Source organism: Amborella trichopoda, chromosome 10 (genome assembly GCF_054954075.1).
Source record: "Amborella trichopoda isolate Santa Cruz 75 chromosome 10, AtrichopodaSantaCruz75HAP2 v2.0, whole genome shotgun sequence".
NCBI lineage: Eukaryota > Viridiplantae > Streptophyta > Magnoliopsida > Amborellales > Amborellaceae > Amborella > Amborella trichopoda.
The window spans coordinates 3966968-4039056 of NC_142345.1; the positions used below are offsets into that span (position 1 = coordinate 3966968).

At 36.1% G+C, this 72089-nt stretch overlaps 4 protein-coding genes and 1 long non-coding RNA gene across 7 annotated transcripts; 4 read left to right on the forward strand and 1 right to left on the reverse strand.

Annotated features, from left to right (window-relative positions):
* The first annotated feature begins 5542 nt into the window (after positions 1–5542).
* LOC18434750 (uncharacterized) lies at positions 5543–13652 on the forward strand. The gene is made up of 3 exons (XM_006844813.4): positions 5543–5735; positions 7664–8058; positions 12569–13652. Exons 1-3 carry the CDS (start codon positions 5603–5605, stop codon positions 13205–13207), a joined length of 1167 nt encoding a protein of 388 aa, XP_006844876.2. The 5' UTR covers positions 5543–5602; the 3' UTR covers positions 13208–13652.
* Positions 13653–20977: 7325 nt separating this feature from the next.
* LOC148780011 (uncharacterized) lies at positions 20978–24080 on the forward strand. Its single transcript, XM_088850402.1, has 2 exons — positions 20978–21538; positions 22569–24080. The coding sequence occupies exon 2, from the start codon at positions 22871–22873 to the stop codon at positions 23771–23773; it is 903 nt and encodes a 300-aa protein (XP_088706528.1). The 5' UTR covers positions 20978–21538; positions 22569–22870; the 3' UTR covers positions 23774–24080.
* A 16057-nt stretch (positions 24081–40137) lies between these two features.
* Positions 40138–43549, forward strand: LOC18434748 (pentatricopeptide repeat-containing protein At3g29230). The gene has a single exon (XM_020667452.2). The coding sequence runs from the start codon at positions 40456–40458 to the stop codon at positions 42298–42300; it is 1845 nt and encodes a 614-aa protein (XP_020523111.1). The 5' UTR covers positions 40138–40455; the 3' UTR covers positions 42301–43549.
* A 139-nt stretch (positions 43550–43688) lies between these two features.
* LOC18434745 (uncharacterized) lies at positions 43689–55876 on the reverse strand. Of its 3 annotated transcripts, none has more exons than XM_020667628.2 (4): positions 55834–55876; positions 51703–51847; positions 51434–51605; positions 43689–45757 (listed from the first exon to the last, which is right to left on the reverse strand). In XM_020667628.2, the coding sequence occupies exons 3-4, from the start codon at positions 51533–51535 to the stop codon at positions 44120–44122; spliced, it is 1740 nt and encodes a 579-aa protein (XP_020523287.1). In that variant the 5' UTR covers positions 51536–51605; positions 51703–51847; positions 55834–55876; the 3' UTR covers positions 43689–44119. The 3 variants fall into 3 exon arrangements, with proteins under 3 accessions (XP_020523287.1, XP_020523288.1, XP_020523289.1); XM_020667629.2 differs by having other exon boundaries at positions 55739–55876; XM_020667630.2 differs by lacking the exon at positions 55834–55876 and adding an exon at positions 52217–53790.
* Positions 55877–63676: 7800 nt separating this feature from the next.
* Positions 63677–65843, forward strand: LOC148780012 (uncharacterized). Its single transcript, XR_016043434.1, has 2 exons — positions 63677–65078; positions 65445–65843. It is a non-coding gene; the product is annotated as an uncharacterized LOC148780012 (long non-coding RNA).
* Positions 65844–72089: the final 6246 nt, after the last annotated feature.

Below are 72089 nucleotides of genomic sequence, written 5' to 3' on the forward strand. Positions count from 1 at the left end.
TTGTTATGAGGTAAAGGGGTATTCATACTCCAACCTCAAGAGAGATGTTTATAAATATTGGTGGCAGTGCTGAGCGAATAACACATCTCGCTAAGGGGCCAATGGATTCTTTTTTCACCCCTAGCTTCGAAATTGTGGTTCATGAGAGAAAGAAAAACACAAAACAAACCACAATTGAAAATAAATATAAGAAAGAACAAAGGAAGTCGGTATGTAAGTGGATTGCAAAGTGGATTTACATGGCCGACATTCTTTTTAATACTATAACTTTGGATAGTTTTGCATGTATGGTCCAAGCAATTGGGCAATATGGCGCAAGGCTTATTTCTCCTTCACTAAATGAGGTTAGGAAGCCCTTGTTGAAGGATGTTGTATTTGATATGAATAAAATTTTAATTTCTCAGAGAGAAGGGTGGGAGAAATACGAGGCCACTATTATGTGTGATAATTGGTCCGATGGGAAATCAAGGGCATTCATTAATTTTTTGGTTAATTGCCCAACATATATTTTTTTGTTTAGTCTATTGATGCATCAGACAAGTCACATGATGGTACATACTTATATAGCTTGATGGATGAGATTGTCGATTTTGTTAGGGAGCAAAATATGGTCCAAATTATCACTGACAATGGTGCCAACTATGTTGCAGCTGGGCATTTATTGCCTTTGAAAATGAAACATATGTTTTGGACTCCTTGCGCAACTCACTGTGTTAATTTTATGCTTAAGGAAATAGGTACAACATCTTTATTTAGTGGCGTGATTTCAAGAGCTATGTTTGTCATTAGATTTATTTACAATCATATCATGATCCTAAGCATGATGAGGTCTTTTACAAATAAGAGATAATTAGTGAGACCGGGTATCATTAGATTTGCTACATCATTTCTCACTCTTCCAAGCCTAACCAAGCAAAAAAGTGCCTTGAATACCATGTTTGCTTTAGAGCAATGGAGTCAAAGCATATGGTCAAAGCATAAGGATAGGAGAAAGGGTGAAAAAATTATTCTGAATACATCTTTTTGGAGTCAAATAATTCTTGCATTGGAAGTGGCTCGCCTTTTAGTGAGAGTACTTCGACTGGTTGATAGTGATGAGAAGCCCGCCATGAGCTACATTCATGAGGCAATGACTAGGGTAAGAATTGAAATAAAAGATGTTTTAAATGATGATGAAAATAAGCACAATGCTATACTTGAAATTATTGATAGGATATGGGATACCCAGCTTCACAGGCACCTCCATTCAGCCGGTTACTTTCTAAACCCATCTCTTCACTACAAGCACCCATCCATTGAATCGGATCGTGTAATAAATGGTGGGTTCTTAAATGTGCTGAAGAGGTTGGTGCCAGACAAAGATATCCAGGATGAGATCTAACGCCATGAATTGATTAAGTTCAAGTTAGCTTTGAGAAACTTTGAGAGAGATATTGCCACCCGAAATAGGGATACTATAGATCCAGGTAAAGGCCAAAAGCCCAAAAATAATTTTACTTGTCTCTTACTTTATGTATAGTTCCATTGTTTATTTTATACATTTAATTTTTAACTATATTCTAAATTATAAAATATTATATAGCTGCATGGTGGGCATTATATGGAAACGAGACACCAAATCTACAAAGTCTCGCATCGAGTGTTAAATCTCACATGTAGCTCATTTGGTTGTGAGGGCAATTGGAGTGCATTTAAGCATGTAAGTTCTTGAATTTCAATTTTTAATCTAAAATCTAATTTATTTGATTTCAAATTTAAACCACAGCTCCATATAAAAAAAAAAAAAAAGTTGGGGCATAAAAAGTTGAATGATTTGGTTTATGTGCGGTATAACGAGCGACTTAAGGAGATGTATGAAAATCGCATGAAGCTCAACCCTATTCAATTGTATGAAGCTGATGGTAATTCCATAAGTGAGTCGACCATGGATCCAAGACAAGAGCATGTGTTTGAGGGTGAGGATCTTACATGGCTTGATGTCGAGCTAACAACATGAGCTAATGAAGAAGATCGACCTAACACTAGAGCACAAAGGGGTAGAAGAGCTGTTGGGTCTAGTCGCACTCACACATTAGTTTCAGAGGTCGAGGAGGAAGAAGCCGACTCAGAGGAAACCGATGAAGAATAATACATGGAGGCCGTCGAGAATGATATTAATGATGCGCATGACGACTCTCAAAATGACTTGTCTGATTGATATTTGAAAAAATGAAGTTCAAATTTCAAAATTGACTTTCAAAATGGATGATGGATGATTGTGTTAAGTTATTAACTATTAACTCTTATTGAGCTTGACTTTTAGTTTGTATTTTGTAATATCACTATTTTGTGCTTATGGTTGTACTTATGTTGTGCTTATGGTAGTGCTTATGGTGTAAATTTGTGCTTATGATTGTTGATTGTTGAATGCTTTATGAATGTGGTTTCAAGTTTTTAGTTTCTATCAGGGGATAGTGGATAACTGGATACAAAATCTCCGACAACTAATAGTTTTGAAGTTAATCATTAAACTAAAATACTTACTATCAGATATATCACCTTCATATTTTTTTCTATGTATTAACTTATTGTTTTATATTTTTAAGAATTTTTTTACATTTATTGACCGCATCATCGCAATGCACTTGCATCCGGGCCACATCGCCGCATCAGCCCCCCACCGCATCAGGGCCGCAACCTGCATTTTAAAACATTTGATCTTGAGTGACTTGTGGTGTGAGAGATTTGAGCTATCTATTCCATAGATGGGCCATCAACATTTATGGAAGGTACTAGAACTTTTATTCTTAATTCCTAAACCATTTTTCCATCAATAGAAGTTAAATAGAATAATTACATTCATAATACAGTGCTTACAAAAATTATGCACAATAAAGCATCCTCAAGGCAAAATCTTTCAAAAACACTTCAAAGCTTTCTCTTCAAGTCAAAGCTTGTCAAAGAAAGTTTCATTAGGGTGGGGTGTGCCACCCTAGTTGGTACTTCATGGGCCCCACCCACATACAATGGTGGGCTCATTAACATATTGGGCCTCCCATATAATATTAAAATTATTAAAATTAATTATATGACTTTATAAATCCATAAAATCAAATTTGAATATTTAGATCAATCTAAATGAACATTTCTGTTTTTATAAATCCAAATTTGATAAATAAAATATCTAGAGATCTAGAAAAATTCAAATAATAATTTTAAAAATCATATATCATTAAAACAAACATAATTAAATTCATTAGATGTGAAACCTTGGCTCTTGGTCCCCTAGAGCCAAGACGTCTAGGAATTAAATAAATAAACTATGGGGGCTCTCTACCTTCAACTGTAGACTACGATCTACAATTGCTTTATTAAACTGACTCAGTATTTTCCATGACACACAGTCTATGCAGTGTCTCATTAGTAGGTTACCAAAGTCTGGCCAATGAGCCAAGGAATCGTAATCCCAGTTTGTGGATTTCAGGTTATCCGCTAGAGACGTATCAAGGCCACCTAGATCTGATGTGACCACAACTCCTATGACATATAGGGGTATCTCTCGTACATGCATAAATTTCACCCTAAAATATGGTTCGTTTTCTAGAAACGGCTATCATTATGCATGTCGTGTGATCATTTGTAGATGAGGCTTTGACCTCCGTCTTTGAAGGCCACCATCACACAAGGGTCATACAGTCACTTGATTCACTCATTCGGGCATATTCCGACTTCATCAAGGGATGACTTATTAGAACCCTTATCAAACAATATTTTATATTCAAGTAACATATATTTTTATCAACCGACTGCCCCTAGCTCATCAAGTTCAGTTTGGTATCAACAACATCATTTGGTTAATATGGTCTATGAGATACCACACTCTCACTAAGTTCATGTTCCACTATATCATTTTAGTTTACAAGCACTCATAATGCATTTAATGGCCACAATCACCCAACTATGCCTCCCCATTAATCATATTAGAATTATACATCGTAATGTCATAAAATGACATTTTTAACGTCAATATCTATATTTATGTTACAAATACTAATTTTTGGGATGTATTACATGTATGTTTGTCGTCATCATGAAACAAAGGCGGTTGTTTTCATTTATTTAATAATTGCCGTAGAAATTTTTTTCCCTTGAAGCAACTTTTCATGCATACTAGAGTCTAATAAATAAAATATTAAATAAGATATATTTTATTTTTTCTCTCATACGCATACATTAAAATTTTGTTTAGTAAGCCAACCCATCTATTTATATGCGTCAATCCAAAAATTATGGGTTCGATAATCTCAACCATGGAGATCATGATTATGGAAAAACTACTTTTGGAAATTAAAAAAAAAATATTTTGATTATTTTTTACCCCAGTTGTTTTAGGTTTTTTTTATAGAGGCACTTTTTTTTTTCCGAATCCATCTTAAATAACAATATCAAAGCTTTAGGGGACCAACCTAATAATTGTGTCCTTGATGCACTTAAAGACCCGATTTCTATGCGACCAAGTTTGCATATGTAGAAATACGGACCTCTTAATAAATCTATTTTTGAGATGGACTTTAATACTTAATTTTCAAGGACATGTAATCTCTAAAATGGAGATCATGAATATGAAAAATAAATAAAATTTTAAATTAAAAATAATAATTCTAATAAAAAAATAGTTCAACCGTTAGTTTTTATTATTTTTAGATGTAGCACCTACTTGCATCCATCTTTAAAATGGATGCTTTACACTTTCTAGATCGCATATGTAGAAATACGGTCCAGCCCACATGAAATACTTTTCCTTTTCACAAATAAGAAACTTTCCTTGTAAAGTTCATAGCATACATGAATCCAACATTTTTGCTATTTATAAATACTTTTAAAATTTTCTTTATTCTGGGGCAATTTAATTTTGAGTATTTATCTTTTTTACTATTCTGAAATGGATGATTTAAATGTTTTACTCACATATTAAGGTTAATTTCAATTTTATAGTTCGTGCAAAATCTGATACATACTATTTTTATTCTGGTAGTCTTAATTTTTAATATTAAAAACACTTTCTTCTAATTAAAAAATAAAAAACAAGAAAATAAAATACTCAGGTAGTACTAGAATTGCAAAGGGAACATTATACGCGTTGGGTGAAATCGAAGAGCATTAGGAATAAATAATTAAAATAAAAAAATGTAGCATGTGTCCGGGGATGCACAACTAGCATCCATCTTAACAATGAGTGTTAAAAGGTGGCGGCCTCACCCAAATCTCTAAACCAATGATCTAAACAACTATATAAAGTTATTATTTTAGTTTTAAAAATTAATTTTCTTTATATTAATGATCACTATAGTATATATTATCTAGCCTTAATTTTAAAATTATTTTTGCTTCCAAAATCATTCTCAAAGGTGGATTTCGGAATAAAACCTTGTCCCCATAAAATGATAGAGGGTATTTTGATCATTGAGGGTATTTTAGATATCACGGAAGAATGACGGAGGTATTTCAGTAATTATACTTTGTTTACTTTACGCCGTATATAAAAGCCTCGTCTCCATCAAATTTTAGATCGATTCTCTCTCTCTCTCTCTCTCTCTCTCTCAAATTTTAGGGTTTCGGGTTCATGTTTTGCGGTTCCTTCTCACTGATTCATTCATGTACGATGGATTTCAGAAGGGGAATTTCAGAGGCCATGGTTCCTGTTCTGCCCAAGCTCTCTACAGGCCAGGGATACTACACTGTTGAGTCCCTTACAGGTGAGATCCGGCTTTTCAGTGACTCTTTTTCCGGACGTAGGTTTTCTCCGATGGTACCTGTAATTTTTGGACGAAATAATTATCTGTGGTTTAGGGAGAGCAAGATCTTGAATCGTGCGCTTCATAGTAGATGATATTTTCTAATTTTGGTTCTAAAGCAAATAATGTTTTGAAGCGTCTGGTTTTGGCTCAAATTACATCTTGAATCATCGTGTTTTAAATCATGTGCTTCTGATCTCTCTCTGAATCATGAGATAATGAGGCAATTGTTTCTGAATCATGGGGCTTAAGGGTTTAACGTCTTCGTTGCCTTGTTTGGGGGCTTAACAAGTGAAATTATGTTGTTTTGATGGTTAGGGAAATATTTGGCTTGATTTAGGTTAACATTCCAAAATCACATTGCTTCAGGGCATCAGTGGTCACCGAATAATGTGTTTCGAGGTAATGGTCTATGAAAAAATGGTTCTAGGGCCACAGTAATAGTTACTGATTCTAACAGTCTTAGGGAATTGAGCCCCAAGATGCTTTTAGAAATTTGAACTCCAAAACTGTAGTGCAGTGGCCCCTTATTCATGTGATTTCAGGAAAACAGTGTAGTTGATTTTTTTTTGGGGGGAGCACACAAGATATGACTGGCTGAACCATGATTATCGAGACCCAACCTGGCCCATTCGTCAGCTGGTCCAAACCAAATGTGATTTTGTTTGGTTCGACCAGCTGGTTTAGATTGCTTGGATTGGCCAATTAGGTATTGGAATTTATTTTTAGTTATTTTATTATATTCATAATTTTATGTATTTTTAACATTTCATCAATTTCTATGATCCGGTGACTGGTTTTACTGCCTGTTGGGCTGCCTATGACAAGACCTCAAATCTCATTGCTTTGGTGACCAGTCCTGGTAACACTGGATTGAACTGTAGTGGTTTGGGGAAACTGGACCCCCTCTCAAAACACAACAGGCTCTGAACTATTTCATTCTGTGGTTTATGTTATAGAACTAGATTCAATATTGCGTCTTCTTCTCTTAGGTTTTGGGGGCAATTGTCCTTGAACCATATGGTTCTAACTTGTGACTTTGTAAGGTACCATCAGTGTTTAGAAAATTGACTAGGCCATGGTACTCGGGCCTTGGCCGAGATGAGTTACTTATGTGAGCCCTAGTAACTTACCCGATTCCAGCTTATTTTCTTTAAAAAAGCGTAATATGTATAATTAGTGGGGGAGCTTTTACAATCAAACACCTAATGTTGCTGGTTATGCCGCATGACATTGAGCTGCCTCCTTGCAAGAGGCTAAGGGTTCGATTCTTGGGGTCCTACATTTTTTTTTCCTACATGTTTTTTTAGAACTTTGATCTTATAGAGCAAACGACAGTGTTTAAAAAAGTGAGGTTCACTGGTGAGATTTGAACCCTGACCATGCTAAGGCTTATGCGTTAGTACTAACCACAGAGCCCTTCAAACATATATGACTTAAATTCTATGTATTAATATACATAAAGTTTACCAACACCCTGACCATGCTAAGACTTATGTGTTAGTACTAACCGCAGAGCCCTTGAAACATATATGACTTAAATTCAATGTATTAATATAGATAAGGTTTACCAATATATTGTACAGCCTACTAGCCCAAAACTCGCCTCGCCTATAGGGCAAGGCTGAGTTACTCGGCTGAATCCGAGTGGCCTGGGCTGAGTCTCAGAATACTGGGTGCCATCATCATAGTATGTATTATGTAACCTCTCAGCAGGGGTCAAAGGATGACATGTATCTATTCATCATGTTACATGGGATTCTAGGTTCCGCTATGTCTTTGAGTTGGGTTTTGGGGTTGTTGACCTCATACAGGATAACTCCTTAGGTGATTGATATTTGGCATATTGTTAATCGGGTCTACTCTTAAAGGGGTTTCTTGACTTACAGGAGGGTTTCTACCAACCAATATGGGGGCTAGACTGGATTTAGGTCCAAGACACTTGCCTGCTCAGACTGCAGGCATAACCAGAATTCAGCCCCCATTAACCTCTCCTGAGCTGATGTACATCCCCTCTGCTAGACTGCCAAACCCAAGCATGGCTATACCTCATCGAATTCCTCATGAGCTCAATTGGCCATCTAGGGCTACGAACTCTATATTGGCTGAAAGAGAGCTTGCCCATAAGACGATTAGGGAAGATATTCTTGCGATGGAATTAGCTCGCGAGAGGATGCATGAGGAAGCCATTCAAAGGAAAATGTCGATTTCAGAGCATGGTGGGATGGAAAGAGGGCAGTTAGGTCTTATTGCTGATGTTGGACAGCGGCCATTGCCCTTCGTGGTGAGTCATTAATCTTCTTTGATGCGGTCTATTAGTACTCAAATTTTTTCTCTCTTTTTTGCTGTCTTCTTTTTTTCTATCAACTATTTCAGTGTTACTCAATGTCTACCCTATTTTTGCTTCTTGACATCCTGGATTATTGTGAATAATGTATGATACAGTGTTGATTATTTTACATGTAAACCATCAGAAGAATTATATGTTGGGGGCATAAATCTGTGGCAGTGTTAAATAACTCAGCTCGGCCCACGGACTTGGCCCCTAACCAAGCTGAGTTACTTGGTTGAGTCCAAGTCCACCTGGGCAAGTACTGTGGACACCATGGGAAAAAAATAAATAAAAATAAATAAAAAATAAATGGGGAAATTGGTTGGGGTTGATAGAGAGCATCTGCGAAGAGAGAGAGAGAGAGAGAGAGAGAGAAATGATGAATAGATTTCCACCCCCTTTTAGAGGGAGAGGAAAAAAGGGGGTGGATATTTGCCCCCTTTAGAGAGCTTAAAAGAGGGGGGGGTATCTGCTCCCTTTTAGAGAGAGATGAATAGGGGGTGGATCTACCCCCTTTATGTGTGTGTGTATATATATCTGCTCCCTTTTAGAGAGAGATGAATAGGGGAGGGAGGTTTTGGGGAAGATATGATGGAGGAGGTGCACAGTGGGATGATGGTTGATTCAAGGGATGAAGGCATTTACATTTACTCAAGATTTGCAGCTGAACTGCATTCCCCATTTTTGGCTTCAGGGAAGAAGAGGGAGCAAAAACTTTTGGTAACTTGATTGGGGGTTTATGGTAGTTAACATATGCAGAGCTACGTGGGCGATGATTTCAGCTGAATCCTTCATATTTAGAGAGGAGATAGAGAGAAGGGAGAAGAGGAAGGGGTTGAATCTGCCCAAGAGTAAAAAAAGGTGATATTGATTTGTGGGTATGAATGCTACGGTATTGCTACTGTGATCTTCAAGATCTGTCTTTATTTCAGAAAAAAGGTGCTAGAGTGTAAGGGGTTTGGTTTGCAGTTTGCCTAGCAATAACCTATCATAGAATGACACATCCATGTTTTGAAAGTCGTATGCTCGGTAGTTACGGGGCTAGAATGAAATTCTCCATCACAATCTGCAACTTAAAATATGACGGTTGTAATACTTATTTAGTTGAACTTATAGTTAAAAGAATTTGATGGTTGTAGTAAGTGCAACCTCGATATGGAATTTTGTATTATCCATCCTAACTGTGATCTGGAATTCTTCATGGTTGTGATAGGAGGAAGCTTTTTTATTTAATGTTATTTTAATTTTTTCTCTTTTCATGATTGGGTGGGTGGGTGATTTGCATGTTGGGACTTTAGAGTTGGAAGTGGGAGAGGTTGTTCTTTCTATTGCCTGGAATTGGTATTGTCGCAATTGATGAGCACTTATTTTATGAATCCAAAACCACTTACAGACCCCATAGTGTTTGACTTGGATCTAGGACTCGCTTCTCCTATATGTTGTTTTTGAAAGTTTTCTGGTCTTGATGTGTGCTTTGGTTCTATCTAAGTTCTGTAACAATCCCTAAACACTTAATATCATGATTATTACTCATAGCCTTTGACTCAATGCCATGATATTTTTTTTCTTCATTTCATCTTCCTTTTATTTCTTCATGCCATTATTTGTGCTTTAGTGTACTTCAAACTAGTGTTTTCAAACTCAGTGAGGACTCACTCGATTTTTTCGGGCTCCGCAGGGTGCCGAACCCAGAATCCTATCAAACTCGGGGGTATATATAAGTGACTTGTACATAATTATAAATTTACAAAGGATTTATAGAAGGATAAATTAATTAAAATGGACTTAATCAGTTTTCTCTTTACCTGTTATGTTTTTATGAATTTTACTAAATTTGTTGATTTTTCATATTTATGGGAAAATGATGTTTAGCCCTTTTTTTTTGAACTTTTTGAGAACTACTTTTCTTTCCTTTTATATAATTTTTCTCTTGTTTATTATTTTTTTTGCTTTTCCTATTTTACCCATGTTTTAGATTTTTTTTCCTATATTGGCTCTTTGGCTGGCTTGATGGGCAGTCTGGCAAGTTGGCTCAAATTCACCCAGAGTATTTTAGCAAGGCCGGATCCCAGGCTTCAAGCCTGAGCAGAGTTTAAAATACTGCTTCAAACGATGACATTTATTCTAAGTATTGTTCTCAGTGGCTCCAGGAATTGTTTCATGTTGAATTCCTTAATGCTTATTTGTTTTCAGCTCTTTTTCTGCTCTATTTCGTTCTCCTTACCATCCATCCTTACATTTCCAAATTCCGATCTTATCTGCAAAGCATCTGGCTTTGTTACCTGTGTCTGCAATAGGTGGACTCTCTCTCGCTCTCTTTCTCTCTCTCTTCCAGACATAGTCAGGTCTCAATTGCTGCTGCAGTCATTGGTTGGTTGGGACCGTTACATGTCTGGAAAATAAAAAGGAAAGGTAAAGCTGATAGCACGTGAGTGTTTCATGCCTTTTGGCTTTTAACTTTCTTGATGGTTCCAATCGTTGCCCAGTTTATCCCAATTCTCCAATATCTCTATTTTTTTAAATTAATAATTTAATACTTTTGGCCCCTATGCCTTATTATTGGTTATATGATCTTGTAAACCTCTCAATCGACTGTAGTGCTCGACATCATCTCTTTGTAACTTATATGTAGAATAATCTTTCTTGATTTTTTTTGGGTTCAGAATATTGTTCTCATTAAATTTGACTTTGATGAAAAGAAATTTTGTGCTAGGATACCATGAGACCTAAAAACTGTTATTTCATTTTTCTCAACAAAGCTTCTATTTGATTGCAGGGAAATAGACGTGCACTCCCCTCTATAAAATTATTATCCAAAATAACTCCTTGGTCCCATTACAAGTCCATGAAATCCAACCCCCCAAGTTAAATAAAAAAGAATGTTTAGCTCCCTCCTTACCTATTTCATTATCCAAATTACAGAATTTGTCCTTCTTTTTTCTAATAACCTCATTACAAAAATTGTGTTTGTGATGCCTCTTTAACTTGTGAGTTTCACGAGATGAGAGAGAGGGAGAACTATTTAGGGGAGGTTGCTAGAGAGAGAGAGAGAGAGAGAGAGAGAGAGAGAGAGAGAGAGAGAGGTCCAGGGGTGAGGAAGAAAGAGAAAGAGGAGTGTTTTCGAGGATTTAGATAACAGGATGTTTAAGAAAAAATGAAAGGGTTGTAAATTCTGTAATTTGGACAATGGAAAGGTAAGGAGTGGGTTAAACGGCTTTTTTGTTTGACTTTGGGTTCCATGGGATATTTATAGGACCAGGGGGTTTTTTGGGATTATAATCTTAGAGAGGGAGGTTTATGTCTTTTTCCCTTGATTTTAATTTGTATTGTTGGATATGGCTGTGCCATACATTCTCGGTTCTCTAGTGGATGCATACCTGATAATTTGTTATAATGTTCGTCTCTTCTTTGTTAATAATTGGTCTATAGGAAAACAACCTCATAATTGAACTACTACAGGAAACAACCTCTGATCCAAAAAACTGGGGAAAAACAACACAAGATGGCATGCTTTCTCATATTAAAAACTTCAAGCTTTTGAGGCAGCTCTCTTCACATGTTTTGAAAATTAAGAGAGCATTGGGAAGAGAAGATGTTGACCTGTCTCTCTCTGCCCCTAGACCTCTCCAGATGGAATCCATTGTTTTGTTTAGTTGTTCTTTCCCCTTCATACTTTAATTTGGATCTAGAATCTGTATTGCCCTTGTCCTTCTTGTTACACTTCAGTTTGTCTTCATGGCTGCTTCTCATTTTTCAGTTGGTGTCCCAATATATTCTCATTGGATGGTGATTGCAACTTGATTTTGTTATCCCACAAATCACTCACAGTGCATTGTTTGAAAGAAACTTGAATCTTCATTTCTATGAAGGGATGTCCTTGGTATTTTTTTAAATCCTTCTCCCATAGATTGTGTTTTGCTTTTCCTGTCTTTTTTTTTTTTTTTTGGTCATACTGTTACTTCCATGTTATTTTTATTTCATAGCAGACAAATATATAGCTCAATACCTTTCATAGTTCTAGCATCTGAGTTGGAAACTTATAGAAGAATGAATCAATAAAATTTTCACCATGTTATGCAACTGCTACAACTGTCAAGTACCTGTAATCATTGTTCAGAGAGCCGGTCTTGGGCTCTGACTTGCCAGTGTCCTCAATCCAAGCCACGACCAAATTGGCTGAGTCAAACCGCCCAACTCAGCTGGGTCTTGATTCTAAATACATAAAGTTTATGTATTTTTTAGACTGGGTTCAGTGCCTGATTTCTCAGGTTAGTCATCCAGACCCGGCACTCAGCTGGGTCCAAGTTACTTGGGTGAGTCCATGCCCTAGTCTGTGACTTTTTAATTTGCTGCCTGTGATTAATTGCGAACTGAATTTTTTTTTAAATTTTAACAGTTCATCGTTGAGACATGGTATCTTTCTTTCCCTCTAATTTGAAATGTATCCAATAATCTTAAGCAGGGTGTGCCTTCAAGGCCCAATCTCACCGGCATAAAGAGAGGTAGAGAGCCTACTGCTGTGAGCGAATCACTCACAAAGCAAGTGGCTAAGCAGCCACCGCCATCACAGAGGCCATGGTGCACCACATGCGAGGTCCACTGTGTGACCATGGAGCACCTGAAGCAACACAAGGCAGGCAAGAAGCACAAAGAGAAACTCGAAGAGATGAAGGAGCTCAAAAGGAGGGGAATGGGAGCTGGAGCTCTTTGGTGCAAGAAGTGTGGGGTACCCTGCAGCAATAAGGTCGCCATGGAACAGCATCTTAGTGGAAAGAGGCATATTGCTCGGATCCAAGAACTCAAGGCGCAGAGAGAGAATGAATCTAAGATAGACCACAGTGTTAGGCTAACTGATTTGTCAGTTTCTGGAGAAGAGTCACTCGAAATGTTGGATTCCCACAAAAAGTTGCCAGAAGGCGCCAAGAACAATCATAATCATCAAGATCATAACTTGCGAGAATCTAAGAAAAGGAGGATGCTTGAGAAAATGGAGTTGAAGAAGAATATGGATCCAAGGATGGTCAAGAAGGAGATGATGAAGAAGACGAATCAGAAGATAAGGTTGAAGAAGAAGATTTTAGAGAATGGTCAAGGCAATTAAGGTTGGTGGAAGAAGATCGTGTGCGCACAAAATGTTGTGATTATGTGCTCGATTCAATGAATGCAGATTGTCTATTTGATAGATGGTCGAATCGAAGCTTTTAGGAGCTTCTTTTTTTTCTGAGAAAATATCATTACATGGTGAAACCAACTTTAAGAATCACTAGGGTGGTCAAATCAATGAACTCATTGACAAAGAATGCAATTGAGGATGAAGAATGGGATATGGGTGAGAATGGTTAAAGATGAAAGAAAGGATTGAGTATGAATGCACCATTAACTCATAATGATTATTTTGATTCTTGTGAATGGTGTATATGTCTCTTCTATATTATTAAGCTGCTGGTAAGGAATGGAAGTTGCAGTTTAGGGATGGACACATAATAATTCTTTTTGTTGGATATTTATGTGGAGAAAAAGTTTACATAGAGTTCTAAACAATCAAATTTGAGCCTACCTCAAAACTTTCACTAGAATATGTTTTGATGTCCGATTGTTCTCAAATTGATCATCTCGACATCAAGATGCATGGGCATGAGAAAAAAATTGGATTTTACGTTGGGAAAATAGGGTATTTTGTAACGTATTTTTGGACAGTCAATTGTCAAGATTTTCAAATTTTTATAGATATGTCGATCTGCATTGTTTTTTATGCTTTAAAACTTATAAATAAAGATTAAAATATATTTTAAGGTTATCATTAAGATTTCTGGTATTGAAATTGCATTTCTTGATACTATTTGAAGGTAGGTTTTAATTTGATTGTTTAGAGCTTAAGCTCTATATAAACTGTTGATGTTATATGAATCTTCGTGTTCTATTAAGAACTATATTCTCAGTGAGGTTATGTAATTCTATATTTTTTTTTTACTACTTTTAACTATGTTTAGTGAGGTTATAAGTCTTTATATTTTTTTTCACTATTTTCTATCTTTTGAGCTTACTTTTTTGTATTTTTGGACATTTTATTTGAATTAACTCACAGCTCTTAACATGTGTTGTATTATGTCTGTATTGTACATAGCCAGCCAACCTAGATCTATATTATCTCATCTTATCATTTCTTGGCGTTATATTTAAGTTCTATCAAATGTATTCATTTTGAATACCCCATTCTATATAATTATTTGCCACCACATGACCAAATTTTATTCATAGGTCATTTACCCCCTTCCAATTTTATTCTTATTTGAATTACAAAAACCTTATACTATACATGGTCCAATTCAAAATTGTATTATGAAGTTATAAAACCTTCATATTGATCATATTGACCTCGAGATCTGTAGATTTTAAAAAAACAAGAATTTCAAATCTTAAAAGCATCTTGTAATGAGTTGTTTGAATTTTATATTTTCAAGATTTTCAAGTGGTTATAGATTTATTTGATCTGCATCGTTTTTGAAATTTTAAATTTCATAACTATAATTGAACATGGATTTTCATGCCATCATAAGTTTTCTGACAAGCGAATTGTATCTCCTAACAAATTTTAAAGGTGAGCCGTACTTGTATAGTATAAAGTGGGCAACTTATACAAACTTCACCTTTTAATTAATGGGTGAGGTTTGTATAAGTTGCACTATTAATATTGTAGAAGTATGGTGTACCTCCATATTTTGTTTGAATATGTAGTTCCAATGTCAAAATTTTTATAATAGCTTGAAAATATATTTTAATCCCTATTTGTGAAATTTAAAATTCTAAATATGATACAAATCGAGTAGATCTATAAATACTTGAAAATCTTGAAAATGGATCGTCTAGATGATTTGTTATTATTTTTAGAACTCGATATGCCTTTTATCGTTTCTATATCTATACAATACATATTGAGGTCGATATGATCATAGTGGAGTGTTTTCCCATATCCGAATACTCGTGGATTTTTGAGGTGCAACATCTTTCAATAATTTAAGGTTGACATCTTGTGTAGACATCCTGTTAATAGCTAGTGAGAGAAAGTAGAGTGAAAGTGTTTTTTAGAGAGAGAGGGGAGACATATTGGTGCTTTCTGTTGAAAATGTAACTTATAAGGCTCTTTTTCTCTTGAAAATTTATTTTTTTAATAATAGTACAAAAATTATATTGAAGGATATGTGAAATTCCATGTGGTTAACATGAGGCAATGCCATATATATAGATCCAATTTTTAGTTTTAATAGGATGTATCACTAAAAGAAAAAACCAATTGTGTTTTGGATTTCTTGTAAAAATTTGGTTTTTATATTATAGATATACAAAGTTTATTTAATTTCTAAATATCTTTTATCAAAGGGTACGGTTTGTATAAGGCCTAGGCTCTAAACAATCAAATTAGAGCCTACCTCCAAATAGCGTCAAGAAATGTGGTTTCAATATTGGAAATCTTTGTAATAGCTTTAAAATATATTTTCATATCTATTTATGAAGTTCAAAGCTTCAAAAATAATGTAGATCGACATATCTATGATATCTTGAAAATTGACGGTCCAAAAAGGCGTTACAAAATATACTAATTTTAAAACTGGCAATCCATTTTTTTCTCATGTCCATGCATCTTGATGTCGAGATAATCAATTTGAAGATATTTGGGAATCAAAACAACATCTTCTAATGACATTTTTGAGGTAGGCTCAAATTTGATTGTTTAGAGCCTGGACTCTATATAAACTTTTCCTTTTATCAAATTGTAGGAATGTTTGGATTACATCCTATGATATGAGTCATTAGTAGACTAATGAAAGTTTTAGCTTCTTACATGGGATTAATAATTTGGTGACAACTTGTCAATCTTAATTAGCTGCACTTAAGGGAATTAAAGCATGAGTTACACTTGGATTTTAAGGCACTTAAGATAATTAAGGCAGGAGTTACACTTGGATCTCGACTCCTACAGACTATGAAGGTGAGAGCTACAAAATAAACGTGTTTTCTACAAAAGTAGGTAAAGGATAGAAAAATAGAGATGGATGGTGAAGGAGATTCACCAAAAGGACTTTCAAGATAGTATGTCACCAAATGGCTTGGTCTATAGGTTTTGGTACGGATCTTTAAGTCGTTCGTGTAATTTAAGAACCGATCCGAATAAGTTGTTTATCGATTTGATTTATTTATTTATTAATTTTTTTTTTTTTTTTTTTTGAGACTAACACTTTCTACGAAGAGAGAAGAATAGATAAAAGGGAAAAAAACACGAAGAGGAGGCTCGATATAGCGAGAGAGAAGGTTATAGAGAGAGAAAGGGGGACGACGTGTGCGAATTGCTCCCATTGTTGCTCGACTAATGCTTAATTTTCGCTCTAATTTTCCTTCAGCTTTTGGGGATATTTGCAATGCAATCTGTTGCAGATTCCTGTATTTGAGAATCTATGGATCTTTTGTTGGGATTCTATTTAGTGCAAGGAAAATTGTTTAGAAAGAGAGTGGTGAGTATGGTGTTTTTTTGTTTTAGCGAAATTATTTTTTTAAAAAAAATTCATTGGGAAAAAAAGCGATCAGATAGAAATGAGAAATCTAGTGCCAAAATGTTTATTTCATGAATATGCTCAATTTCGCTCCAATTTCGTTTAGCTTTTGGGGATATTTGCAATGCAATCTGCTGCAAATTTCCGTATTTGTGAATCTATGGATCTTTTGCTGGGATTCTATTTAGTGCAAGGGAAATTGTTTAGAAAGAGAGTGGTGAGTATGGTGCTTTTTTTTTTTTTTTAGCGAAACTATTTGAAAAAATAGAAAAAATCATTGGAAAATAAAGCGATCAGAGAGAAATGAGAAATCTAGTGCCAAAATGTTTATTTCATAAGTAGGAGGTGGTATTAAAAGGAATTAAACTTTATTGAGTGCTACTGGTGATAGATTAGCTCTCCTCATGAAATTCAAGATCCTACTGTATACCATTTGGACCCTTCCTTTATGTTTGACATTGGTGATGGTCATCCGGAGGATGTATCTGTATTCTTTGATGGAAATTTAAACGGCTTTTGAGTTACCCCAAAAAAAATTATTGTGCTTTTGTTGAGAATATCCGGATTTTCATTTTGTACAATTCAATTGCCAACTATAGAGTAATTTAATTTGCATATTATGAACAACTTGTGTTTTCTGCATCTCATAGGAAGTCCTAAACAAGGATTTGTTTCATGATGAATGTCAAAATTAAGTTTGGGTGGTTTGTGTGCTCATTTGGTGCTCGACACCTTTGGTTTAGATCTGATAGGATAGTTCTAAATATTTAGCATCAACATTTTGTGATTTTTGCCCTAAAACTAATCAAGTACTTGTAGGCATGACCACTAAAGATTTGCACAATAAAACTATTTCTAAAATATGCATTTGGAGATGGTGCATTGGAATCATCTTGCCCGAGGTTATGAACCAAATAAAAGTTCTATTATGAGGCAGAGCCTACATCGCCCATTATGAATCAGGGCTCATTTATTTCATCCGGCAAAGCTTATGTGAAAAAATGAAAAAGTTTATATAAATATGCAACCTTATAATGTAGAACTATGGGTGCACCCCAAAAACCCATGGGAAATGTTGAAAAACCCTTTGATTGATCATCTCGACATCGAGATGTATGACAATGGAAAATAAAAAGATTTTAAGTCTCAGAAATAGTTCATTTTACAGCATATTATCTACACCGTCCATTTTCAAGATTTTCATATGTTTATAGATCTACTTGATTTTAACCATTTTTAAAATTTAAAATTTTATAATTAGATATAAAAATAGATTTTGAGATAATCCTAAGAACATTTTACATCAAAATTATATGCAATGATAAAATTTGAAAGTGCAGCTTACCTCTACAACTACGGATGCATCCGTAGGCCAACTGCACCCACGAGAAAAAGCCCCAACTATTCTACTCCACAGCCAATCCAATGTAACCCAACAAACATCCTACATCTTAATCTTTATATCAATTTGGTCCTTCTAAAGTCCTTGTTTTACGCTGCCTTATCCTCTTTGCTGCATATGTTCTGTAAAATTTTATGAAATCTCCCAGCACAAAAAAGTATTCCTTGAATCTATTACATTTTTGGTTCTCCAAGCACATATCTCTTGAATCTATTACATATTTGGTATTATATTAGATGAATGGAAGGAACCTTATTTAGTTACATAATGTTATTAAAAAATTGTATTTTGCTTATCATATCGATGAAATACATAAGAATTTCACCCTATCAATTTTCACCTGCATTCCAAAATCCAAGACGTCAGCAGGTGTGATTTCCAAAGATAATGCAGTGAAAGTTTATCAAACGCCACCTAACCGTTGCCCCACCATAAGAAAACCCTCCCTCGTCGATATAATCTCTCTCTAAAATCAAGGGATTATTACACTACCCTACAAATAGTGTGGGAGTTTTTTTTTTTTTACTTCAGAGATCAGATTTCTCTCTAAAATCAAGGGATTATTACACTACCCTACCCTACAAATAGTGTGGGATTTTTTTTTTTTTACTTCAGAGTTCAGGTTGCCCTATGGATATTAAAAACTAAAAATATTAAAATTAACTCTAGCACGTGCAAAGTTAAAAAAAAAAAATCTGTAGGACTTCTATGTAAATATGCTATATTTTGGGACCAGTATGTAATTAGGATATTTTTATATGGTACCGACCTACTTTTTAATCCATATTAAAGTGTTAGTGCATGAATTGTATATGGAAAAAGTTTATATGACGTTGCAACCTTATACTATTGAAGTAAGGTGCACCTTAAAATTGTTACACAAGATAGTTTTTCGATGTTTAAGAATTCTATGTTTAAGAATCTTCCAATTGATCATCTCGACCTCGAGATGTATGGAAATAAAGAATAAATAGAATTTCAAATCCAAAAAATAGTACATCTTTAAATAATACATCTTATAACAAGTTATTTGTACCTATAGTTTTACGATGGTTGAGAACCCTCTAATTGATCATCTCGACCTCGAGATGTATGGAAAAAAAGAAAAAAAAAAATTCAAATCTAAAATATAGGATATCTTATACCAAATAATCTGGATCATCTATTTTTAGGATTTTCAAGTGTTTATTGATATGATTGATCTATACCATTTTTTGATTTCTGAATTTTATAACTATGGATGAAAATAGATTTTCAATCCGACACCAAAACGACTTCTCAAAGTAAATTTTAGAGGTGCGCCATATTTCTATAGTATAAGGAGGCAACCTCCAATTGATAGTTTTTCGATGTTTGAGAACCCTCCAATTGATTTTCTCACCTTCGATATGTATGGAAATAAAGGAAAAAAAAAAAATTTCCAAATCCAAAAAAAAGTATATCTCATAACGAGTTATTTGGACCTATAGTTTCGATATTTGAGAACCCTCCAATTGATCATCTTGACCTAGAGATATATGAAAATAAAAAAAAATAATAATTCCAAGTCTGAAAAATAGTACATCTCATAAGAAGTTACCTGGACCATAATTTTCAAGTGTTTATTGATATGATTGATCTGTAGTATTTTTCGAATTCTGAATTTTATAACTATGGATGAAAATAGATTTTCAAGCCATTATAAGGTTCCGACACCCAAACAACATCTCAAAGTAAATTTTAGAGGTGCGCCTTATTTCTGTAGCATAAAGAGGCAACCTCCAATTGATAGTTTTTCGATGATTGAGAACCCTCTAATTGATCATCTTGTCCTCGAGATGTATAGAATAAAAGAAAAAAAAAGAAATTTCGAATCCAAAAAATAGTGTATCTTATAACGAGTTATCTAGACCTATAGTTTTTTGATGTTTGAGAACCCTTTAATTGATCATCTCGACCTCGAGATGTATGGCAAAAAAAAAAATTTCAAATCCAAAAAATAATACATCTTGTAACAAGTTATCTGGACCTATAGTTTTCCGATGTTTGAGAACCCCCCAATTGATCATCTCAACGTTGAGATGTATGGAAATAAAGAAAAAAAAAGAATTCTAAATACAAAAATAGTAATAAGTTATCTAGACCGTCTATTTTCAAGATTTTCAAGTGTTTATTGATATGACCGATATGTATTATTTTAAGAATTATCAATTCTATAACTAAGGATGAAAATAGATTTTTAAGCTATTCCAAGGTTTTCGACGCCAAAACGACATTTCAAAACAAATTGTAGAGGTACCCATTATTTCTATAGCATAAGGCAACCTTGTAGGAACCTCATCCATAACATAATGCCAAAAGGCATTTTGCTCCCTCGAGAGCATACTATGCTTTTACTCTTTGATATAGAACCCAGTAGAGCATACTATGCTTTTACTCCCTGATATAGAGCCCCACCTAGGATTAGTCTTAGGACCCAAAATTTTGGGGATACAACTTCTTTAACAAATAGATTACTTTCAATAAAAAATATTTTTTAATTGTACTCTCTAGGCACTCGAAAAAAAAAAAAAATCTTAAAATTGAGTCCAATTTTTAGAGAGTAAGATTTAAGTGTTAGAAAAGTCAAATTTCAAAATGTGATCACCAAAAAAAATCCTTTCAACTAGGTCATCTAACTGAGGGTATAGAAGCAAAGTATGCTCTCAAAGGAGCACAGTATACTTGCTCTAATATAAAAGTAAAAAACTAAGGGAAACAAACGATTTAAGGTGAGAGAATATTAAAAGGAAATTCAAAATTTAAGTGAGAAAAATAATGAAACGGGAAATTAAATCCTGGCCGTCGATCTGACATTGAGGTGGAGAATCAGAAAGCTCTCTTTCCCGCTCTAATTCTAAGCGTTTTGTTTCTTTCTCTAAGTCTTGCCATCGATCCTAACAGTTGAAGAGAAGCATAACAGCTCTCTTTCCCCCCCTCTCTCTCATTCTAATTCTTGTTTCTCTCTCTAAGTTCTTGATTTCGCTTCTCCACCTCCTCCTCGTTCTTACGCCTCTCTCTAATTCTAATTCTAATTCTTGTTTCTCTCTCTACTGTCTTGTTTCTCTGTCTTGTTTTCCCTTCACCTCCTACTCGTTCATCTGCGTACCTCTGCCTCTTTTCTTCTCTTTCTCCCTCTAATTCTAGGTTTTACTTCTCTCTTATCTTCCCTTCTCTGATTCCACGGAACCCTTCATCTCTCATTTTTCAAATTCCTCTGGCTCGGAGGCGAAACCAGTTTCCATTGATGGAAACCAATCGACCCCAAGGTTAACGATCAGGTTCAAGGTGGGCAAGAAAACAGACTGTCAATGGGAAATCAGTTCCTCCGAATCAGTTACTTCTCAATTTGATCAGGTCGCTGGAGTTTTAGGCCGTTATAGCTGCAAGCTCTGCAACCCGAAGTTTGGCTGGAAGCGATCTCTCGGAGCTCACGTTAAAGCCCATGCGAAGCATTCCAATTATGGTACTTTTTGCAGGTTCTTGAGCCAGATATGGCTTACTTCTTTCAAGAATCTTTTCTTTATATGGGTTCTTACTGCATCAACAGTTTGTGTTCTTTTGTAAGCATTTCCTTATATGCTGTGTTCTTTCTGAATCAAAATTTTGTTATATGGGTTTCCTTCTAATCTTTTTTTTATCTACTGCGTTATTTCTCAATCAAGATTTTGTTATATTGGTTCTTTTCTAATTTTTGCGTTATTTCTCAATCAAGATTTTGTTATATGGGTTCTTTTCTAATTTTTTCTTATCTAAGGTTTTCCTTATCTGCTGCCTTCTTTAGATTTTGTTATGAGTAATGATCCTATAGGACCCTCCCCCACCCATGTGTATAGGGCCCTAAAGGATCACTATTAAATATGGCATGGATCTCTATAAAAATTATTACATGGGGGTGGGATTTGACTTTTCTATAGATCCGTGATAAATTTAATGGGGATCCTTTGGGGTCCTACACACATGAATAGGGGAAGGTCTTATAGGATCATTTCTTATCATAAAATCCTAATTAAGAAAGAATGCATATAAGGAAAAGATTAGGAAATAACCCATATAACAAAATCTTGATTAAGAAAGAACGCAAAAGGAAAAGATTAGAAAAGAACCCATGAAACAAAATCTTGTTTAAAAAAGAATATAGCAAATAAGGAAAAGATTAGAAAAAAAACCCATATAACAAAATCTTGATTCAGAAAGAATGCAGCATATAAACAAAAGAGAAATGATCCTATAGGACCCTCCCCCACCCATGTGTGTAGGACTCCAAAGGATCACCATTAAATTTATCACGGATCCATAGAAAAGTCAAGTCCCACACTCATGTAATAACTTTTATAGAGATCTATGCCAAAATGATATGGGTTCTTTAATAATCTTTTCCTTGTCAGCATTCTTTCTTAATCGAAGTATCTGTGATATGGGTTTTTCTTAAATCAAAGTTTCATGGTTTTGGGTTTTTCCAAGTTTAACTAATAGTGATGAGATGGGTTTGAAAGATGAGTGAGAGAGGAGAAAAGAAAATTGCAGAGGAGAAAGAAAGAGCAGCACAACAGAGGACATAATGAAGCATAAGCAACAAGAACCAGTGTGTGTTGTGTGCAAGAAGTGGTTTTTATCAATGAAGTCTCTGTTGGTCACATGAGGTGCCATCCAAAGAGCCTTTGGAGAAGGATTCAGCTGCCGAAGAAGCCTGGACTCGCCAAAAAGAATACGAAGAAGTTGCAGGAGAAAAATAAGTCCGCAGAAAGTTTGTTATATCATACCAATAATACCATAACAGAAGATAGCTCGAAAGTACATGATCCTCTCTCAAATTGGTCTGTCACTGGATGTAGAAGAAGAAGGAACAAAACTACCAGCTCTGAAAGTAAAGATTTACAGAGAGAGATTTGAGGGAGTTTCAAAAAGCATGAAAGAAACTGTGCATCATTTACCCATACTTTCTCAATCTCAAAGAAATTTGAGGGAATTGGGTTTCTTGGAAAAACAAGAAACTGATAAGGAAGGCTTGGAATCGGATCCCGAAAGGAGTGAAATTGTCTATGAAAGCTTCTCAGTGTACAGTCCTGACCAATGGAAGAAGAAGACGAAGGTGAAGAGGGAGGCGAGAGCTATGAAGACAGCTGCTAATTCTGGCAAACCCCATGAAGGTGAAATCATTTCAAACTGTGATGATTCAAAGAAGAGGATGATTCTCATTGGAGTCCTTGCAGCTAATAACTCCGAGGAGGAGGAAGTAACAGAAAAGGATGCTCAATATTCGGGAATTGAGTCTGAGATTTCAGTGGCTTTCTTGAAAGAATCTGGCAATAAAAAACCAAAAATCAGCAGAATTTCAGCCAATTTCTCGCCAGACAGACAGGGGAACCATATGTGCACTAAGTGTGACCAAAGGTTCAATTCAGGTCAGGCTTTAGGTGGCCATATGAGGAAACATTTTGACAGAGAGAAGCATCTAGCCAAGTTGAAAGCTCATCATTCTTCAAAGAGGTTGACAATGGGTTCTCAAGTTGAATTGGGACGAGAGAGAAAGAATGGTGGAGGAGAGAGAAGGAATGAAGAGAGAATGGGGGTTATGGATCTTAATGGGGTGATGCCTATTGAAGATGAGGATTTGAAATTTGCTTTGAGTATGTTGGAGGTGGTGCCTGTTTATGCTGGTTATGTGAGATCTGGACTTTTCATGATCTCTGAGGCATAATTCAGGAGTTTGGGAAGCCAGAAAGAGGATTTTGGCATCCACAAGTCAGTGGTTTGGAAGATTTCAGTGGTTTTGCATGGCTAGAGATAAAGTTTTTTTAGCACAGTTTAGTGGTTTTTGACAGGGAAAATTATTGTATAGATTAATAAATTCATCAATTGTTTTGGGAAAAATTTCCATTGCTTTTGATAATTGTTTAGGCTGACAACTTGTTGAATGTAATTAAGTTTATGGAGCTTTTGAAAGTTATTTAAGGTGACAAATTGTTAAATGTAATTAAGTTTATGGAAGTGGATCCAGTTTGCCTCTGTTTTTTTCTTTCTGGTATTTAGTTTGTGAATTGTTTTGGCTTTTACATATGAATTATCAGCCATTTTGTAATGGGGAGCAGAGGAATAATCTCTCTTTGTGCAAGTCATTTGGTTTTGGAAGTTCATCTACAGTTCTGTTCTTATATTTATGAAGCCTATTTTGGTGTTACAATAGTGCTTTTTTGGTTGTTCGCTGACTCTCCACGCTCAAATGGTCAAAGCATTGTATGGGTTACTGTTGGATCTCTTTTCCATGTCAGCACTCAAGCAAATTCTGGCACTGTATGTGGGATAGTGAAAGACCAGTCCTTAGAAGCCTCCCTGTTCCCAAGACCTGTCCTACAATAGAATATAGTATAAAAATTGAATAGTGAAAGATAGGGCTGAGAATGGATCGGATCAGATCCGGATGCACAGGGATCCGGATTCAGAGTACATATGGGATCTAGATATGAATCCAGATCAGATCAAATCCAGAGCATACTTGGTTGATTAGTTCTACTATAACCTGTGCTCGAATCAACATGTTACTTATGGAAATCCATCTGACTAGTACGTCTAAAAAATGTCTCTTCAAATTATAAGTCCAATTGTCATGTACTGGAGGAAAAGGTGAGAAGAATCTTGTGATGATAAGCTCTTTCTGGGAATTGATTGAAGAATCTGTTAGAGAGAAATCTATTGCTAGTAGTCTAGTCCCCAGCACCTAGGTGACATAGGCATCTTTTGCGCAGAAAATTTCAAGACCAATGTTGAGGCCTTTAGGGTCGTTTTTTAGCGTAGTTTGCAGAGCTGGTTACAGCGTCATAGGCCTTAAAGTTGTTGCTTTCGAAAATGGTGTTATAATAGTGATTTTGATATCAAAGTGAAAAGTTATGACTTTCCTAAGTTGTTGTTTTTTAGCGTAGTTTGAAGAGCTGGTTACAGCGTCATAGGCCTCAAAGTTGTTGCTTTCGAAATGGTGTTATAATAGTGATTTTGATATCAAAGTGAAAAGTTATGACTTTCCTAAGTTGTTGTTTGCAGATTGGGAAAGTGGTTGGGGTTATTATGGAATTTTTATTTTTCATCAAGCATAAAATTGCCATGTCCTTTTTAATTTAAATTGGAAGTCATTTTGCATTAGAATTCAGGATTTCTTTTGCAACCAAGTAAAGTTTAATCTATAAATCGGGGTCATTAGAATGGTTTGATTGAGAGTTGAGAATTATTGGTCAAGGGTCCCAGTTAAACCAGAGTTCACCATGGACCTTGGAATGTGAGCTTCTCCTTTCAAGTTTTTAATCAAAATTTCAGATTTTTTTTACTCTTCTTTTGTTTGTTCAGATTCGTATTAGAGTGAAAATGAAGATCATGAAATTCTTGTGAAAATGTGAGGAATGGAGCCCTACCCAGAGTTGGTGGTTTGAATTGGTTGGCAAGTGAAGATAAACTTCTAAGCGATCAATTTTAGCCTCATTGATTTCCTTAAAAAATATATACCTTTTGTTGTGAGGAAGAAATAATGCCCTTTTTGTTGTTCTTCTTAACTTCATTAGGAAGTTTGGAAGGAATGATTCTTCTCCAGTTTTCTTGTTATGGTCATGATACCTTTATAATTTGGTTCGAACATTCATATGAAAGATGGAACAGCATTGCCATTTTGGACTTGTGAGCAAACCATGATATGCATGGAAGGAAGAAATAACTGGAATCTCAGGTAAACTAGAAAGGACCATGCAAGATTGTTTCGATTGATCAACTGGGAAGTGATTGGGTGGACACATAGAGAGTTAGAGACCAAGTCTGAAAAACTGAAGATCCTGCATATATAAGTTCTGTTAATAAATGTGATTATTCTTCCCCAAGGTTTAACTTGTAGTTGAAGGGCTTGCTTGATTCAAAGAGTCATGCTGTCAAACTGTAAATAGTGTGTGTACAGGAACATCGGACTAGCTTGTTTTACTCCGGCTCTTTCAGCTTGTTGGAAAATTTGATGTGATCAGAAATTCCACGCCCTTCTATTCGGCGTTGATTTCATTCTGTGTAGCTTCTTCAGTTCGCATGTTATAAACTGTTGACTTGCTATGTGGTTGCTCCATGGGAAAAGGTCCTTCACCTTGGAGACTTGCTAAAAGCTCCATAGAGATGCTGCATTTGTTTGCACAGCCTTTGCTTTTGGTCTATCCATGATACAAATTAGTGGCAGACTGTTTATTTGAAAATGGGTGTCTCAAGAAATGTTTTTGGCATCTTAGGATGTGTAGCAACACCAATGCTCATGCATTTGTCTTCTTGTACTCTTTTAAACTATGCATACTGCAGTAATGTGCAGTAGAGTTTGGAGGTCCAAACATACTGTAACAAGAGCATTGAATGAATTTTCTTGATGAATTTTCCGAAGTATATTGAGAAGAATCGAATTAAGCTTTCAGATTTTCGGGATATAAATTGTAAACTGAAAAAAAGAACTGTATTTTTTAATCCTGCTGCTACTCAAAACCATACTTTTGTGTCTCTAAAGAAATTAACTTGTAGTCTGACATTGATAGTGGTTATCTTATCCATGTGGTACTTTCATACAATTCAATCATATCCAATTATGATTCAAACTAGATTGCACAGGATGAGTTTTGATCTTTTCTCATTTACTTTCGGAATATGATTCTTCTGTTATCATTCTTCACTTCTGTGTGTATTCCTGCAGAATATGGAGTGTGTTTTGCACGGAATCTCTAAAACTCGGGTTGAGTTTTGGTAAATAAAGAGCAAAAAAAATACAACCGATCACCAGCAGCAACAAGTAAAATAATAAAAATAATAATAAAGGAAAAAAATAACACAAAAAAAACATCAGGATTTTACGTGATTTGTCATAGATGTGACTACATCCATAAAAAAATCTACAGATAGTTTTTCACTAATTAAAAAAAAAAAGGAAAAAATTATGAGATGGTACTTAGCAAAACTCAATCTCTCACAAAACCTCTCTCCATATATAAATTTTCCTTTTTGTTCTCAAGGTGTCCCTCTCTCTTTTTATATATTTCTCTCTCTATACATAAGCCATTATAAAAAAAAAAAAGGAAAATCAGCAGAAAAGTAGGTACATCGAGGCCTCTCCATTTTGAAACTTAACATTTTCTTAATTTGGGTCTACAAGTGCATCCTAATCCAAATAGGACCACCCCAAAATTAACTCCTAGATAATAATAAGTTGGTTAATCTGAATCCCCAAACTAGGAAGCCAAGAAATAGGAGACCCTAAAATTAAGGAAACAATCCTTGAATATAGAGATTCAAGATAAAATTTAACTGAGTAGTCTACAGCAGCATACTGTATATGTACATTTGAGCGCATTCGAGGTGATCCCATGGGAGCACACTTCACAGTTGCTCTGTCACGCAAAAGAGCTATTTAGGGGATTACTTCAACCCGAAATTTTGGAATCCACTTTAGAAATAGTAGGTAAGTATTTTTAAAAATAATGTAATCATCTGACCATCCAAATATTAAAGGAAAAAATTTATATAAGGGTGACGCTCCAAACAATCAATTTAGGACGCACCTCAAAAATTCAATAAAAGAGGTTGTTTTGAAGCCCAAAAATCCTCAAATTGATCATCTCGACTTCAAGATGTATGGACACGAGAAAAAATGGATTTCAAGTCTTTTAAATAGTGCATCTTGTAATGCATTTTCGGACCATAAGATTTCAAGATTTTCAAGTGTTCATAGATCTACTCACTCTACACTACTTTTGAAGTTTTAAATTTTTATAATTAGATATGAAGATAAATTTTCAAGCAATCACAAAAATTTCTCTAAACAGCATCTTTCGACACTATTTTAAGGTGCACTTTACTTTGATTGTTTAGAGCCTCGGCCTTGTACAAACCACACCCAATATTGAATAATGGTATTTAATCTCAAAATGCCATTTTTATCAATATCAAGCATGGAATGTGTATGATTTATGTTTTTTTTCTTTTTTCTTATCTTTTTTTTCTTGGCAAGGAGGTTACATCCCCCAAAATAATGCACCTTGACTAGTTAAGCAGATAATCTTTTGACACCATGCAAATTCTAATTTTGGGTATTGCTAGCACTTAGAATAGCCATACAGTTGTGTGATGCTAGAGTACTGTAGCAAACTCAAGTGCTAACATTGAATAATAACTCTAATTAAAACAAGCACTGTAAGTTGGTCACAGCCGCCATCATCGAAAACAACAACTACAACAACAACAATCAAATAAGGGTGCGGTTTGTGTAGAGCCAAGGCTCTAAACAATCAAAGTAAAACGCACCTTCAAAGAGTGTCGAGAAATGTGGTTTCAATACTGGAAATCTTTATGATAACCTTAAAATGTATTTTCATCTTTAATTATAAAATTTGAAGCTTTGATTGAGCAAATCTATGAAAACTTGAAAATCTTGAAAATTGATGGTCCAAAAATGCGATACGAGACGCACTGTTTCCAAAACTTGAAATCGATTTGTTTCTCATGTCCATGCATCTTGATGTTGAGGTGATCAATTTGAGGATATTTGGACATCAAAACAACCTCTTTTAGTAAAAATTTTGATGTGGGCTCTAATTTAATTGTTTAGAGCCTTGGCTGTATATAAACTTTTTGCATGAAAAAGAGAGTAAAAGAGTTTGAGAGCCCTCAGCCCATGCATTGTAATCAAAGTTGATGGTCCATCCCTTCCCATCTCCAATCACATGATCCTTAGCCAAAACAATGGCTGGTAAAACAACAATAGCAAAGAGGAAGGCCAGCCTGGGAGCCATTATAACTAGCTCTCTAGGGTTTCTAAAAGCTTATCTCACTTCTCTTTACAATTGATATGGTTTAGGGTTTCTTGAGCTTTGGATGGCTTTAAAGCTCCTCACAATTCATATGGTCAACCTTTGAGCCAAAGCTCCCTATAGATAGATATATGTTTGAGGAGACCAAGAGAAAGTAATTTGGACATAAATTTAATTGAATTTTAAGATGGAAAATTGTTTTATACAGGCTCGACCACATTTCTAAATATGCGACCTAGAAAGTATAAAGCATCCATCTTTAAAATGGATGTAAGTAGGTGTTTCATCTAAAAACAATGGAAATCAACGGTCCAAATGTTTTCTTAATATAATTATTATTTTTAATTTTAAAATTTATTTATTTATTTATATTCATTATCTTCATGTTAGAGATTACATGTTCTTAAAAATTAAATCCTAAAATCCATCTCAAAAATAAATTTATTAAGAGGCTCGCATTTCTACATACGCGAGCTTAGCGCATACAGACCGGGTCCTTTAGATTGAATGAAATCGAGGGTAGCCGTCCAAGGGCGGCATATAAAGATGATGGGTTAGTCCCTATCGTGTAATTACTCGATTACAAATACGATATCGCATGCTCCCATAGGAGCATAATGTACATTAACACCATAGAGTAAATGAGATTGTGGAAGATTTTTTTGTTTGCGTTTTTGGGATCCAGCGTACAATAACTAGATGATTTTTTTTTAAAAAAAGCAAATTTTTTTTTGATGAAAATTCTTCAACACCTAGATTTTGCACTCTAAAAATTGGGCGTCCCTTGTTAATTATTGGGCCGTTATTTTTCAAGCACGTATAATATGCGATTCAAAATTTTTATTTTTTTGAAGTTGATAGTTATGTCTCAATAGGTTATATATACCCACAATTTGGGGCCTCAATAGGTTATATATAACCACAATTTGGGGCCAAAAAATATTCCTTCGTTGAAATTTACCTGGGGAAACAAATGGACAGTATGCTCTAGTAGGAGCATTGTATCATTGGGTTTTTGTTAACGTGATCGAAGTTATATTACATAGAAAAAGTATAATATTTTATTAAGACTAATGTTAAATAATCTATTTTAAGAAATATTGTACATCTCTCTCCCCCTCACCCTAATTGGAAAGATTGTTTGGCATGACTGTAGGAATATTTGATAGATACATAAAACTAATCTGATATTTAATTTGGACCATTGTTCAATAAATTGAACAATAACAGTGTACGGCTGTGTAAACCCGTGGGCGCATAGTATACACTTGCTCCCTTGGGCAAAAGATCTTCGTGTGAGCATGTTCTTGATCTAAAATTTTCGGATCTACTTTGAATTACCTAGTATTTCAAACACGGAGGCGTAGACTTCAGACATTCCTGAGTCTGAGTCAATATGAGGATCAACTAAGCTACAGACAAGAGTCGTGAAGTCCGACTTGGCCAAGTTTCTTGAAAAATAACAAGAGGACCCTAGGAGTTTCACCCGATTTTGGGTCATGCCCACTAGAATTGGTAGGACACTGAACTCGAGCTGACTCGGATGATTCTAAGTCAGCTTGGCTATTGTAAATTGTTGGAATTACGAAATGAGTATTTCTCAAAAAATAAAAAAGGATTTTGAGTACTTGAACACTTAGATTTGACAAACCAAAAATTGGGCAATCTCTACTCAATCCTAGGATATTGGGCGATTGAGACTGTGATATCTTGATTGGGATTGTGATACCGCAACTGTGGATTGAGATTGATATCACATATTGTATTTTCTATGTAGTTGTAGATTGCGATTGACATCACAAGTTGTATTTCCTATAGATTCCAAAATTAAGATCCCTACAATCTTGGAGTTGATTGTGATCAAGTTGTATATATCATGTTGTATACGATTTTCCAATTCGTAACATGGTATCAAAGCCTTCTTACATGGGCTCATGGTCCTCTCTATCTATGACATGAGTCAGTCTTTAGGACGGAGGTTCTGACCTAATAGAGGATGATCTCATCGAGAAATTTGCCTTGTCATTCTTACCCTGTGTTGTACCAAACTTGCACGTGCTTATGAGGCTGTTGCTTCTATAGAGAGTGGTTGTTGCTCCTCTCTTGAGCCTTGGATCTGAGCATGATGTAGAGAGAGAGTTGTCATCCCTAGCTGGAGATCACATGTCAAGGAAGCAACATTTTGCTTGTTGCGAGCCACAGAGCTGACTCTCTGTTGTTTGCAAGCAGTTTCCCTAGGGCATTGACCAACTGTTCCAAAGACCCAACTTCTCAAGAAGAACCCAAGTCCTTTATCAAGGCGGTTAAGTTTCCTCATTGGAAAGCAACAATGAAAGTGAAATTGATGTATTACAATAAAACAATAAACATTGCCGCCTCTGCCTCTTGGCAAGAAACCCATTGGATGCAAGTGGATATGTAAAATCAAATACAAAGCTAATAGAACCGTTGAACGGTATAAAGTTCGCCTTGTAGCTAAATGATATACACATATTGAATGGCTTGACTATTATGAGACATTTAGGCCAGTTGCAAAGCTAGTCATTGTGCAGTGTGTACTTACTCTCACATCCATCAGAGGATGGCTCTTCTATCAGCTCGATGTGCACAATGCTTTCTTACATAGCGATTTGCATGAGGAGGTTTACATGCAAATTCCACCAGGGTTTTCTCAGCAGGGGGAGACTTGAGTTTATCGACTTAACAAATCATTATATGGGATCAAGCAAGCCTCTCAGCAAAAGTTTGACAAGTTTTTTTCCACTTTGCAATTTGTTGGTTTTATTCAGTCCGTTGCGGATTATTTACTATTCACCTTAACTGTTGGAAAGGCTTTCATTGTTATCCTGGTTTACATTGATGATATTATCATCACTGGCAACAACAACAGATTCATTTTGTTGTTAAAACAGTTTCTTCACTCCAAATTCTATATCAAGGATTTGGGAGTCTTGAAATTTTTTCTGGGCATAGAAGTTGCCTGTTCCCAAAGATGAATCTTTGTTAATTAAAGAAAAAATATTCTTGATATTTTGGTCGAAGCTGGACTTACAGGTGCAAAGCCCATTGCTTTTCCCATGGACCAACACATTCGTTTTACTGCCACGAATGGTGATCTCCTTTATGATCCTGGTCGGTTTCGACATCTAGTGGGACAATTAATTTATCTTACTATCACAAAACCTGATATAATATATCTGGTCCATATCCTTAGCCAATTTATGCATAGTCCTCGGTAATCTTATTACATGGCTGCTCTTCGTGTACTTCGATATCTCAAAGGCACGTATTCATTTGGACTCCTTTTACCATCCAATTCCTCGCTCCAGTTAATAGCTCACTGTGATTCCGATTGGGCCACCTGCCCCATGACCTAGAAATTGACTACCGGTTGTTTTACTTCCCTTAGTGCTTGTCCACTATCATGGAAGACTAAGAAGAAACCAACAATATCACGATCTTCTGCTGAAGCTGAGTATCTTGCTATGACCATAGCTACATGTGAAGTCATGTATGGAACTCGATTGCCATCTTATAGAACTCGAATTTCACGAACGAACTAAGCATATAGAACTCGATTGTCATCTTATCAGAGAAAAATCCGTCCGGGCATTCTCAAAACTTCTAACGTCTCTACTAAGCATCAAGTCGCAGACATTCTCACCAAAGCATTAATTCGCCAGCAATTTCAATTTCTTTGCAGCAAGTTAATCGTTATAGATCTTCACACACCAACTTGAGGGAGAGTATTGGGTGATTGAGATTGTGATATCGTAACTATGGATTGGGATTCATGTTGTATTTTCTATATAGTTGTAAATTGTGATTGACATCAAAAGGTGTATTTCCTATAGATTTGCATTATTTGTTGTACATTTCAAAATTAGAATCCCTACAATCTTAGAGTTTATTGTGACCAAATTGTATATATCATGTTGTAATACTCAATTGAATGTAACATATGATTTTCCAATTCGTAACATAGGACATTCTATTTCTCAAGCATAAATAAAGTGCATATGAGATTTTTCTTTCTTCTTAAATTAAAATTAAATCCCAAACTTTGGAGTCCTTAAGATGCTTGCAGACAATGTTTTGTAGAAGTGACTAAATGGAGAAGTGACTAAATGGACGACATATTCACATTGGAGCTAGTAAGCTTTAAAGCCAGATGATATTTATGCTCTATTGTCATTCCACTGGATAAAACTCCATCTAGGATTATTTTTAGGACCCCAAAATTTAGAGGTGTAACATCTTTAACCCATAGATTAACGTCAATAAACAGATTCCTAATTACGTCCTCTATGCATTTGAAAAAAATAATGTCTCAAGATCGAATGGAAACCACCCAATTTTTAGAGGGTGAGATCATATTGTTAGAAAGCGCATTTCCTCTTTTAAGGATAATCATCTAGTGATTCTTAAGTAGTTCCCAAAATTTGTTATTGAAAAATAATCCCACGACTAAGTCTGCTAACTGAGGAAGTAGATGTATATTATGCCCCCATAGGAACATAGTGTAGGCATTCTTCTTTTAATCGCTTGGCTAAATAATATAGGACATGGTACCCATGAGTCCATGTAGAAATAAGCTACCTCTTAAAAATTTATTTTTGAAATCGATTTTTGGACCTAAGTTTTAAAGACATGTAATCTCTAATATGGAGATCATGAATATGAATAAATAAATAAATTTTGGATAATTAAAAATAATAATTGTATTAAAAAAACATTTAAACCGTTAGTTAGTCATATCAAATTTGCACCATCCAACTAAAACAAACAGTAAATAACGCTGCAAACCAACTTCTACAAATAAGGTTACTTCCTTAAATAAGATATGGGCTGAACTGCAAAGAATGCCAGCAACAGTGGACTACCACAACATCCTTAACTGAATTGAATATCTATTACGAAAGGACCTTCTCAACCACAGCCTTAATTTCTTTTGAAACATGATATTTTGCTTGCAACAAATTCCAAAACCCACAAAGTCGCAAAATTCCTATATATAGCATATTATAGCATGGGCTTTGTCTAGGACTATTAAAATAAGAGTTATTTATGTACATATCTTAAATTTTTTTTTAAACTATGAGATACTTTGTTAATAGGCAAAAATTACAAAAAAAGTCAGTAAAAAATTATCATCTGACTACATCCTCCAAAACTTGGCAGTAGTAACAAGAGTTCAGTAAACCATATTATTATGGGCAACAACAACATTTAGACTAGGCCAAACCATAGTTCGTCTTTCTAGTACCATGGTGCTAGTGCTGGTGCTGGCCCTGGCATTGGCCATGGCATTGGAGCTGGTGTTGGGCTTAGAGCCGTTGAATCATACACAATGATCTTGAGTTTTTGGCCACTTTCACAGTGATACCCAAATGAGCAAATATACCATTTGTTCCCTGGGGTAGCCAAGGTGATTGTGTCAGTTCCTGAGGTCAAAATCCCATTGTTTGGCTCCTCTTGGCAACTTTGGAAGCCCTTGCTATCGACCTTCACAATGTGCTCTCCTTAGGGATAATTGAATGCTGCAAGAGTGTAAGACATTAGTATGATGTCAATGTTTGTAGAAAAAGCCACGTGAAAAGGAGAATGAGTTTCATGACAAAATAAAAAGATGTTGGATTTTGGTTTTGGGTAGGGGTGGCAATGGTTCGGGTCCCGTTGGACCCAGACCCAAGCCCAAATAGTATTCGGGATCAGGTTATGGACCCGGACCCGACCCATCTAGTTCAAAAGTTGGACTCATACCCATACCCCTCGGGTCCCAAGTCTATCCCGTTGGGTCCCAGGTCTAGTCGGGGTCCATTGCCACCCTCAGTGTAAACTTCTTTTATTTTATTTTTATTTTGCCTTTTTTTGTCATCATATACCCATTTATTGGCAGCAAGATTACAATTACTCGTCGTTAGATATCAAGCCGTCTGATTTGTTATTTAATAGCTAAAGATGACTATGAATTCTTATTATATGCAATCCTTAATACACCCAAATATATAGGGCTTGACGTATTTTATCTCCAACAGTTTACGGGTACGGAGTCGGGTCCAACCGGACTTGGGCCCAAATGGTATTTGGGTCCAGGTTTTGGACCCGAACCGGACCTGCCAGGTCCAAATGTTAGACCATACCCAAACCCATGTCGGTGTTATACCCTGTGGGTCCTTAGTCCAGTTCGGTCCATTAACACCCCTAGTTTTGGGGTTATTCCTAAAGGTTAGGCTTTTATGTAAACATTCATGAAACAAAATATGTGACATTGATGTAAGGGAAGAAACTATCGAGTTCTCTTATTGAGTATTGTGTAGGGTGTTCAGACTAGCCACCCGCCATCATACTTATGAATGGCTAGTGAAAATGAGCATTTGTCATTATACAACAACTCATCACCAATCATCTTCGAATAACCTGAATGATGTAGGCTAAGAACAACATTACTTTCTAAAATGGGTCTAAAACCAAAACATATAGGCTTCCAAAAAATTACAGATTCCTAGTTCTATATCAAATAAAAGAAAAGACGATAGAATAAAATAATTGGTTGCAAAAGAATATCATGGAAATTACTTATAGTATCCCCAACAAAGAATGTTTTGCCTTCAGCCCAGTCCTCATAGCTAACGCCTACGGTCCACCCCATCTCATCCCCAACAATATAATCAGTAGCAAGAACAATAGCTGGAAAAAGGGTAATGGCAATGAAGAGGATGAACTTTTGGGCCATGGTTTATGGTCTTTTAGGGTTCCCTAAGCTCTCTTAGTTGCCCTATTCTTAACCTCTTTATGTTAGAGCCCCTCTATATATTGCAAGGCACCACACACAAACAAGTCACAAGATTTAGGGCGGCCGTATCTTGGGCGGATAAGTTGATGTTGTTTTGCCTTGTAGCCGTCTTGTGTTGTTGCTTAGTGGCTTAATAATTAATAATATAGAAGAGAGGGACGACAGTTTGATAGGGCTGCAGTCCTATCAAAATAAGTAAAGCCTCACCTCATAACTCACTTGAAATTGCAATTCATGTGTTGACAAACTTTGAAATCGATTATCTCGGCTTCAACATAATGATTGTGAAAAAAATAGGATTTTAAGCTGTAAAAATAATGCATATTGCAAGAAATTATCTGGACCGTCCATTTCTCCCTAAAAATAAGTGCTCACAGATCCACATGATCTATATCATTATTTGAGTTTCAAACTTTATTGTCGATATTGGAAATTGATTTTAGAACAAGAGATTTTTAATGGCAAAAGTGCTTTCCAAATGAGAATTTGAGATGAGGCTTTATTTTATTTTCATAAAGCCGAGGCCTCATAGATACTTCATCATGTTTAGTCGTGAAATACTTTTCATTAGGACTTGGTCAATCCCAATACTATGCCGTAGGACGATAGATCTATGTTGTGATCCTCAAGAGCAAGTGTATTGGCCAAATGTAAGAAAAATGATTAGTGTTCCTGCAGGAGCAAATGTAGACTTGCTTTCCCAAGCGAAAAACTACTGACCCAAATTTTGGGGTTGGGACATATTCATTCTAGTCATCACTCGAGAATTTCTTACAAGATCAGGCGCAAATATTGAATATAGACCGTTTGTTTTTTTGTTTAGGAATGGAAATCATTTTTGAAACTATCCATGTAGTTGTGGAGAAAGACAGATGTCACAATACCGTAACAATCCGCTTCTCAATTAGTGTAACCATGACATACTAGTCCATGACTCTCAATTAAAGAGAGAATAAAAAACAATCAAGATGAAGTGGAAGAAAAAAATTTCATTTAATGGTGACAATGGGGTACATAAAAACACTACAAACTTGATACATGTGATCCAATTTTTCCACCAAACAACTCTATTTAAATAGAGGTTTTTATCACTACATTTACTGCAATAACTAAAAGAAAAACTTAAATTGATCTAAGCCAGAGTATCTATTCTATTTTTTCTTCTTTTTCTATTCTTTTTGTTCTTTTCTTCATGGCTTAGATCTCCCGTAAGTAGTCATTTTCAATAAATCAACTTCAAAAGAAATAAAATAAATAAATCTAAGTTATAAAAACTTGATGTCACAATAAACTTTTCTTTTAATGACTACAGAAAGACACAAATTATGCTTGGGAATAATAAAAGATACAATGAGTAAATATGATAAGAAACAATAAAGAGAGTGCTGGAGATTACCTCTACCAGGCTTCTTCCACTCCACACCGAGTCTCCACTTTTCGATGGCGCGAGATCAATGGTCAACCTTCAATCTGAATATCGGGAAAGCAAATTTAACCCAAACCTTCCAATGGAACAACAACTCATTTCAATCACAAATCTCAAACTTAAGTAAAACCCCGTGATAACTTAGTTAAGAGAGATGGCATCTCCTTTCTACACCTTAAACCCTTTTAGCCATATCGCAATAAGATGGCAGAGAGATCAAAACTAACATAAGTAGGGCGTGCCCCTTCCATACTATAAGAGAGAGAGAGAGAGAGAGTGAGAGAGAGATAGAGTTTCCTTTTAAGTAGGGTGTGCTCCTTATATTTGCATAAGAGAGATAGAGAAATTAGTGTTGAGAATATTGGGTAGGGTCTATCCCTTTTTATAGTGCTTCAAGTGGTTTTAGGGTTTCTTAGGGTTTTTATGGCTTGCATCTTTATGTGAGATTGAATATGCATCATTAATCTTAGGTAACTTGTAGAGTAAGAGATATGAACCATCCATTCCATAGATAGGCCATCAAGATCATATGGAAGGCATTAGAGCCTTTATCCCATATTTCCTAAATTATTTTCCTATAAATTAAAAAATATTAATTATAATATTGTGCTTACTATACTCATGCACAAACCTCTTCACATATTCCTTATTTAATTTCAAAACTTCCTCAAGCCATAATATAGGCTATTTTTACTCTCAAGCCATAAGCTTGAACACAAAACAAAAGCCACAAGAGGTGGGGTGTGCCGCCCATGATGGAAACTCATGGGCCTTCGCCAACTTGCCATGGTGAGCCCATGTGCACAAATGGGCCCCCATGCACTTTTAAATAATTTTTAAAATCAAATAAAGATTTTTAGAATTTATTTGAATATTTAAATCAATAAAAAATCAATATCTATGCTTTTAAAGATCCAAATTTTATAAATAAAATACTCAGAGTTTCAAAAAAATTCAAATAACAATTTTAAAAATAATATAACATGAAAACAAACACAATTAAATCCTTTTGATGAGAAAATGATCTATATGGTTTAGAAATAAATAAATAAACACTGGGGCACTCCACTTTCTATTGTAGACTACGGTCCACATTTGCTTTCTCAAACCAATCAAGTATTGCCCATGACCCACAGTCCATGCAGGGGCTCATTTGTAGGTCACCAAAGTCTAGCTAATAAGCAAGGGATCGTAATCTTAGCCTATGAATTTCAAGTCCTTCCCTAGAGACATACCAATGTCACATAGACCTGATGCAATCCACAGCTCTATGATGCATATGAGTTATCTCTCACATACGCACAAGCTTCACCCTGAAAGGTGGTTTGCTTTCCTGAAAACAGATATCATATGTGCATGTTGCGTGTGTTAGAAACTATATTTCTATATGTAGGCCTTAAGCCCCTATGGAAGATGTATTAATGAGCTTATCGAAGATGTGAACAAGAGCCCCAATTTATAGGATTATAAAGCTATGTACTACTAAGAAAAGTAACCTATGCAATGAAATCACCCTTCTAATATGGGTACACATAAAATGAAAGAAAATATTGTACCATAAAATAAAAGCAAGTTTCTAAATTTTCCACATTCCCCCTCAAACTCAAGATGAGTTAAGAGATGTCAACTTGAGTTTAGAAAATTTGAAGGCAGACCTTAGAAACAAAGCAGGAACAAAAGAAGCTTGGGCAGCTGCAAATTAACGATCCTCATAAACTAACGCCTCGAACAAAGCAGTCGCTCATAAGATATTTTACAATAATTCTATTTATTTTCTATCTTATGCTTCAGTCTCTTTTTTACAATGAGTATTTTATTTTAATTTTATTGTTTTTTATACAATTGATTAAGTTTAAATTTTGAGCATCCATGCTACAAACTATAATAGTTATAAAAGATATTTAAAAATATAATTAATTTAAATAAAAATGACCAACTTACCTCTATAAATTTAAATTTTTTGGGTATTTTGATGTGTATTTATTTTAAAATATTTCTCGGTAATTTTATATAAATCTAAGATGGTGAATATCTATTTGGAGAAAGTTTATAAAGAGCATAGGCTCTAAACAATCAAATTAAAGACTCCCTCAAAATTTTCACTAGAAGAGGTTGTTTTGATGCCGCAATATCATCAAATTGATCACCTCCATATCAAGATGCATGGACATGAGAAAAAAATGGATTTCAAGTTTTAGAAATAGTGCATCTTGTAACGCATTTTTGGACCGTCAATTTTTAAGATTTTCAAGTTTTCATAGATATGCTCGATCTACACTATTTTTGAAACTTTAAGCTTTATAATTAAAGATGAAAATATAATTTAAGACTATCACAAAACTTCCCACTATTGAAACCATATTTCTCAACATTATTTGAAGGTGGGCTCTAATTTGATTGATTAGAGCCTCGGCTCTATACAAACCGCACCCATATCTATTTATTTTAAAATATTTCTCAACTACCCATATCTATTTATTTTAAAATACTTCTCGGTAATTTTATATAAATCTAAGATGGTGAATATCAACTCCTGTCTCAAACCCAAGATATGCAAAATCAGATTTTCCATATAATAGGTCACAAATGACCATAACTAAATTTGAGTTGAATCCAACGTATAAAAAGAAATATACAGCCTAAAAAAACAGGAATTAAACATAAAATACAAGAGACAGTTTCCATGAACCTTAGGATTCATAAGTAGAAATGAATCTCCTCTTAAAAATCTATTTTTGAGATAGATTTTGGACCTTAGATTTTAGGAAAATATAATTTCTAAGATGGTGATCATGAATATCTACATAAATAAAAATAATAATTTTATGAAAAAAATATTTATAATATTAAGACAATTAGTTTTAATTTTATTTGAAGGGACCACACGTCTGCATCTATCCTTAAGATGGATGTTTTATACGCATAATTTTTCAAAAATATAAAATACAGAACCATTTTTTAATTTCAAAAATAAATATTTTTTAATTTTAATTTTTTTTCCGTCTTAAGTTCATGCTGCTGGCGATTTTGAATGGAGGTGTCCATGAAACCGTTAACATACTAGATAGGAAAGAGAAACCCATGTTATTTGAACCAGGCCAGGGTAGAGAGAGAGAGAGAGAGAGAGAGGAGATAGAATGAGACTCAAGACCTGCGTAGATTCTTGTGAATGCTTTCTCTCACTAAAATTAAAATGTGCAGAGGATTCTGTGGACTGCCGTCATGCTTTTCTTTCAATGTAGGGAGGTGGAGGGGGAGTCTGTGAACCTTCTTTTCTCTCTCTAAGATCCAATGTAGAGAGAGGAGAGGAGAGAGGAGAGAGGAGAGAGAAAGTATTGAAGTCCCCACCAGCCATGTCTGTAATCACCAAAATGACCTTCGTCAACCCTCCCTCTCTCCCTCTTTCTCCTCCTCGCCCCCCTTCCTTTCTCTCTCTACGCCGCCGCCTCGAAGACACCCTCCTCTCTCTCCTCCCCTCTCTCTCTGAAACTCCAAACGTGAAACCTCTCCTCTCTCAGCTCCACGCCATCGCCCTCCGCTCCCACCTCCACCTCCATCCCACAATTGCTCCCCTCCTCATCTCCTCGTACTCTCTCTCCTCCCCTCTCTCCGCCCTGTCTGCTTTCACCCTCTTGCCGAACCCGAATTTCATCCGCGCCCTCTCGAAATGCCCTCCTCCTGTCTCTCTCCTTGCCTATATCCAGACCCTCAGAGCCAATTTTTCACCTGATGCTTTTGCCCTCCCCCTCGCCCTCAAAGCTTGCCCTCCTAACCTGAAAATAGCTTTCTCTCTCTATGCCCACGCCCTCAAGTTCGGCCTCCTATCGCAAACCGATGACATTTTTGTTCAAAACTCATTTATTGATCTCTTCTCAAAATGCCTCGACCCAAATTCATCTCGTAAAGTGTTTGATGAGATGCCTCATAGAGACTTAGTTACCTATAATTCAATGATCTCGGCGCATGCAAAGGCGGGGGATCCTGATGCGGCGCGCGAGCTCTTCGATGGGATGGCATCCCCTGATGTCATATCATACAATGCTGTGCTTGATGGCTATGCAAGGGCAGGGCGCGCAGATGAGGCCTTCTCGGTGTTTGAGCATATGCCTGCCCGCACGGTGGTCTCGTGGACCACTGTGGTCTCAGGGTACATAAAAGCTGGTGATCTCGTGATGGCTCGGATGCTTTATGATAGAATGCCTCACCGGAACTTGGTTTCTTGGACTATAATGATTGTCGGGTACACGGAGAGAGGCCTTATTGATGAGGCCTCGGCTTTGCTTGATCGAATGGTGGGGGTCGAGGGGCTTAGACCCGATGAAGTGGCTGTCTTAAGCTTGGTTTCGGCATGTGGTGAGTCGGGTGTATTGGGTTTTGGTCGAAGGGTCCATGGACACATAAACAACGCCCCAGCTCTCAGAAAAAGCACTCGAGTCTCCAATGCATTGGTCGACATGTACTCGAAATGCGGATGTATAGATGAGGCAGTTAAGGTCTTTGAATCGATACCAAACAAAGACACAATCTCTTGGAATGTCATGCTACAAGGGCTAGCAAACCATGGTCATGGAAGGCAAGCCCTAGGCCTCTTTGCTCGAATGCAGGATGCGGCAAATGTATTACCTGATGGGGTCACATTTGTTGGTGTTTTGTGTGCGTGTGCGAGAGCGGGGCTTGTAGACGAAGGGCTTCGACACTTTACAAGCATGCAAAGTAAGCATGGTGTGGCCCCTAAGGTAGAGCACTATGGGTGCATGGTCGACCTCTTTGGGAGAGCGGGCCTCTTGAATGAGGCCTTTGAGACTGTGAAAACAATGCCATTTGAGCCCAATGAGGTGGTTTGGGGGAGCCTGCTTGGTGCTTGTCGAACTCATAACAATGTGGGTTTGGCGGAGAAGGTGGTGGATCAATTGATTAAATTGGAGCCTGCAAATGCGGGGAATTATGCGCTTTTGTCAAATGTTTATGCATCGGTTGGGCAATGGCAGGGAGTGGCGAGGGTGAGGTTAAGGATGAAGGAGCTGGGGGCCGAGAAGACACCTGGTAGGAGTTCGATAGAGGTTGATGAGGTGGTTCACGAGTTTACTGTGGGTGATCGATCTCACCCTAAGGCGAAACGGATCTATAAGATGTTGCATAGGCTGAGCGAGCATGTACAGATGGCAGGTTTGGAGACTGAGGAGCTAGTGACCGTTTGAAGAGGAGACCAATAGCTTGAAAGAGCTGCTCAGCCTTGCATGGGGTTCTGGTCACTGGACTTAAAGATTAGGGTGCAGGGCCTGCAATGCATGGGCTTTGTCGTCATGGCTTGATTTACTAGGCTCAAGGGACAGATGATATGCTCCCGGATTTGAAGCTCAACATACCCACCTCGAAAGGAAAAGGAGAGATCATTCGTCAGGAAGAAAAGAAAAGGAAAGCAGACATCTCCATGTTCTTGATAGCTTGTAAGAGCTTCTCAGCCTTACATGTGGTTCTGGTCACTGGAGTTAAAGATTAGGGTGCAAGGCCCGCAATGCTTTCCATGGGCTTTGCTCTCATGGCTTGATTAACTGGGCTCAAGGGACATGTGATATGCTCCCGGGTTTGAAGTTCAACTTACCCACCTCAAAAGGAAAAAGAGAGATCATTCATCAAGACGAAAAAGAAAAAGAAAGCAGAGATCTCCAAGTTCTTGATAGCTTGTAAGAGCTTATCAGCCTTACATGGGGTTCTGGCCACTGGAGTTAAAGATTAGGGCGAGGCCTGCAATGCTTTCCATGGGCTTTACCCTCATGGCTTGATCTACTGGGCTCAAGGGACAGATGATATGCTCCTGGGTTTGAAGTTCAACTTACCCATCTCAAAAGGAAAAAGAGAGATCATTCATCAGGAAGAAAAAGAAAAGGAAAGCAGAGATCGTCATGTTCTTGATTGCACCTATGCGCATTTATTGATTTGGGCTATGGGCCTTGGAATGGCTCATGTACTGTATCAGTTAATCCCTGACAGGGCTTTGCCCTGAAGCTAATTCATTCCTCTTGTAAATAAGGTCATGCAGTTGTCGCTTTGGCTTCTGTGAGGAAGGTGTAAGAGTTTCTTGCTGCTTTCAACAACGGGGATTAGGGGCATGATTTTTTAAGAGATTGAAGGGAGTATGAATTAAGAGGGGCAAAATAGTTATTGGCCCTTACATTTTCTGAACTGGGCACTTTCAAAGCTGAACTGGGAGCACAATGGCCATTGTAGAGCATAATTGACGAATCAGGTGTGGGTTTGAGTGATTAGCAATTGATGTTAGAAACAATACATCTCACATCTCAAGTTTGATTCCTGCTGTTGAAACACCCAAAAAAAAAAAAAAAGACTTTTTTCATGGTGACTAAGTCACACTAAGGCTTTTTCCCATTGTATGATAGATGCAAGGCAATATGAGAAGTCAATATCCATTTTTTCTGAGAAAGAAAATCGATCTCCATGATTATTATTTATTATATAGTTAATTATTTGTTTCTTGCATTCTGAATTCCAAACATGGTAATTTCCATAAGAAATCAGGACCCTTTATGAATAATTTCCCCAAACCATAAGATCTGGCCAAGTGAAAAATACAGCAAAAAAATTGATTCAATTCAGTTCTAGGGCTTGGACCAAATTTACGTGGACATATATAGTCAATTTGCCTTCAAAGTCGAAGTACATTTACTGCACAAAGGAAAAAAATGAACAATCCAGATAACCTGTTCTCTTCTGTATTGCCATCGATGTACAATTATGTTACTTGTACAGTGGTCGAGTTTTTCTCAGATCAGGAGGCTGATGAGAATCAACGCATCAGTTTGAATGGTCTGCTTATGCACGCTACAAAGAAATTGTGTCCCTAATATTTCCATCAATTTTTCTCAACACAATAAGACATGATAGAACAAAAGTATTGGTAGCTGAAATCATATTCATCGCTAGTGTTCCTCACCTTGTGAAACTATGACCAATGACTTGTTTGTGACTGATCAAATCTCATTAACCTATTCAGAAGGACTAGATTTTGATGTTCAAAACTTTACCCAATGTCTCATAGTGCATGGGTGTGTCATAAACAGGTGGGCTCGGTGTTTTGCCGTTTCCAGAGCTTAGATCTTTAGACGAAGCAGCCCTTCTCCTTTGTCTTTGTTCTCTCCATTTCCTAAGCTGATCCTCGACAGCTGCCTTGGCCTTCTCTGCCATTTCTGCTCTTTTCATGGTGTCATCCACAGTTGATTTAAGCTTACTTATCTCTTTATTAGCTTCTTCCAATTTGTTCAAAATCTCAAACTCTCGTTCTCTCATGGCTTCAAGTTGATGCAATGTATCATCGTCACGAGGATAAGTGTTAATATCGGATTTCTCACTCTTCCTGATCAAGGATTCGTACTCCTCAATGGAGATTGTGATTCCTGAACAAGAGGATTTAGTGAGTTCTTCACTTTTGATGCTCAGTTCTATAATTCCTCTTGCCTCTGAAGAACCCGCCGTTTCAGTTATGCTTGAGGGACTCAGCTTCTCATTTTGTGGGCTATGGATCGATTTGTTTGCTCTCTCAATGATCTTTCCTGCTTTATTTGCTTCTTTTAATTTCTGTGCTTCTTTCTTTGCTTCCTCTGCTTCCATGGCCAACTGTTGCACTGCAAGATACAACCCAGAAGTGGCACTCCTAGCCTTTGCTTCAGCTGCTTCTGATGCAGCAACCTTCGACTTCATTTTGTGGAGCTCAGCTTTCATTAATGCACATTCAATTTGTGCTTCTGATTCTCTTTTCACCATCGCAGCCATTTCATTTCTCACTTTCCCCATCTCATTGTGAGTAACTAAAATACAGTTTTTCAATTCATGAACCTCTTCTTTTGCATTTTTTAGTTCTTCTTTTGATTGGTTTAACAATGCTTCTAATGATTCAATGGAATCAGTTATATCTGAGTCAGCCTTCCTTATTATGTCCATCTCTTGTTTTAGCTTGTTTAATTCATCAACGGCAGTGGAAGCAGCTTTGGCAGAAGAATTCTGCAACTCTCTAGCCTTTTGAAGTTCATCTCTCAAAGAATCTATAGCAAGAGAACTCGCCAAAAGCTGTTTCTCCAAGCCTTTTGATGCATCAAGCTGTTTCCTCATGTCTTCTAACTCCTTACATGCTTGCTCAGCCATTACTCGAGCCTTGTCCACCTCTTCTTCTTTCTCTGATAAAAGAGCCGATTTCTCTTTCTCTGCCTCTATAGCTTCCAACTTAGCGAAAAGTAGAGCTTGGTTGAGTTCCGAGATGTGTTTTAGAAGCTCCTCGACCTTTTCCCTCTCTAAATCCAATGTGGTCGCCATCTCTTCGGCTTGTTCCATTGCCTTTAGCTTTGACTTCTCAGCAACTGAAAGTTCTTGTCTAAGATTTAGCAACTCTAATTGTGAATCCCTCAACTCCTTGTTCTCAGATTCCAGTTTATCTATGTGGGTTTTTAGAGTTTCACATTCCTCGATGTAGCGATCTCTATCGCACTCAGTCTTGTGCAATCGAATGGACAAACCTTCGATTGTTTTCTCACAGGATTCAAGCTTACGTAGGACCTGGACATTGGCAGATTCTTTGATTTCAAGCTGCACCTTGTAATTTGCCAACTCCTTATGTATGACGTTGTATTCCTTCTTCTCTGTCTCCTATTTGCAGTAAAAATAGGAAGAGTAAGAAACTTGCACAATGGTTCATGTAGTGAACACTTATATATCAATGTTGTTATCCTATTTATGTACATACGTAAACAAGAAAATCTTTTATTTTGGACAAAACAATAAAAATATATATATATGTATCTCAGTGTAACTTCCATTGATATGTTATACACTTTCAATGTAATAACATACTAACCACGATCAACAATCATCACCGTCATCATCATCATCCAAGCCTTATCCCAATGATTTGGGGTCGGCTATTAGGATAAGATGAGGCAAAGTTTTACGTTGGCTGCCCTCCCTAACGCAACCCACCTCTTTTACCTGAGCTTGGGATAAGTTAAGGGAAAGTTTAAGGACCTCACCCTTATTAGACCAAAGAACAACAATGTATGTGTGACTTCTATTATGTGAACCTAACAAGTTTAATTGCATATCAATCTCTCATCACCATGTTTCTTTCTAGATAAAGTATATAGAGACAAATTATGGGATTTTTTAGAGCAAAGCAGCTCTAGTTTTGTGCCATCGTAATTCCTACCAAAACTTTATAAACTAAATGCCGATGACATTAATCCACAAGATGCTGGTGATACCAATTCACAATTACCCCTAGCATGCATTTATAAGAGAAAATATATGAGACATCGACTATAATAACAAGAATAAACTTGGATACAATTAAAAAAGAACAAGCATGCATATATTGTTTCTCTTATGTGCACGTAACAAGGTTACACCCATATCAATCCCTCATGACCATGTTTTCTTTTGAGATGAAGAATTAGAGAGACAACTTATGGGATTTTGAGAGTAAGATTGTTCCATACAACTAGGTTTGTGGCATTCTAACCAAACTCAATAAACTAAATGCTGATTGATATAGATATTTTAAAGAATGAGCAGCACCAATTCCCAAAACACAGAAAGTAAAAAAATGAATTCTTGCACTGTAACGGAGGTTCAACAAAGCCTCAACAAGGAGGTACACCTGGAGATGCCATGCACAGTATTTATTGATAACAACTACATGCAAATCAGTTGAAGTACTTATATATTGATATCACTACCCAGACAATAATGATAACTATAAGTATCAGTATATATATACACTTACAATTGGATGTATACCAGGGTAAATAATTTATGGAAAAGTATACAAAGAGACCATTTACTTTTAATATAAGGAGGTCACAATCACCCTTGTCTATCAGATTTCAAATAGTTGTGAGTGTATCATTGAGAAAACTCAAAGTTAAAAAAAAAAAATCTCGAACTTTGTAACACACCCCAATCCATCCAATTTGACATCTAATGGGTAGGAGCAATTGTGACCATGTAAAAAAGATGAAATGGTTTCATAGTATACAATCCCATAATTTATTGCAAGTATAAACTATATAAAGGAAACATGTATTCTCACAAAGAATCACATTTATAAATGCCAAAGAGATCAAGTCATCTACCGTTGGAAAGGAGCATACAAAAAAAATGTGTTGTACACGAGGACGTCCTAATAGACAAGTGAAGTGGGTAATACGCTTCGGTTGAAATCATGTAAATAAAAAGCATAAATAATTGCATATATGATTCTCGACTGCATATATCAGCAATATATATACTTTGATAACAAGTGTATATATGGCTGTACATCTCAGTGCATATGTATTTGTAGCTATCAGAGTATGCACTTACAACCATGTATAGAACTGGTAACACATGTATGTATGGTTGTGTGCATTAGTGTGTAACTGTATATATCAGGGTACATGTACACTAATAATTGCATATATAACTGATTTAACAATTGTATACAAGGCCATGTATATCTTTTTTCGAAATTGTTAACTGTCACAAGGCCGTGCATATCAATGTAAATGCTGGTATATGTAACTGATAACAAGTATATAATGGCTGCACATACCGAACCACATGGACCCACCTTACAGCAAATATGCATTCTAACATAGAACCACCTTAACTCCACATTTCCTTAGATTGCTTTCAATAAGGCATATGAATGGCACTAAAATATAAGCATACATAGCAAAATCTCAAAGACAATAATATAAAGATGACAGATCATGTAAAAATAGCCATATCATTCCTTGTTCTTCATCAAATAAACAATAAGAACAATAACAATTAATTTAAACTGATAAATAATTAGCTTCGGCAGAAGAATCTCTAGCTCATACAGCCCTAGCAGTCTAGTAAGGCTACAATGTAACCCTTGAAGTTTGCAAATCGAACTGAACAATGATTCAACAAACACAACATAAATGTTTCTCAACAAAGTCAAGGCTTGACCAACCATCAAGTTGAATTTGGCTAAGTCCAAGATGATTGGGATAGCCTTAGACCCCCACACCACCCAAACCTTCTTCCGAGAGATGAGGTTGTGTCACTAATTCCCTCCCCTCCACCTATCTTGGCCTTCCTCTTTGCCACGGGAAACCTAAGAAGGCCCAATGGAGCCACCTTATAGATAAAATTGAGCATAAATTGGCCACTTAGAAGGACAGATATCTCTCCCCAACGGGCAGAGCTACCCTCATCAAAGCCACTCTCTCTAATGTCCCCATCTTCCAGATGTCCCTCTTTCACATGGCCGCCTCAATGGCTTACCGCCTTGAACTTCCGATGCACAACTTCCTTTGGTCGGGAGATGGGGCATCCAAAAAATACCACCTCATAGCTTGGAACTCCGAATGCCAGCCCACAGCTTCTGGGGGCCAGGGCATACGGAACCTACAAAAGAATAATTTGGCTCTATTGGGCAAGTGGTGGTGGAGACTCACTACTCGGGGGGCAGCTTTGGCACCAGGTCTTACCGCCTCCACTCCTCTCCATGGTTCCTCCTTGACAAGGATTTTCACTCGGCTTTGGGAGTATGGAAATCCCTACTTCGTAGCCTTCACCTCTTTCAAATCCTTTATCCGCTTTCACCCTAGGGAGGGGATGAGAGTTAGATTCTGGTCTGACCTCTGGTTAGGACACGTCCCTCTCTCACTACGCTTCCCCAATCTATTCCAACTTGCCACGGAACGCCAACGCTTCAATAGCAGAGCTCTTCGGGTTAGTCAGAAGCTCTAGATCCTGGAATCCTGATTTCCACAGACCTCTTCATGATGAAGAGCTCCTGGCCTTTCTGGAACTCTCATCTGATCTCCACTCCTTTTCCTTTTCACCTAACAGGGAGGACAAAATCATTTGGACCCCAGCTTCTTCAGGGATTTTCTCAGTCTCCTCCTCCTTTCACCAACTAATCTCCCCTCCTGTTGTTTAACCATCGCCAAAGCCTAGATTCCTTTTATCCCTCCAAGGATACAGGTCTTCAATTGGATTGCTTTGTGGAAGAGAATCCTCACTACAGACCAACTCCAAAGAAGTGGCCTTCAAATCCCTAACAGATGTGTATTGTGTCTATTGGCGGGGAAACTAAATCTCACTTGTTCATCCACTGCAACTTTGCAAGCAGAATCTGGGAGGACTGACTTCAACTTCTCGGTTGCTCGTGGGTAACACCGGAATCAGTTCCCCAGCTGTTCCGGCAAATGGTCTTCCTACCGTGGCCCAAATCCGGTGATATGCTTTGGAAGGCAGCAGTAGCGGCTATCCTCTGGTCCATTTGGAAAGAACGCAACAACATAAGTTTTTGGGGGCAGCATTCTCACCATCATTAGTTAAGGAGTCCATCAAATCCTTGGTGATCTTCTGTGCCTCCAATCACAACCTTTTCAAGCTCCACTCCGCCTCAGATTTTCACCTCAACTGGAGCACCATCCTGCACCATAGGCCCAGGCGGGTGTCGTGATCCTCCCTTTGGAGACCCCCGGAACATGGGTACACCAAACTCAACTTCGATGGGTGCTCTCTAGGGAATCCTGGTCGGGGGCTTATTCAGGGATCACGCAAGAATGTCCCTCCTTTCTTTCACCTCTCCTATTGTGTATCATGGACGCCACCTCAAAAAAAATTCATTGTTGAACGTCAGCCGCCATTTCATCAAATGCAATGCGGACAAGAGGACGCCCACCGTTTTTTCCTAACTAAACTAAATGGGTTGGTGGAAGCCCATGCCCTCTTGGAAGGCCTCAAACTTCTCAACCCCTCTTGGAGCACAGATTTGGTTGTCGAGGTTAACTCAAGGAATGTCATCTCCTGGGCCTCATGAGAGGCTACCCCACCCTGGAGACTCACAGCTAACTTTGATGAGAATTTCAAAATTTGCAAGCATATGCTGGTCTTTTGGATACATACCTCGAGGGAGGCCAACAAAGTGGCTGATGCACTAGCTAAGAAAGGCACTTCCATGGCTATGTCCAAAGCTATGTTTTTGTATAAAGGCTCAAACTCTCTGTTTTTAGTGACTGTGATTTTGTAATTTTGCTTGTATAGCTCTCTGGTTTGCCACTCTTCGGTGACTTTTTTGTTCCGGATTGGGCAGTTTTGTATACTGCATTCTCTCACACTTAATACAAGGTCAACAGTTTCCCAAAAAAAAAAAAAAAAAAACAAAGAAGTCATGGCTTGAGACAGACTGATAAAGTGCTTTCATCCATTCAATTCCAAGAAATCATTACTAATTCATATCCTACACTAGGGTGCATACGAAATTAGATCCAGATCAAGGATGCCTTTTTTGAGTCGAAAGATAAGAGAATATCAAACTTATTTAACTTGAATGGCATGTACATCCATGTGCTTAAATTGCCAATAGATTCACTCAAAAATGATTTCAAAAGTTCATGTAGACCAACAAATTTTTCAGCAAAAAATTATTCAAAAATAAAAGAAAAAGATAATATCTCACCCAAAGTTCAAACCGAACAAGCATTTGAAATTTACCACAAGAAGAAAAACTGGCATATGATATAAACAACTAAGTGGCCATATTATATTACAAAAAATCTATTTCCATTGAACAATAAATGTGCCACGTCCAATTTCATAGGTCAACATTATTTTGTATGTCATCGCCTTCCTTCTAATCAATGGGTTTGATGGTTACAGTGTAGTGGATGACGAATGCTCACATGGTGTACCATGTAACATACAGCGGTGGTGTTTGATATACCTATTAACTTTTCAAAGTACATTATCATTAAAGGAATGAGGTGACAATCAACCACGATCAACCAATCATTAAAGAATATCAGGATTTGGACAGGAGCTAATAAGTTTATGCTCTGTTAGTGAATTAAGTCTTGATCTCCCTCCAGCACATGCTAACACACTTAATTATTTCTTCTATGCTTTGACCATTCATTTTTCTGGATTCTGATTCTTCCTTGATTGACCTCATTAGTTTTTCTCCTTCAATGGGTTCTTCCTTTTCTGTATTCTATCATCAACCTCTTTTGTCAATTACCCTTAATTCTGTTATTTTCCCTTCCATTATTTTTACCAGTTTTCCTGTTACTGTAAGTTTCCTTCCCTTCTATGCCAAATTTTGTTTTAGTTTTTCAATTGAACTGCTGTTTTAGTTAGTCCTCTGTTCCGCCAAGCCTCCCAGATTTTTCCCTTTTTAGATTGTTTCAAATATCCATTCAATAAAGTGTTAGCAACTACTAAAATGCACTAACCCAACAATAAAAATTCAATTTAAAAACCAACTATTCGAAATTCTGCGAATATTCCGCGTGTCTCGATTATTACCTCACTACCAACCGATCTGTATTTTCTCTGCTCAGATTTCTCACCAAACAATGATAGTGCAACTTGAACAGGCTCAATTGATTTTGTATCAATCTCACCCATGTTAGATTTTAAAAAGGGATCTCAGGCTTGGTTCTTGCTACCTCAAATGAGTTCAGGAGCCGTTGCTTGCCTATAATTCAAGAATTGTCTAATTAGTACAGATGCAAGCACAGTATGGTCATCAAAAACATTACATGAGATATCTAACAAGATACAGCAAAAATTACATTTAAGCTTGAGCTTGGAATCAAATTTTTTTTGGGGGGGTTATTCAGCAGCAGGAATTGAACTTTGAATGTAGTGTTATAATGGTTGACACTTTAGCCAAGCAAACCCAAGCGCGATTCCTTCTATTTGGAATCCACTGATAACCTGACATTCATAGGGAAACAGAGGTAGGTGTAGATAAGTCAGAAATAGAACAAACGGAACACCATAGATAGGCCAGCACAATATCAGTTGAAAGAGAAAGTATATGCAAATAAAAGTTTATGAATAAATAAAAGGAAACTAAAATTACTGCAATAACATTGAACGACAATATTACAGCAATACTTCACAGAAAAGAAAATGAAAAGAAAAAATTTCACCCAAATAGAAAACCCAAATACCATTTTTTTTAAAAAGACCAAGTACCTAGTTGATGAACATTGAATATAAACAACAGATAAGAGTACAAGTAATAAAGAAAAAACAGAACTGCATAAACACATCCCATGAACACCACAAGAAGAAATTCACCATTCCAAGAAAATCCACATCTAAGTTGGTATCAGAGCCAAAAGGTTGGTCAGAGAGTGTGCCCATGGCTGGTGGTATTGCTGAAGTTCGGGACCATGTCGACCACCTTGAGGAATAGTTGGAACAACTCCCCCATGGAACTCAGGATTGTGGATTGAGGCAGAACCTTACTGTCTTGGAGGCTCGGATCGGTTCTTTGGAGGCTAAGGTGGAGGACTACTGTGGTGCCTTTGATGTTCATATGGGAGGGGTTATGGATGACCTCAAGGCTGTCACGGAATCCTTCAAGGCCAACCTTATAACCTTGTAGGAAACATGGCTCATGTCAAGAGGGTAGCACAAGTGGCGGGCTGGACTCTCAGAGTGTGAGGGTACCAGAGCCTAGGATGTTTGAAGACTGGGGGAAGCCCCAAGTTGTTGGAGGACTTCTTATAGGACACGGAGCAACACTTCGAGAATACCCATGCTCGTGAGGGGATTGTGTTGGCATCTGTGCCATGTACCTTGACGGACATGCAAAGCTCTAATGGAGGGTGCTTATCGAGGATACATCAAGGCCCAAGGTGAGCACTTGAGATACCTTGAAACAAGAGTTGAAGTATCAGTTATTGCCATGCAATGCAGCTTGGGTGGCTCAGAAGGCTTTGAGGAAGCTTCGGCAGGCTTCGTGAGGAACTATGTAAAAACGTTCACATCCGTCATGTTAGACATATGGACCATGACCAATGAAGACTAGTTGTTTATCTTCATATCTAGGTTGCAAGGTTGGACCTAGGCCGAGTTGAGGCAAGGAGTGCATGACTTGCCTACCACTATGGCAACAACTGAGGACCTAGCAAATTTTGATCTTCATGGGGCGGTGGAGTCAAAGCATGTCCGTGGACCATAGAGGCAGATGGTGAGAGTGATGCACTGCAATGGCACCAGACCAAAGAAGGGAGTGACCAAAGACAAGAAGGCACCCCGGAAGGCCTTCTCAGGCCGTTTCATTTGCAGGGGTGACCATCAAATGAGGGAGTGACTGCAAAAGCAAACCCTTAACACAGTTCGACTAGTGGAGGACAACGAGGAGGCCCCAACATAGCTTGGCTCATTGAGCTTGATGAATGCAATGCAGCTTGTAGAGACTAGGGCACAAACTTGGGACGAGTCCAGACCGCATGCTGTTGAGGCAACTAACTCTGAGGAGTCAAGTGATGACTCATGTCGAGTCATCACAAATAGACCATTAGTGTTAAGGGTGGGTCAATGGACAGACTCATCTGACTCCATGATGGGAGAGGCATCTTCGACTAGTGGGAGGTGTGATGTGGTGAGTAATCAACCTAGCCCTAACAGGGCAAGAAAGATGAGATTTGGCAACCAGCATGCATACCGCAAGTATTACTTGACCAGTAGTACGGCCGGTGCAAGGCCATCCTCTCGAGGACTGCAGGTGGTGGCAGCAGCAGACCTGGCTACGAACCCAACCACATGGTGGTAGCTTGAGGACCTGATTGTGTGCGCGTGAACAAAGACTTGGTGGCACCAATGGACCTGGCCAAGTGAATGAATGGACACTTGGTGGTAGCATCGGATCTGACCACGTGTGAGAAGGGCCAAGCAAGAGGCTTTGTCCAAGCATACATGAGCATTGGCCAAGATCATGGTTTATGGGAACTGGGTGAAGGTCAAGTGTCCAACGAGGACATTGGAATTGAGGTCGAGGCAGCTTGTTAGAAAACTTTCCTTAATGTCATGCACACAGGCTAAGTGGTGTGTGCAGGTTGGTCGAGGGACTCTGTCAAGAAACCCCCTTGATGCGGCGAATCACCACTTAGGAAGGCTCCCGCATGAATGATTGACTTTGTGTTTCTTTAGCAGAGCTAGCTCTCTCTCTTAACAAACCAGTTCTTTTGGCCGAAAACTATATATGAGGAAAGTAAGACCCCTCAATCTTAACCGTAAGAGAGGTCAAGGTGGTGCTAGAGTGGTGCATGGTGTGTGTGCAGGTGGCTGGATGCTAAAGAGCCCTTGTGCGAGACCTTGGTGTAGAAGGTGTAGACAGATCGTTGTTCCTAGCTTAAGTTATGGCTTGATTGGCTTGACTTGACGGGACATGAGTAAGGACCATATGCAAGAGGTAGGCTTTTCCAGGCATCTTGTTGGGCATGTGTTGACCATAACGGTCATGATTGTGGACAATGGGCACCCGGGCAGGGCGGTTGCCAAGATTCACATTTAAACTGAGGCATGCGTGGAGGGTGAGCCTGAGACGTGGCTGTAACTGCTGGGCTTTGGTCTGTTAGGATTGGGGTGACTATGGTAACTACCGCAGGTTGACTAGCCAGGTGGCTATGACTCTAAGGATGCGAGAATGGTGGGAGGCTAAGTTGTGGAATAGTGTAATGGACCAAGGAGTGGGGAGTTACTATAACTGACCCAGTGGTCAGCTGACACGCCACTATGTGTCCTTGGCCAGGCCATGGCCAGAGCTGTTTGACATGTGTATTTTATCTGAAAAATGGTGTAGCTAAGGTCTATATTAAGACCAGGTACAGACCCTTGAGGGGCATCTGTGGCAATCTACTAGTGTAAGTGTACAGGTAATGCAGTGGGCTACGACTCTTGTTTATGCTTGTGCTAGTGACCCTTGTGTGTGTGTGTGATTGCTCTTTTCTATAGTGTGGCTTGTGGAAGGCAGGCTTAGCCTTATTCAGTGTAGGACCTAGGATTGGCGCCGAATGGTTTAGGTGGCTTGAATTTTACCCCATGAACATAGTCATGAAGAAACATCATTCATTAACCTACTAAAGGTTGTCCGGCATTACTAGGAATTCAAAAGACTTGTAATGGGTTACACAAGGTATCTTATCGTTGTCACCCTCTGCAATACGGACCTACCAATAACCGAAGCGTAGTCCAGTTTACTAGACCCTGGCCTTAGCCATTTGGTCGAAAAGATTACCGATGAGGGGTAGTAGGTGCAGCTCTTCACCATCAGCTTGTTTAGGGTTAATAATCCACATCTATGCTCTCTCTCTCTCTCTCTCTCTCTCTCTCTCTCCATTGTATTCTCGAGTCCATACTGGACTCCCAAGAAATATAGGAATCATGGGTGTTTTAGAGAGAGAGGAGTCTTAAGAACTTGTGCCCTGTTAAAATGGTGACTGTTGATACCAATGTATCGCTATGTTCAACAAAAAAATACAGTAATAAGTTCTTTTCATGAAAAATCCCAAGGAAAAAAAAGAAAAAAAGAGGGGGAGGGGAGATACTTGACGGTACAACAAAAATAGTGGAAATACAAAGTAAACCGACAAAATTTACAATAATCCATAATTGAACATGAAATTTTTCTCAGAAGATCAGCAAATACATATGCAGACCTATAAAACATAATATGATGCCATCAAACAACAAGAATAAAAGCACATTTTCATCAATAATACACAAAAAAACCATCAAATGCACATGCAAGCTCTAGAACCAGATAAACACCATTGATTCAATTTAAAAAAAAAAGGAATATGAGGACTAAACCTCAGATAACAATTCACCAAACTCAGAACCAAATCTTCGAATTTGTGCGGAGAATTCAGAGAATAATAGATGAACACCAGGGAAAATCTACCTACCAATAAAAATCACCCAAGAAAACCAGAAACGCAAGGCGCCAGTGAATACGAATAGTTGTTCCATAGAAGGGTGATAATGAAAATTTGGAGATCACGAGGCCATGGCTTCGTCTGAAACGAACAGTCCAGAAAACGACTGGTTGGCCTTTGCATTGGACAAATCGAAGAAGAAAAATCCAGCAGTGGATTGGACTCATTATAGCCTCAAATGTTGCAATAAGAAAATTACAGCAGTGGATTGGACCCATTATAGCCACAAATGTTGCAGAAAAAGCTTTCAATTCCATTCAATTCGTTTCATAGCTACGGTTTTTTTTACTGTTCTTGTCGTAATCAGTTGTTGCAGAGAAGAGAGCTTTCATGGCTTTTCTTCGGCAAATATGGAAATTACGTACTTCTTTTTCTTTAATTATTATGAATTTGATTGCAGAAAAAAAAGAAAGACAAAATAGAGGTAAAAAATGCAGAGGACACGATTCAAAAAATTCCAAAAAACACCCCGAATTGAGATTCCTAGACACTTTACCCCCACACCAATATATTTTCACTTTCTTTTGGTAAAACACACATTTTCTAATTAATACCCCAAACTGAAAAAGGTATATTTTATTTAACAAAAATACTCCTTCATGTACCTTGAACGTACGACCAAATTCTTTGGATGAACCCCAATAAACCTTTCACTGGACTGAGTTTCTAAATTACCAGAGTGCTTATGAGACAACAATGTACTAGATCGAATATCTAAAACACCGAATTGAACCCACTCAAGTAGTAAAATTACTAGAGTTATATTACAAGTCACCAGTTTGCACATTAAACAAATTGCCAGACCGCTTAGAGACATGAACGGACGGACCCGCCAGGAACATAATTGCCAGATTGAAGCTCCAAAACTCCGGACTATTTGACGTAGCCATATTCAACTATGTCGGACTACTTCAGTGTATTCGCCGAAGTGCCTGTGTTTCTAGGAAGTATATCACCGAGGTGATGCGGTGAATCACCGGACTGTAAAATTTCTAGGGAGGAAACTGTTGGTTCGATGTTCTTCACATGCCAGAGCGCTCTTCACAAGTGCCGGAATTGTTTTTTTACGGTGAACTACCCGCCGGAGCCAGTTCACTAAATGCCTGAGTGCATTCTAATGGTGTCGGAGTGTCTATTTTACAGTCAACTATTCGTAGGAACGAGTTCATCTGTCGAAGTGAATTCTAAAGATGTCGGAGCGTATTTTACATGTGTCGGACTGCCTATTTAACAGTGAACTATTCTCCGGAGTGCATTCCATACGTGCAGGAGTGTAAAATTGGTAGGTTAAAAAGAGAAAGGCAAACTTATATTTTTTTTCAATTTTTTTGAGATTGGGGGTATTAGTTATAAAACTTAAATTTTGAGAAATTTTATTCAGGAAAAATTAAGGTGGGGTAAAGTGTTTGAAGACTATAGTTTGAAGTGGCTTTAGTAATTTTCTCAAAAAAGTATCCATGATTATTGAAATGACCAAAATACCCCTAAACTTAGCTTGGGTTAGAAAGCGTACAGAATGTTCCTGCGGGAGCAAATTATACAAAAACTCCCTCGGTTGAAAGGGTGACTAGGAAAGATTTTTTTTTTATTTTTTTTTTGTATTTGTTTTAAAAAAATGGGATGCATGATTACTTTCAATTTTAATTCTTGAATGCCTAGATTTTTCTTTTCAAAAATTAAATGGTTCTTATTCAATCTTGAGATATTAATTTTTCTATACATCATATTTAATCTTGTGTTCCTTTTAGGTTTTAGTTTGGTTATTAGGTTTTAGAGGCTGGTTATTAGGTTTTAGAGGCTACATCTCCATAGGTCTAAAAGAAATCCAGGTCTACCCGTAGGAGGAATTTGCAGTATATTCCCTTAGGAGCACCAAATCTTTTATCGGGAAATAAATTCTATCATTATTGTATTCCCAAATTACTCCTGCGGGAGCATCTTGTCCATATGCTCCCATGCTATAAGTGCTGTCAGGACCTCAAGTTATGGGAAATAACTTATTGAACCTAGCGACCAACCTCTAAAAGAAAAGAAAAATGAAAACAAGATTGTAATAGAGTGACTGGAAGAAAAAAAAAAAAAAAAGGACCCTCCTATTTTTGGATATAAAATTCTTGGTGTTCAAAATGGGTTTGCAGCGGTGGTGATAGCACCACCTAATCTAGGCTTTCATTCTCATCTATGGTATTCAAAAACCACTAGTGATTTCAAAAATAAAAAAATTTATATAAAGTTGCAAAAAGTTGCACCTCAAAATCCATCATAAAAGGTTGTTTGGATGTTGAAAAACCCTCTAATTGATCATCTTGACAATCGAGATTAAAGATGCACCGCAAAATCCATCATAAAAGGTTGTTTGGATGTTAAAAACCCTCTAATTGATCATCTTGACAATCGACATATATGATTATGAAAAAAAAAGGATTTCAAGTCCTAAAAATAGTGTATCTTGCAGTACATTATCTAGACCATCCATTTTTAAGATTTTTATATTTTTGTAGATCTACTTGATTTGAACCATTTTTAGAGATTTGAACTATTTTTAAAGTTTAAAATTTCATAATTAGAGATGAAAATATATTCGCAAGTCATCGTAAGTTTTTTTTTATAACAAGACTACATTTATGATAAAATTTAGATGCGCACCTTAATTGGATTGTTTGAGGTTGCAACCTTATGCAAACCACGCCCTTTTAAAAATGGGTAGGGGCTTATCATCCCAACTGAATCATCTAAATAAAAATAATAATCATGGTGTAGATTGCTAAACAAATAGAATTTCAAATTTTTATTTTTAATCATAAAGTGATTCTTAAATAGATCCCAAAATTTCAGGTAAAAAAAGTTCTCCTTACTAGCTTTTTTACTCGAAAGAATCAAAAAAATTTTCTTTTGACTTTTGAGCTCGTTAGTATTACATTTCCAACCACCAGTTTCACATTTAGTGGTGATGATATAATACCATTTTAGCAAAAAAAAAATATATATTATCATATAATTGTCTAGAGAGGGAGAGTAGATATCTCAAACTCTACATTGATTGACAAGTGAGGAAAAGAGTAAGAAAATGTATCGGATGGAGAAAGAGTTTATATAATGATGCAACCTTGTAATGTGGAACTACGGATGCACCTCAAAAATCGATCAGAAAAGGTACTTTTAATGTTGAAAAACCCTTTGATTGATCCTCTCGATATCGAAATGTATGACCATGAAAAGTAAAAAAAATTTAAATATCATAAATAGTGATTTTACAATATATTATCTACATCATACATTTACAAGATTTTCATATGTTTATCGATCTACTTTTTTTTAACTATTTTTAAAATTTAAAATTTTATAATTAGATATAAAAATAGATTTTGAGATAATTTTAAAAATACTTTACATCAAAATTATATACCATGATAAAATTTGAACGTACACCCTACCTCTACAACTACATATGCATCTGTATGCCAACTCCACCCAAGAGTAATAAAGAGAGTGGACGAGACCCAATTTCTTCATGAATAGTGAGACCGAGAGGAGAGAGAATTTCTCCATGGATAGAGATAAGAGAGTAAATTTTACTCAATTGACAGTTTGATGTGAATTTTTTTTCTCTTTTATTGCTGGGTCTTGTGTATGTTGTGTTAGTTTTGAATTCTCCGACTTCCTCGATGTTTAAAGAGTCTGGCTAATTGTATTAGGTTGTAACTTTAAACGATCCAATTAAGATGTACCTCCAAATTTTATCATAACATGTAATTTTGGTGTAAATTTTTTTAAGATTATCTGAAAATCTATTTTTGTCTCTAATTATAAATTTTTAAATTTCAAAAATGGTTAAAATTAAGTAGATCTATAAACATATAAAAATATTGAAAATGGACGGTCTAGATAATTTGCTGCAAGATGCACTATTTATGAGACTCAAAATTATGTTATTTTTCCATATTCATTCATCTTGGTATCAAAATGATCAATTAGAGGGCTTTTCAACATTAAAACAACATTTTCCGATGGATTTTTGAGGTGCATGTTTAATTCTACATTTTCAATGTCACAACCTTATATAAACTTTTTTATATTTAAAATGAAAGCTTTTCATAAAACACTAAGCGTAGGAATTTACGACCATTTAATTTGAATAGATGGTTGGGATAGCTTCAGCTATAATGTCACAAGTGAGCCATTGATCATTTGATCTAGATATGACGTCTCAAAGTATTTTATTTTCATTTGTTTTATCCAAATCATATGAACATGGAACGTGATATGTGTCATCATCTCGATGGGCGCACCTAAAAAATATATACAAAAAAATAAAACTAACTTCCAAAAATATCATAACCCAACTAGCCCTTTTTAGGGGTATTTTAGTTATTTTATTTTATTAATATTTTTGTAAATGCAAGCATAAGATAGGACTAGATGTCCCAACTTTAGTGTTAATATCATTTCCAAAAATAATTTAAAAGTAAAATAGTGTTCAGGCGTGACATTATGATTGAGACCATCTTAACTGGTCATATCAGACAGCAAGAAGTGGGGCGGCATGTATGAACCCCTACACCCACTGGTGCATAAAAGGCTTTCCCATATTTAAATGGGTATTCAGCACTTTTTGTTTTTTTAATAAAAAAAAATTTTATTATCTATTTTCAAAATAAGATTTTATCCATTACTTAAAAGTATTTCATGACCATATCATCCCATATCTCCAAAATTATAATAAATATTCTGTCATTATGTTTTAGTTATTATAAAAAAAAAAATTACTTTGTTTTGATAAATTACTTACTTGGCGTGGTTTATATTAGGTACAAGTTTATATACAGCAGCAACCTTCTTTGTAGAAATAAAGTTGCAGTGTCCTAAATTATCTTAGATTGAACGTTTCAAAAAACAATGTCACAAAATAGCACATTTTATAAATCTACACGTCCATTAAAAGATATAGATTATTACAACTTTACTTTGGAGCGGTTTGTATATTTTTTCTATTGTGGGGAAGATATATGCTTCTCTCCATCCAACCGTTCAATTTAGATCAAGTGAGCCACTTAATGTTTGATTTGGATCCGATACTTTGGAGTATTTTATTTTTAGTTTTTTCTACAATTTATATGAATATGAATTTTGGTACGTGCTATCATCTCAATGGGTCACACCCAAAACAAATATTAAAAAGAATTATTCGATAAGAATAATGACCAAAATACCTTGAATCTTTTAGGGGTATTTTTGTTATTTTATTTAATTGAGAATCTTATTTTTATCTTCTTAACAAGTGCAACTTGCAACTTTAAGAGAGGCGTGGGCAACCAAAATTTGGTGTAAAAATAGTTTGTAAAAATATAAATAGTGTGGAGACGTGACATTGTGATTGGCATCATCTTAGTTGTCCATTCAAAACAGACGATTGGATATGGGCAAACATATAAGTTTTATGCAGTAGGCGAAGCCTGCCCTTATATAAAACATTTATTAAGGAGTCAAGATAAAAAAACAATGTCAAAAATAAACACATTTTTTAAATCTCCATGCCCATTAAAATGGATGAAATACATTACAACTTTCTTAAGAAGTTGGTACAAAATCTTTGCTAACAACTTTACATGCCCATGCCCATGCCCAGCCTAAGTAAACCTTTTATTCTCTGGTCCGGGTTACTATCTTTACCTAACTTTAGCTGTCCCACTATATCTTGGTTGATAGCAAAAACTTTGAAATATAATAGCAAATTCTAAAATAAATGTTAATATTAATTGATGTTTTTATTAGGTACCTACTAGTGGTACATGACTTCATTTTACTCTAAAGCTATTGGTAGCTAGCAGTTCATATTTTCCCGAAGTACTTTTTTTATCTAAAATTTTGAGATTTAACTTTCGAATCACAATGCGAATGTTTTAATAAATTTGATTTTTTAAACACTTAGATTTGACTGATAAAAAAAAAGCGATTTATTAAACGCTTAGATTTGACCGATAAAAAGTTGGTTTACCTCAGTTTAATCCTAAGACATTATTTAATTATTTTTAAAGGCATGTATAGAATGCATATGCTCTCCAATTCTTTTCGTCAAGTTCGAGTAGATGATGTAGACCAGAGGAGAAACCAAACAAAACATAAAAAAATAATTAGAATAAAGAGATTAATCACTCCCACCCACATGCCCAACAAGGAAGTTTATCCTAAATAAAATCTTATTCTCTTCTCTCTTTTTGTTTTGTTATTTTTTTGTCGAGTTATATATTTATAGTAGAAACCCTAAAAATTGAAATTTTAATCAATATTAAATCCTGATCTTTCATCATTACTAAACTTTTAATTGTAACCGTCAATATCTCTACAACTTAAAAAGAGACAAGTACCCTAAGAGGAAATTAAAAACTAAAAATAACTCCAAACATAAATAAAAAATCTCTTAAAAAATATATAAAAAAAAACCATCATTCTTTTAGAGTTGGAAGAAACTTGACCACCAACTTGAATGCTCAAAATTCAAAGCAAAGACCATCTCTTATGTCACCTTGTGGTATCTCTAGATGTTGATCTTCTTTATGAATTTCTTATATTTCTTGAGCCAAGTGTAAGTTCGTCTTCTTTTTTGGGCATTTATATGTACGGCATATAGTTTTATTACATCAATAACAAGTAACCTTGGAGGAATATTTCTTTTTACATTAAATTTTGTGTGGTGGGAAAATTCATTTTAGGTGAGAAAATGCTTATTAATGTTCCATTGTAATTAGTTATCCACTCATAAAGCAATTTAAAATGCCTTGCTTAAGGTCCATAGCCGAGGTAGAAAGACCTCATCCATAATGGTTGGTTGGAGCCCTTTAATATAACGGGTTACATTTCTATTATTCACTATTTTAAAGGTTGTTTGGAGCCGCAAGTCTATCAAATTTCTTAATATAGTCTTCTACTTTCATCTCATTTGTTGAAATTTTGGAGGTCTTAAAAGAAAATTTTCTCGTTCGACAAGAGCAAAAAAATTATAACTTTTTTAATCTTTTGCCAATAAAAAAGTATTTCCTCCCGCGAAAATAAGATGGTTGAATTTGTTCCCACTAGCTCACAACATACTCGTCCACCTTGATTGCAAAAAGTTTCACTTTATACTATTCGGGCAACATAAACCATTAAAAAAAAAAACTCTCAATTGGACTCGACAAAACCCTTTATGCGAAAAAATAGGTCTTATTTTCATGATTTTGAATTTCTTGATTTTAAATATCCTTCTCATTAAACAATCTAAACGTTGGATTTTGACAATATCCAAGATAGTAGGAATTCATACCTTAAAATTTATGTACCGAAACAGGCCCTAAAGGAAAACGAGTTATAGCAGCAACTCTATCAAAATAAGTAAATACTTACCTCATAATTTATTGTAAATTATAATTCAAGCATCGAAAAACATTCACATCGATAATCTCATTTTGAACATTATGGTTGTGGAAAAAAAATTTAAGATTTAAAACTCTAAAAATAATATATATTGTGGCAAATTATCTAGACGGTTTGCGATGCCTTGAAAATAATGTATATGGTAAAATGTGGTTTTCGTTTACCACGTGCAAAAGTAAAAAATGCCCGGCCGCACGACATGCGCTCGTGTCCGACTCTGCAAGGCAGTCCAAACGACGGTATTTTCGTCTTTCAATGACTGGTTAAATACGTCTTTCCGTAAGATATTAGGGGCATTGTCAACTTTTTTTCCCGCTCTTTTTCGTCCATTTTTCCCGCTTTTTTATTCTCCGATTTTCCCGCCTTTATTCCTAAATAAATTAGAGAGAGTATAATTTACAGAGAAATAGAGAGAGAAGGAGTAGGTTAGAGAGGGAGAGTGGAATTCAGAGAGAAAGAGTAGATTAGAGAGAACCAGAGAGAGAGAGAGAGTAGATTAGCGAGAGAGGGATTGTAATGGAGAGAGAGCGCAATTAGAGAGAGAGAGAAATATCAGAGAATATTGAGAAGAAGAGCAAATAGAGAGAGTATGGAATTGTGTCTTCAATGGCCACCACTGCTACAGTTCACCTCTCTGTGAAGTCAGGTAAAGATCGCCTCTCTAATGTTCTCCCAAATGAACTCGTGGAGAAGATCCTCTTGCTATTACCTGTGAAGAGCATTCTCTGCTTTCAATCTGTATGGAAACTCTGGAATTGTTTCTTATCCTCTCCTTCGTTTGCTAGAATCCACGCTCTCTCCAGCTCATCTGCACTATCCAAACCCTTTACTTTCTTTCTCTCCATGGATGACTATGTAATGTCTCTTCACGACACTGACAACGAGTTATCGTGTCATGAGACTAAGATCCGAGCTCCATGGGTGCTTCCAAGCTTCCATTCAAGCTTGGGTTCTCGGATTGTGGGCAGCAATGGTGTCCTGTGCATTTTTAACCGTGAAAACAACGGCCGGATTTCAGTGATCGATGTATTCTATATTGCTAACCCTGCAACTGGACAATTCACTACTATCCCATACTTCCCTGATCATGTCAGTGATCAATCCTCGGTCTATGCTTTTTTCGGGTTTCATTTCGACCCTGAAAGTCGTGATTTCAAGATCATGGTGGGGATTCGCAGTGATGACTGGATTGAAAACTTTGAAGAAACCTAGTATTTGATACATCAAAGGGAAAATGGAGGAAGCATCGAGCTCGAAGAAGGATCCCTGTGTCCTGGGGATACAAGGCTGACACGGTGTCTATTGGTTCTATTTGTTATTACATATCTGAAGACAACCATTATTTGGTGGGTTTAGACATGAAAACAGAGAAAGTGGAGATCCAATTGCGTCTGATAAAGGTCGAGGGCGGCAAACATACTGTCAAAATCTTAGAAAAGGAGGACCAGATCTATGTCGCAAAAATGGATAAAAGATCAACAGTGAAGATGTGGATTCTCACTGAAAGGAAGTGGGTGGAAATTGTTAGTGTAGATATGAAGAAATTCAATGGCAACACTCTCTGGTCTTGCCCTGTGCTTTGGCTTGGAGACGCATTGATGTTCTGCAATGACACTGAGATATCAAAATATGATCCAGAGAGTGGGAAGCTACACAAATCTAAAATTAGCAGCGGAATTGGATACAATTTCATAACTTATAAGCCGACCCTGCACACTTGGGATTACGAAGGGCGCCCCAACTATTGCTTTGAAGCAGATAAGCCTATTCTCTATTCTGAGTGAAGAACTTCATTGAGAGTTTAGGTATTGCCATTCTTCCTTTTTTTGGGTTCAATATTCTCTTGTTTTCTTTATCTTAGTTGTGTTGGACACCTTAGTATTGTGTTGTTTATAATTCATGAATATTTTCCTTTATATTTTGCTACAATGAAAAGTGTTCACTGTTGATTTCAGTATGGCCCCAACTGCAATCCATGTTCCTCTATTCCCTTTTTATTTTCGTCTTCTACTTCAAAACTTTTAGACCATGGGATGTAAACCTTTAGGAGTGCAGACTTTTTAAGGCTTTACAATTTTTCCTTCTTTTTTGGGCCAAAAAAAAAAAAATTTAGAACTATTCGGTTTGGGATCTAGGTTTCGGATCTAACCGTGTTTAAAAACCTGAAATAGGGTTGGACCATGGCACTAGTCAAGGTGATTCGGGTCACCAATTCCTGGCAAGTGGGCTTAGCGAGCGATTCTGAGGAAAGATCGTCCAGGAGTCCATACAGTGAACCAGGCATTTCACTAACAAGTTTTATGCCGATTGACCTAAGCTAATTGCTCAACATTAGGTTATTCTTGTTGACAATTAAGGGCCTAGTTACAGAGATTGAAGGCTACATAGATTGAAGGGAAATGGTGAGGATTTTTTTGGGCAGATGGGTGGTTTTGAATGGTGTTTGGTGAAGGTGTTCTAATAAAAATTAGGAAAAGTATGCAATGAGACTATTTAACTTTGGTACAAGATGGTCCCAATTGATGTGAAATTGGGCAGCTACATATATTGCATTGACCACGAGTTCAAAAGAATTTTTTTAGAACTTTTTTTTTTTAACTTTGTGGGGGTATCCATGCTATCATATTTTTTAACAAATAGTTATAAGTAGTGGTTTAAAAAACGGATCGGTAGCCCGGATCGGGTACCCCAAAAATCCATCTAGATCGAAAATCGGTCGGATTAAGCTGTAAAAAAAATCTAAAAAAATTATTAAAATTCATTATAAATGATGTTTTTTAAGAATCCAATAAGAAATCGGGGTATTACATTATTAATTTTCATTTTTTTCATCAATATGCGAATATTGAGATATTTTTTCTCTGTATGAACTTCTTTTAACCATTAAATACATCACACAAAATAAAAATTATGGAACTATCATGGATGAAGTATATAATTATACCTGGACTACAATAAATAATGGTTTTTTTATAAGAACATTTTTAGTTTTTTTGACAAAAACTTTTTATTTTTTACAAGAAATGTTTGCCGTATTACATTTTTTTTTGTTTTTAGCAATAACATTTTTTTTTGACAAAAAATACTTGTTGTATTATTATTATTTTTATAAGAACTTTTTTTTTTGACAATAACTTTTTATTGCTTTTTATTTTTTTAACAAAAACCTTTTATTTTTTTCACAAAAAAAGGAAATTTGACAAGAAAAATAATTGATAAGAACATTTCATTTTTTTTTATGAGAAACTTTTTATTTTATTGATAAGAAACAAATTTGACAAAAAGTAAAATTGATCAAAAAAACTTTTTATTTTATTGATAAGAAAAAAAATTGACAAAAAGCAAAATTGATAAAAAAAAACCTTTCATTTTTTTCTTATGACAAAAAATACTTGTATTATTATTTTTTTATAAGAATTTTTTTTTGACAATTTTTATTACTTTTTGTTTTTTTGACAAAAACCTTTTATTTTTTTGACAAAAAAAAGAAATTTGACAAGAAAAATAATTGATAAGAGCCTTTCATTTTTTTTTTATAAGAAACTTTTTGTTTTATTGATAAGAAAAAAATTTGGCAAAAAGCGAAATTGATAAAAAAAACTTTTCATTTTTTTGATAAGAAAAAAATTTAACAAAAAGCGAAATTGATAAAAGAATATTTTATTTTTTATTAGAAAAACATTTGACCTCAAAAAAATAAATTTGATAAGAAAAATAATTGATAAGAGAACCTTTATTTAAGCCCAGCGTTTTAAAAAACGCCGAGTCGAACCGGACTCGCCCGGTTCGACTCGAAAATCGTAAAAAAGGGATTGGATCGGTGAAAAATCGAAAATCGTCCGGTTCTAGAGAGAACCGGACGATTTCGCACAGTGACTCGTCGATTCACTGTGCGAAATCGGTGAGTCCGTGAAGAACACGGGTTGCACAGTGTTCTTCACGGATTCTTTGAAATTTGTCTTTTTTTGATCATTTTTCTTGTTTTTTTTGGCTTGTGATCTGATTTGCAGGCTTTAAACAGCTTTATCTAGCTTTTTCAAGGATTAAATGGTGGAAAAATTTGTTGTTTTTGGATCACGAAAAATTCGGTGTTTAGGGTTTCCGCCTTTTCTGAAATTTCATGCCAAATAAGGCATGAATCTTTCAAAATTTGTAGGCATTTTGATCTTAAAGTTGTGAATCAAAACCTTTTGTTACTAATTTGTGATAATCGTTGAGAAAAACAGAGTTTTTTGGAGATTGAAGGCTTCGGTTCACAAAATCAGGTAAGAACTTTGGGTTTTTTTTTTTTTCCGCCATTTGATTTATTTCACGGCATATTTTGAACATAATGAGTTCAATAATTAGGGTTTTTAATCTTTATTGTGTCTGGTATGATTTAAAATTTTCAATTTTACGTAATCTGGTCAATTACAGCAATAAATTTGATATGAACACTGAGATGTCTGCGGAACCAAATTCCGCTGTTTTTTTTTTTTTTTTTCTGCCTTTTGATTTTGTTTTCATGATATATTAGAAATAATGTGTTAAAAATTTAGGGTTTTGATTCTTTATATTGTTGTTTATCAGAAAATATACTCAATTGGATGTAATTTATTCACTTAGTGGTGAATTTTTGGGTTAAAATCGCTTATGTAAAACGACTCTGGGAAGAACAGAATTTTTTTTTTTTTTTTTTGTAGCCCATGATAGAATTTTTTGTAATCCATGATCGAATTTTTTGTAATCCATGATCGAAATGTTTGTTTTTTTTTCTTGTAATCCATGATCGAATTTTATTTTTTATTTTTTATTTTTGTAACCCATGGTAGAATTTTTTGTAATCCATGATCGAATGTTTTGTAATCCATGATCGAAATGTTTGTTTTTTTTTGTAATCCATGATCGAATTTTTTGTTTTTTGTTTTTTACGTAACCCATGATAGAGTTTTTTGTAATCCATGATTGAATTTTTTGTTATCCATGATGTAATTGTTTTTTTCTTTTTTTGTAATCCACGATCGAATTTTTTGTTTTGTTTTGTTTTTTTTTTTTGTAATCCATGATCGAATTTTATGTAATCCATGATCGAATTTTTTGTAATCCATGATAGAATTTTCTATAATCCATGATCGACTTTTTTGTAATCCATGATCGAAATGTTTGTTTTTTTTACTTGTAATCCATGATCGAATTTTTTTTTTTTTTTTTTTTTGTAACCCATGATTGAATTTTTTGTAATCCATGATCGAATTGTTTTTTTCTGTTCTTGTAATCCACGATCGAATTTTTTGATTTTTTATGTTTTTTTTTTTTTTGTAATCCATGATCGAATTTTATGTAATCCATGATTGAATTTTTTGTAATCCATGATCGAATTTTTTGTAATCCATGATCGAATTTTTTGTAATCCATGATGAAATTTTTTGTCTTTTTTTTTTTTTTGTCACCCATGATCGAATTGTTTTTTTTTGTTCTTGTAATCCACGATCGAATTTTTTGTTTTTTTATGTTTTTTTTTTTTTTTTTGTAATCCATGATCGAATTTTATGTAATCCATGATCGAATTTTTTGTAATCCATGATCGAATTTTTAGAAAATTTGTGATTTTTTTTTATCCTTTTGTGTGATGTAAATTAAATGTTGAATGGCGGTTCATGCAGGGAAAGAACATATCAATATTCGCATATTCATTCAAAACCATGAAAATTCTTAATGGAGTACCCTCATTTCTTATTGAATTCCTAAAAAACAATATTTATAATGAATTTTTATAATTTTTTCGGATTTTTTTGAAGCTTTATTCTGACCGATTCACTCGATTCCCGATCCGGATCGTCGATTCGCCTATCCGTATCGGTTTTTTGAAAGCCCGATTCGGGTCACCGATCCGGTTTTTAAATCATTGTTTAAGCCGCATGCTACTTAGTGGTATTAAAAACGTAAACAAAATATGTAATATATTAATGTTTCAAGTTAATACATTCACATTATCCCACATCGAAGAGGTAGAAGGAAGTTGTAGTGAATAAATACCTCTTTGTAGCCAACGATGATAATGCGTGCGAAGTGAGGAGAGTCACGTGGCGGGGTGTGCGGACTTTAGGTTTATGTACTTTTTAAAATTTAAAAAATTGGCCATTGAAGAATCGGTGGGCAATGATGTCATGAATCATGATGTCACATGGCGATTTACGGCATGGAATCGTAGGTTCTACTTTAGAATCGGGCGATTTCCGAAGAATCAGGCGATTTCTGGTATTTCACTTCCATGTCGATTCTTCTTTAGAACCGGGCGATTTCCAATATTTCATTGGAACTGGCACGAGTCTGCCGGTTCCCAAGTCGAATAGGGCAAATCCGGTTCGACTCGTCGACTTTTGAATCACTTTTATGCCGGTTCTTCTCTAGAACCGAGCGATTTCTAGTATTTCACTAGAATTGGCACGGGTCTGTCGGTTCCCGAGTCGAATCGGGCGAGTCTGGTTTGACTCGCCGACTTTTGAATCACTGCCTTCATAGTATCCCACATTGAAGAGGTAGAGTCACGTGCGATCGAAGAGGGTCACGTGCGATCGAAGAGGTAGAGTCACGTGCGATGTGGAGTCATGTCACATTATCCCACATCAAAGAGGTAATCACGTGCGATGGAGTCACGCCACATTATCCCACATCGAAGAGGTAGCATTACGTGCGATGTGGAGTCACGTGGTGGGGTGTGCGGATCTTAAGTTTATGTACTTTTTAAAATTTACAAAAATACCCATTGAAGAATTGGAGGGGCCATGATGTCATGAATCGAAGAATCGGGAGAATCATGACATCACATGGCGATTTACATCATGGAATCGTCGGTTCTTCTCTAGAACCGGACAATTTTCGGTATTTCACGAAATCAGCACGAGTCTACCGGTTCCCGAGTTGAATCAGGCGAGTCCGATTTCACTGGTCGACTTTTGATTCATTGGTTATAAGTAATTGGGACTTCTTTGATAAATGTTTTCAGTGTATACAATCCCATTAGTTCATTGGAGATAAATGGGAGTTTGGGTGATGTGGGAAGTATACATGAAAGTAAGTGGTTTTTGGTTCCCAGCTATCCCAAGCCTTACTCATTGGGTGAGGTGAAGAGAGAAGGGTATTTTTTTTAAGGTTCGTAGTACACTCCCTTAGGAGCATACTTGTCACACCTCAAGAATTTACAATACTGTTATTTCTGAGATGTGACAGACAAAACATATATACATCTATTGATAGGACAAATTTACAGTGACGAGGTCTTACAAAGTAAATAAAGAAAGCTAGCACAACAACAGTATCTTCCAAGGTTGATCTTGACTAGCACTCAAAATGAATCCGCAGTTATCCTGAAAAATGTGTACCATAGTTTGATGAGTTTGGCTACTCAGTAAGTGATCATCATAACCCTAAAAATAATCATGATTGAAAGATATCAATATTTTCCAAAATGAGATCTATTAAAAGAAATGTATCAACAGTTTCACTTTCATAATTAAGTATAATCCGAGTAATTGAAATGCTTATGACACTTTTAACAACAGTACATAATTCAAAGGATTTTACAAAATACCCTACTGGCGTCCCAAGTAGGTCACCTATATACCCCATCAGCGTCCTGATGGGTCCACTTAATCTCTATCGGCGTCCCAGATAGGTCCACTTAATCCCTGCAGGTCCACTTATACCTCACCGGCGTACCGGATGAGTTCATTTAATCCATATCGGCGTCCCAGATAGGTTCACTTATACCTCACCGGCGTACCGGATGAGTCCACTTGCATACTTAAATTATTTCTAAGTCTCTTTAAACATTCGAAAACAGCAATATCATGTACTCAACATATCACTGAAACCATTAATATGAATTTCACTTAAACCATTAATAACAGTCACTCTCTATAATATTTCAAAAAAACCAATCAAATATTTTGGGCTCAAATTTAGAAAGGTAGCAGTTTGTGAAGGCATTCTAGCATAATTGCCAATTTAATATGTATAGAAAAACTCTTACAGAAATTCAAGAATACGGAATTATCACAATTTATGGGATATCAATCCACAAATAAACATTTCACAACAATATTATAATCAACTGCAAAAATGTCAATTTTTAAATAATAAGGCAGCCATTTGCACATGAATTTTTCAATGTCTAAATATTCAAAACAGTAGAAGGAAATATCACAATTTATTTCTAACAATAAACAAGAAAAATAAATAAATTTATTTTCTAATTTACAGCATTCAAAATTTCTAACATAGATAAAATATCACAATTTTTATTAAAAATATTATTTTTCAAGATAATGAGGTCACGTGCGCATAAAATTTATCGCACCTAAAATTCATGATAATAAGCAGAAATAATTATGTCATTTTATTTTTAAAAAGAATGGATTATTTTTCGAGACAATGATGTCACTTACACATAAAACTGATAAAATAAAGATCCTAGACGGAAATATCACTATTTATTAAAAAATAGACTATTTTTCAGGAAAACGATGTCACTTACACATAAAACTGATAAAATAAAGATCATAGACGGAAATATCACTATTTATTAAAAAATAGACTATTTTTCAAGAAAACGATGTCACTTACTCACAAATATTTGAGAGGGAGCTTCCGATAAAAATTCGGTTCGAGAGAGGAGTTCACTGTGTTTCGACCAGAGAGAGAGAGAGATCTCAAAATTTTCTAGGGTGGGAGTCCTCACCTCCCCTATTTAAATTCTTATAACGTATTATTATAATATTTTATTATGCTCTACCTCATACTTGAGGTGTCGCGTTAAGCGTCTGCTTTTAACATAC

Excerpts from the sequence above, each read along its gene's own strand:
- LOC148780011 (XM_088850402.1), top strand. The coding sequence starts at position 22,871 with ATGATCCTCTCTCAAATTGGTCTGTCACTGGATGTAGAAGAAGAAGGA.
- LOC18434748 (XM_020667452.2), top strand. The coding sequence starts at position 40,456 with ATGTCTGTAATCACCAAAATGACCTTCGTCAACCCTCCCTCTCTCCCT.
- LOC18434750 (XM_006844813.4), top strand. The coding sequence starts at position 5,603 with ATGTTTTGCGGTTCCTTCTCACTGATTCATTCATGTACGATGGATTTC. Across the intron at positions 5,736-7,663 it reads CACTGTTGAGTCCCTTACAG|GAGGGTTTCTACCAACCAAT; the intron begins GTGAGATCCGGC and ends CTTGACTTACAG. Across the intron at positions 8,059-12,568 it reads AGCGGCCATTGCCCTTCGTG|GGTGTGCCTTCAAGGCCCAA; the intron begins GTGAGTCATTAA and ends AATCTTAAGCAG.
- LOC18434745 (XM_020667628.2), bottom strand. The coding sequence starts at position 51,535 with ATGGGTGAGATTGATACAAAATCAATTGAGCCTGTTCAAGTTGCACTA. Across the intron at positions 45,758-51,433 it reads ACAGATCGGTTGGTAGTGAG|GAGACAGAGAAGAAGGAATA; the intron begins GTAATAATCGAG and ends TACTGCAAATAG.